This window comes from Glycine max, chromosome 2 (genome assembly GCF_000004515.6).
Source record: "Glycine max cultivar Williams 82 chromosome 2, Glycine_max_v4.0, whole genome shotgun sequence".
Taxonomy (NCBI): domain Eukaryota; kingdom Viridiplantae; phylum Streptophyta; class Magnoliopsida; order Fabales; family Fabaceae; genus Glycine; species Glycine max.
In genome coordinates, this window is record NC_016089.4 from 36,831,008 (window position 1) to 36,903,096 (window position 72,089).

The window sequence follows — 72,089 nt, forward strand, 5'->3', positions numbered from 1 at the left end:
CAGATGAGTTTTCTTCTCAAATGTGCGAGTGCGAAACCTCGAGGATTCTCTCTTCTTTTATATATATATATATATATATATATATATATATATATATATATTAACAATCACAAACGTGTGTAGGTTCCATTCCAAAATCCCAACTTAAAAGAAAAATTAGTCATTCCTTGATCCACATGGGCTTTACTAGGCTTGTAACGTGGTCAGGGGTAAGAGGGCTATGAAAGAAAGGATTAGAGAGGCTCAAAGAGTGTTTAAGGGTTACATTGAGTAAGAACCTTCAGAGTCTTGCTTGTACTTTTGGGTTGGGCTCTACTCCTTTTGTCTTATACATTAATCTTTCGTTGCACTTTTGTGCCTTTCTTGTAAATTCCGGAGATCTTTGTCTCTCTTTTTTTTCTTCACTCGCCTTCGGCAGGTATATTTTTTTTTCATTATTGCCCAACTCCATGCATGTGTTGTTTGCATTGCTCTTCCCGCTGGTTTATTGGTGGTTCCTACTCAGGGTTTCTATTTTGCTTTTGCTGTTTTTTTTTTTTGTTGTTTTTAGAAAATAAATATGCTTTGGCTCAGAGGGGGTAGCAAAGGATAAACTAGTGTTTGGGATGTTAAAACATGGCCATGTGTCATTTCAAATCTTGACTTAGATCCTTTTGTAGTTTGGATTTTGGGACAAAACCTTAATAACATGCTCCTGATTGTTTTTTTTCCTCTTTTTATTTTGAATATTTTATTACCCTAATTTTTTCCTAGGCCGCCCTTTCGGGTTCTCGACCTATCGAGTGAGAACTTTTGATCTGCCCTAGGTTCGCTCGAGGCTCATGCATGGTGCCTCTCATTGCCCCAATGTAAGGCTCTGAGGTATCCATTGTTGTCTTTTGTCATGACCTTGTAGCAAGGAAAAATGAAAGAAACTGTGCAGGTTCTCGAAAATGAATTTTCAAGGACAAGAAATATTTAAAGGATTTTTCAATTGACAGATTAAGCTGAATGACTCTTGTTCTTGACAACTCACTTTTCTCTCAAAAAGAAAACTTTTAAAAATGATAAAATAAGGTCACATGAACGTTTGTACTTTTTGATTTGAAACACAATCAATCAAACGTTTTTTTTTTTACTTTTTACTTTACTCGTCGTTTACGGCACCCTCACCAAACATGGAGAACGAGCAATTTCTGATAGAATAGACTTGGAGATCAACTCAAAAGCGTAGGTCACTTGACCAAACAAACCAACAGCTTACATTCATAGCAAAGATGTAATTGTGAGAGAATGAGAGACAAGGACATCAAATTTATCAATATTATTAGCATTGTGACTGTTGTTTACAGTAATGGCATAAACTTGAAAATTATAATAAGTCATTGGAGACATCTAACAACAACCTTCAAATTGCCCCATGCATAGTGTCGCTTGCCAATGTCAAAATTCAAAAGCGATTATCCTCCTCGAATTTTAGCAAACCCGCATCAATTAGACTTTGCACCTTATGTTTTAAGGTCATACAATGCTCAATGGAATGCCTCAGGACTCCTCCATGATAAGCACATGTTGCGTTCGAGGTGTATCCTCGGAAAAATGGAGGTTGAGGAACCTTGGCTAGGGTTATGGCTACCATTACATTATTGAGTAGATATGGGAGTAAGTTAGCATACGACACTGGAATTAGGGTGAATTCTACAAGATTCTTTGCTGGAAAATTCCTTCCCTAATTGGTGTTTTGGTTCATGTTAAGGGTGGTGTCTGGTATCGGATGTGCGGCAGGCGGGCTTTGTGGCTGATTTAGGGGTGGCCTTTGTGGATGATTGGGTGTTCTTGGCTGATAGGGTGGTGGGTAATAAGAAGGGTTGATATTGGCTGAGTATTGACATTGTTGAGCTGGTGGGAAATTTGGCCATGTAGGAACGACAGTCACGACATGGGTTCCTCCCTCCTTCTTATTCTCTTCATTTGCCCCAGACTTCTTATTCATCAAAGTAGGATGATCAAATTTGCCTCTTTTCAGACCCACTTTGATCCTTTTGCCGGCAAAAACTAAATTGGCAAAGCTTGGAGGCGTGTAACCCACCATCTTCTCATAGTAGAACATTGGTAACGTGTCCACTATCATTGTTATCATCTCCTTCTCCGTCATTGGGGGCGCTACTTGAGCTGTCAGATCCCTCCACCTTTGGGAGTATTCTTTGAAATATTCATGCTCATTTTTACACATGTTCTGTAGTTGCATCCTATTCAGAGCCATATCAGAATTGTACTGATACTTCCTAATGAAGGCAACCATTAGGTCCTTCCAAGAATGGACTCAAGAAGGTTCTAGATTAGTATATCAGGTAACAGCTGCCCCAGTAAGACTTTCCTGGAAGAAATGCATCAACAATTTTTCATCTTTCGCGTATGCCCCCATTTTTTTGTTGTACATCTTCAGGTGATTTTTGGGGCAAGTAGTCCCCTTGTACTTACCAAAATCCGATACCTTGAACTTCAGAGGGACAACGACGTCAGGCACTAGGCACAGTTCTGCCATATCAGCAAAGGCATAATCTCCGTCTCCTTCAATGGCCCTAAGCCTTTCCTCTATATGATCCAATTTCTCCCTTTCCACTATAGCGGGAGGGACTCTTCCCACCACAAAATGCAAGGGTTGTGGTTGTGGGTGATATTGAGGGTCCCCCGAAGTGTTTGGCAGGGGTACGTCGCAAAATGCCTGCCCCTCAACGGTACATCCGAGGTAAGGCTCAAAGTCGACTAGATTATGGTCTCGGGGTGCCTCATGTGCCTCCCCATGGGTTGAGAGACATGTGCATGATCAGATTGGGGTTGTTAGCTCTCAATGAGTATGGTAGTGGAGTTATTGACATTCTCATCAGGAGCTTGTGCAACATTGGGTGGTGTATAGTTGGGAGGCAAGCCATATGGTGGGAAGGAATACTTGTTCTGATCTTGCACAAAATGGGGGTCACCCATACTTCCTAACGCTTCGCCTCCCAGTCCTACTATATGAATGAAAAATACTTTCAACTATATATTTACTAAAATATATATGGATTTTATAATATAATACAGCTATGAATTATTTCATTATTTTTAAAATATATTTGAATTTATAATATATTATTATTATTTATTACATTTTCTAATAAATTGGTGCTAATATCATGTATTAAAAACATAAGTTTGCAAAAGAAACATGTACATAAAAATATATTTTCAATTAATGAAGATATGACAAATTCAAATTAATAATAAAAGGAGAACAAATTGTATTGCATGAAGCTGAATGAGAAAGAGAAATTGATGCATATCAAAATCAAAAAGACCACATACACATGAATTTTGAAAAACAAAGGGGATAAATTTTATTACACGAAGTTTCAAATCACATTTGATACTTCAAACTAAAGAAATAATTACTGGATTAATGGGTTGTTGAGCAGTAAAGCTTTGTGATATAGGTTCTTAAATGTTGGTAGGTGAGGGGTAATGTTTTTTGTTTGAGGTTCTTAAATATTGGTTGTTGAGGGATAATGTTTGTTGAAATAGACTGTTAAAATTTCAAATAGTTGATTAATGTAACATATCAAATAAATGTTGAACGAACAAATAACATTATGGTAGATTTGGATAGAATGTCCATTTTGACAAGAATCATGTTCAACTCAATTATCATTTAGATTTGTCAAATATTTGGGAGCACTAATCTATGCAGGTTTAACAGACATATGGGTCCCCAAATGGGAAATCAAACACACCTTAAGAATAATGAGCCTACATTAAACCTCTAAAGAATAGTAATCCTTTGGTCAGGGTAGCATATACTCTAAAAATATCAATCTTATAATTATGAAGAAAAGACATGTTAAGTCAAGGCAAATACCTTTATATTGTATTTGGGAGGAACCACTATGGTTGAACATCCTTTCCACCTAAAACAATAATGTTACAATTTAACACCATCATCAAGTGACTTATAAACTAAAATATGTTTGTAATCCCTAATAAATACTCGAATTTTAAGTTTGCTCCCTAATAATTTTTTCTTCGATTTTGCTCCCTCATAAAACAAAAAAATTTGTTTTTGATCATCGACATTTTTTTAGTCTCTGATAAATTATGAATTTTGTGTTTTCTCTCTAATAAACTTTTTTCCTTTATTATTAGTCTCTTTGAAAAAGACTACTAACAAATGAATTTTTTTTATCAGGGAGAAAATATAAAATTTACTAATTTATCATGGACTAAAAAAATATCAAAGACTAAAAATAAAATTGTTGTTTTATTAGGGACTCAATGTAAAGAAAAAAAATTAGCAGGGAGCAAACACAAAATTTGAGTATTTATTAGGGATCGAAAACATATTTTAGTCAATTGGAAATCCGTGATAATGCTAAAATAGTATATTTTAAAGTTTAACATACAAACAAATCAAATGACACACAAGAAACAAAGAAAAGGCCATCAAAGTTATGATCTTATAAGCACATTAACAACCTAAGGTACTTGTGATAAAATGGAAACTTGAGAGTATTGTAATAATAAACAAGAACTCCACTATAATTAGGTGAGTTAAATGATCATTGGCTCGAAGTAGCATTCCCATTCTTTGGGAATTACATTGGGGATACCATGGCTGCATTAGGGATATTGTAGGTTGTACCATACGCAGCATTAGAGGGAACATAGTGTACACTTGGGACATACCAAGGTGATTCCATAGAAACAAACAACCTATTTGATTATGTAATAAAAGATAAATCCAATAATAATAATAATAATAATAATAATAATAATAATAATAATAATAATCACTTATTAATCATTTGACTAAATAGAAATAAAAATATCACATATTGTCAAGCCATGTACATAATCATTTCTCAACATGCAAATAGCCATAAGCTTATACTAGCACGAGCATTATTTGGGTTTTGTGTCAAGTTTTTTTGTTTCTTTTGCTTCCCATTACAACAACCACTAAATTTCCCTTACCCTTTCTGTAGAAATAAAAAAAAAAAAGAATATTACTTAAAACCATAGACAAAAATAATGAAATTGAAATAAAAGCAAACTTAATTTACTTTGTCATTATTATTTGTAAGGTTAGTTAATAATACAATGTCCTAACCCTTATTTACATAAAATGTCATTATTTTTTTATCCTACAAGATCAAATAAAATCATCTCATTTCCTATACAATTGAAAAAACATAACCATTTAAATTATAATTGTAATCATTTAGCAAAAACTTACACTATCAGTTGACATGTTGAATCTAGATGACTTTGAATGACATAATTGATCTCCATTCATAATCTTATCATTTGCACCATCATGCATTAAACACGTCCTAACATGTTGTTTTGTGCTACTACAATTTGAACAATATCCCGACCTCTTAATGCCATTGTTACGCTTCTTTAGAGCACCTTTAATTTTGACTCGTATGAGATCATGCAAGTGCTTTAATGATGAGTTTTTTGTGTCAATAGGCTCCTCTAACTTCTCATACTTAGCAGTAAGCTTTAATATGTCTTTTAAGACCTCATTTGTAGTCTGCCTTCTTTTTTACAACTACCTTTGCAATGCCTAGTGCAAATATCACAATATGCCAAACTTGTACAGTTTGAAAAGAGGTTTTGATTGATCAAAAAGAATAATCTACTTTAACCGATATGCCCCAATTGAGCCAGCTCCATTGCATCAGAAGCAACTCCTTCCAATGGTACAATTAACACAAAATAACTCTTAGCATTCTTAGTCCACCTTTTCAAAATTAAAATGTTTAGAATGCAATCCATGTGCTCCAATTTCATGGCACATAAAATATGCGAACACAAATTACCGAGCAACTTAAAATGTCTACATCCACAAAAAAATGTTGACTTTCAGGTATCACGCACAAATTTCATTTCCATACTAGGATCATAGAACTTGGTCAACTTGAAGATCAATTAGTCCCTATTCACCACTCCTTAGGTAACAAATAAGCATAAACCGAAACAATGTGCTCTTTAACTTCTTTAAAAATCTATGTTGTGTAGGTTTTTGTAGCATTCTTGTCAATGCTATGAAGAGATATAGTCAAATAAGATTCTAAATATAGAGAACCAAAATCATCTTCCGATTCATCATTTATGTATCCTTTTAAAGCTTGCTCAAACTTATTCATAAATTTAAAAAATGTTACATTTGTTATTAACATATGTCTTCATGATTGAATTGATAACTTCACACCGTGATGTAGTATGTATACAAGCAAACAACTTATTAGAAAAATATGTAGTAACCCATGATGATATGTTCTCATACATATTAGAAAGTCATTTGTTTCCCACAAGCCCATGCTTCTCAACCATCTTTATCCAAAAATCTTCAAATTCATCTAGGTTGAAATTTGAGTGTATTGCTTTCTAGAAATCAGCTATAAACAAAGAACTTTTAATATGTTCACATGCTTTTCTCTGAAGGTGTCAATCATATAGTTGATGGCATGTATCCAAAAAAATATGCTTTATAACCTTCCTCATGGCCCCATCCTCATCAGTCGTAACTTGTTTGGGATGTTTATTTTTCATTGCTTTTAAAAAAGCTTTTAAGATTCACTTATATGTCTCACTTGTTTCATCTAACACTAAAACACAACCAAATATGTTGGTTTATGAATAATAATTGCATATAGAGAAAATTATACCAAATGATAATTGTATTTGTTATTCTTATGTGTCATGTCAAATGGAAGAACATTATTGAAACATAGAAAGCCAGATCTATTACTCCAGTCTACCATCAACAGTAGTTGTAAATTTGAAAATAACATGGGGTCATTGTCCACCTTCCCATGAAGACAACTTAATGAAAGCAACAACATCCCCCTTCTTTAATTTGACCACAAATTTGGCTATCAAAATAGTTGTACAATTTTTTTTTTGACACCAAGACCATCATATCCACCCTTTTGACCCACCATGTATCCCATCCCATTATATGACAAGATCTAACTCCATACGGATGTAGGCTATCAACCCAAGCTTTATCTACATCCGTCAGTCCACAATAAATCAAGGACTAGTACACGTGTCCAAAATGACTTAATTAATAGTTATGGACCTCTTCAAAAGATGAACCAATACAATGATACACATATATGAACCAAACACTAATGAATAATACAATTAGAGAAAAGAAAAATTAACCTTGAAATATGAATTCAAAATATGTTAATTCTATACAAGACTTTTTCTTGTAGACTATAATGCCGATAGTGAATATGACCAATAAAGGAAAGATAATTATACATAGAAAATGTTCTTGAAAATATAAAGTTATAAGATTTTAAAAAGCGAGATGATAAGGAATAAAGAGAACAAGGCAAAAAAAAAAAAAAAAAGAAAATATTCCTTTAAAGTTTTCTAGAAATGTGGTATCCTATATCTAAGTATAAACTCTAAGGGAGCCTTTAGTACAAGAGAAATTTTTAGTTTCTTGGCAATTAGTATTTGAAAATGTTTGTTTTTCCGTTTAGTTTTTAAAAAATAATTCTCATCAAACAATATTTTTTGGAAATGTTTTTTAACTATATTTCTCACAAAATTGTTTGAATGGGAGATGTGAGAATCTAACTTTTCTAAGTTAGAAAAAAAAAAGTTTTACTGCAATATAAATAGTATTTTCTTTTCACTAGATCAATCAATATGATAAGTAATTAAATTTTTTGAGAAATTCATATAAATATTTTTAATTTATTAATAATGAATCAAACAAATTCTTATAAATAAAAAAATAGATTTTAATTATTTGTAGGAATTATAATTTCTAGGGTTCATGATTCTTAAAAATCATGATTTACCGACATGAAATATTTTTTCCTTCTCCTAAACATACTCTAACTAATAGAGTAAAAATGATTTAATAGAAATAACTATTAAGGGAAAATATAAATAAGCATAATATACAATAAATATACACATTCACTTATTAAATATATTAAATTAATCATTAAATATTAATAACAATTAAATGTTTTTTTCTCATTTTGAATTTATTAAATTTACTAGTTTCCCGGTTTGGATCAACCAACAAATAAGAAACAAAGTTATCTCTACAAAAAAAAAAAAAAAACTCAATAACAAACAGACAACGTTATCTGTCTTTCTCTCGGTAGGAATCAATTTTACAAGTCAGTGGAATCCACACTACCAACACCATTGCAAATTACAAAACATTTCCCCAACCTTCTATGCTAATGCCAATTTGTCACACCTCCACCAAAGCATAACAATGCTCAATTCCTCTTTCCTCTCCCTTTCTGAACACACCTTTTCCCACACACCCCATCATTTCCCAACAAGGTCTGCTTCTCAAAACCCCAACCTTCATCCAAAGTTTCAATCTTTAGCCTTTGGAAACCGTGGAGGGAGTGAATTTCCATCTGGGTCTTGCTCCAATACCCCCAGAAGAAAAGGGGTGTTGGTTGTGCGGTCAAAGTCAACGCTGGGAGTAGAAGAAGTGGTGGTAAAGGGAGGAGGAGTGAAGGGTAAGGGTGAAGAGTTTGATGCAATTGTGATAGGGTCTGGGATTGGAGGGTTGGTTGCAGGGACACAGCTGGCAGTGAAGGGTGCCAGAGTTTTGGTTTTGGAGAAGTATGTGATTCCTGGTGGAAGCTCTGGGTTTTACCAGAGAGATGGCTATACTTTTGATGTGGGGTCTTCTGTCATGTTTGGTTTCAGTGATAAGGTCAGTTATTTATTGGTGAATGTGATTCTTGCTGTGTTGTGAAGTTATCATGTACTTTAATTTCACTTATTGTATGATAAGATTGGATGGTGTTGAACATTTAGGGTTGAGGTCACTGAGCTGAATGTTACAGTGAAGGAATATGGATGCTTTGTTTGTGAGAGGGACTCGCTGTTTCTCTCTGGTTGTCATGTACACACTATTCTGTGATACTATCAGTTTAATTGTGCTTAGCTAGTGGCAATGAGCAAAATGGCTGCATCTAGTTTGCTCTTTTGATTAGTTAGTTATAAAAGAAAGACCGCATGAGAAGTAAATTAAGGAATCAAAAGCTTAAAGGTATATGTTTTTTCAGTGACAATCCCATGATCATGAATAGATATATGTAAAGTTTGGTTTTTGATCAATTAAGCTCCAAATAACTGTATTTTGCTAATTTATGAATGATACCTTAGCCAATAGTAGCTTTGGGTACTAGTGTTATCAATGGCAGATGATGGAACATGGCGGAAGGCCAAAATTCCACCATATAAACATGCCATTGCACCTTATGGGGCTGCCATGGCAGGCCTCCCTTCACAAATTTCCTATGGCCGTTGTCAAAAAAACAGCCACGCCATTCCGCCATGGCGGGGCCATAGCAGCTATTTAACAACACACCGTACTACTAGTTATTCTTTATGTTGAATGGTATTCTTCTTAGGATCACGAGGATCATGTGAGTTAAATTTGTGTAGGGTAATCTCAATTTGATAACTCAAGCGTTGGAAGCAGTTGGTTGTCGGATGCAAGTGGTGCCTGATCCAACAACCGTTCATTTCCATCTACCGAATAACCTTTCTGTTCGAGTGCACAAAGAATATGATAAATTCATTGAAGAACTGACCAGTTACTTTCCCCATGAAAAGGAGGGTATTCTTAAATTCTACGGTGAATGCTGGAAGGTTTGTCTTAATTGAGGTGATTGCATCCCCCTTAAGGCATTTTTGCCTCTCCTTGAAATTCGCTTTTTAAGAGCTTTTATGTGTTATGGCTAGATTTTCAATGCTCTGAATTCATTGGAATTGAAGTCACTAGAAGAGCCACTCTACCTTTTTGGACAGTTTTTTCGGAGGCCGCTTGAATGCTTGACCCTAGGTACTTTCATCTTGTTTATTTTAAAATGAGAGGCCACAAATGTAAAACTCTAAACTTCAATTCCATAGCTGATATTGTTTTTCAGTTCCGTTTAGCTTATCTTTTCAGTATTTTGTTTGATTGGGAGGAGTTATGTTTTAGCCATGAGATTAATGTATGATTTAAAAGAAATGTTGTGGGGAAGCAAAGGGTGTTAAAGGGAACAAATACATCACTAACTATGTTAGTTACAGTTTGCTTCTTAAATGTTGCATAGTTGACTTGACAAATTTTATCCTAACCATGAATATTAGGGCAAGATTTGAGTTAGTGATGCTTATGAAAATTCCTCATATAATTAACATTTTATCTTCCTGAATAAGGATAAACCAGGCCTAGAGAATTACATCTGATTTACATAGTTTACTTTTGGCTGTTTGAAGAATTTGGAATTATTGATCTCCTAAGGGGTCTCTGGATTTGTGATTAATTGGCTTAAATCTTCGAAATGCGTCAATTTATTGTAATACCAAGTTGTAATAGTTGATTTATGAAAACCTTCGAAATGAAGATTTCTATCAATGTGAGCATCTGTTAACTTTTGCTTTGTCTAGAAGAACATAGCAAAGGATGATCAATCATGATCATTCTTGGTATGTTTCTTTTGTAGGACATTGATGTGATGGACAATCTCTATTAACCAATAAGCATGACATGCCTAACAACAATGTACTACTGATATGGGTTGCCATTGACCACCATCTGCACATCCCTCCATATTTGAGCTTTTTATCAATGTTTATGTTTTGTCCATTAGCCTTTCTGACAATATTTTTGGCAGCCTATTATTTGCCTCAGAATGCTGGAGCCATAGCTCGGAAGTACATTCAAGATCCACAGTTGTTGTCTTTCATAGATGCAGAGGTAGATACAACTTGTTTGATTCAGTTAGAAGTTTCAAGAAATTAGTAAGGAAAATGTGTCTTGAAGAGTTATTCAGTGGAATCTGTTAAGAATGAAAAGGGGTGACTAAGAGAAGAATCAATTCTAGTGGATCTTGTATGAATTATTTACTGTTGTGTGTTGTCCTTATCAGACCACATGAAATACTCTTATTTATAATGAGGGAGGTTTACAAAACAAGGAAATTAAATAATGAGTAATAAGGGAAATAGTCCCATACTAAACTGCTGTAATTAAAACATATCAAATCATATATTTCACACTCCCCCTCAAACTGGAGCATATGTCATATGAACCAAGCTTGTTTCAAATATGGTAAACCCAATATAAATAAAAATAAAGACGGCTCCAGTCGTGTGGTTGTGCCGAAAAACCTCGGCTGCAGCCAACGAAGTTCCGTAGTGGCGACGGGTGTTGTTCACCCGTGAATAAAGCACGCCCTAAGGCGGAAGGAGGCAGTTCCAGTCTGATGCTTGTCGGAGATGTGTCACGCATCGTGTACTTGAACTTCTCTTGCCGGAAAAGGGCCCTGCATGGGGTTGCTGTGGTGGTGTGTTGAATTGACTGCGCATGTGGATGGCATGGTGTTCTTGAAAGGTTGTTGATGCAGAACGACAAGAGGGCAGTGCACTGGTTGCCAAATATGCCCAACAGTGGGCGTGCACAGATGTGTTTGTGCAAGGGACATTGGTGAACATCGTTGCGGAAGCCAATTCTGAAGGAGGGTTGGTTGACGCCATGAAACACATTGAAACGTGAGCCAAACGAAAGCCAAACAGGTCTGAACAAGGGTTGGACAAGTCCACTGGAAGTAGGGAATGGCAGTGCAGGGATCTCCAAAGGATGGGTCTCACTGGAAACGATGCCACACACTGATTTGTGAAGAGAGCATGAGTTACACGTGCTGGAGAGGAGGCACATGTGGGCATGTGCAGAGGAGTTGTGGGTTGCAACTTTGGCTCAGAGGTCGCTGGTGGATGGTGACTCCAGTCATAGTAGGTCGTCGAAGAAAGGGATGGGCAGCGGTGGCCAAACGGTGGACACAGGTGTTGCAGGTACTGTTCCCCCGAAAAAGAAAAGAGGTGTGTGGAGGCACTTGCAGCAGCAGCTGCTGGAGCAATCCAGTGTGGAGGTCATCGGTGGTAGAACGACAAGCAGAGAGGTCCACTAGAAACTGGAAAAAGAATGATAGAAGGCAACGAGCAAAAGGGCTGACCGGAGACCCACCCCGGTGAGGGACGGTTTTTCCTTATTCCCTCAACCTAGCTCAGAGCTGGTTATTCTTGGTTGAGGTATTACAAAAATCATGTCTCACCGAAGACCCACTGTTCCTGGTAGGCCCTCTGCTCTAATACCATGTAAGAATTATTTATTGTTTTGTGTTGTCCTTATCAGACCACACAAAATACTCTTATTTACAATGAAGGAGGTTTACAAAATAAGGAAACTAAATAATGAGTAATAAGGAAAGTAATCCCATACTAAACTGCTGTAATTAAAACATATCTAATCATATATTTCTTAGATCTCATAAAAGAGGTCGAGGGCATTTGTTGTGGGTCCCATTGTAGAAATTGAGGCAAAAATAAACAGTGCCACATGACTTTTATCTTTTTCTAAACTATTTTCAAGTGAGATAGCACCACTGATTTACACATTGTTTGATTATTCAATTATTGGTGCATGATTGGTAAAATATGTGTTATTGCAGTGTTTTATAGTGAGCACAGTCAATGCTTTGCAGACACCAATGATCAATGCTGCCATGGTAATCTCTTCATTTATCTTTTTCATTCTTTCAGTTCTTTCAATCATATTTCATTTCTTAAATTGTCTAGGAGAGAAGGATTCATGCTTGCATTCATTGCTTCTGGTTGTGATGGATGGGATTGGGGGATTAGATAGTAAAAAAATGGAACTAGCATGAATTCAATCCAACATAGACTGCTTAGTCCTAATAACTTTACAAATACAACAACAACAAGAACAACAACGCCTTATCCCACTAGGTGGGGTCGGCTACATGGATCAACTTCCGTCATAATGTTCTATCAAGTACCATACTTCTATCCAAACCATTAATTTCGAGATCCTTTTTGATAACCTCTCTTATAGTCTTTTTGGGTCTTCCTCTGCCTCGAATTGTTTGTCTTCTCTCCATCTGGTCTACTCTCCTCACTACAGAGTCTATCGGTCTTCTCTCTACATGCCCAAACCACCTAAGTCTATTTTCCACCATCTTCTCTGCAATAGGCGCTACTCCAACCCTCTCTCTAATAGCTTCGTTTCTAATTTTATCCTGTCGAGTCTTACCACACATCCACCGCAACATCCTCATCTCCGCTACACCTACTTTATTCTCATGTTGGCTCTTGACCGCCCAACATTCTGTTCCGTACAAAATCGCCGGTCTTACCGCAGTCCGATAAAAGTTTCCCTTTAGCTTGATCGGTACCTTTGCATCACATAACACCCCCGATGCTTTTCTCCATTTCATCCATCCTGCTTGAATGCGATGATTCACATCCCCTTCAATTTCCCCATCATCCTGTATTACAGACCCAAGATATTTAAACCGTGTGACTTGAGGGATAATATGGTCTCCTATTTTCACCTCTGAGTTAGAAACCCTCCTTCTTTTGTTGAACTTACATTCCATATACTCCGATTTTCTTCTGCTTAGGCGAAAGCCATGTGTTTCTAGAGCTCGTCTCCAAGTTTCCAACCTCTCATTCAACTCCTCCCTCGACTCTCCAAGGAGGACTATGTCATCTGCAAAAAGCATGCATCTCGGCGCTATCTCTTGGATTTGTTCCGTGAGGACATCCAGAATTAAGGTAAAAAGGTAGGGGCTAAGGGTTGACCCTTGATGTAAACCAATTGTGATGGGAAAAACGTCTGACTCTCCACCCTGTGTCCTAACACTAGTCGATACCCTATCATACATATCTTGGATAGCTCGAATATATGCAACCCTAACCCCTTTCTTCTCTAGAGCTTTCCACAAAATCTCTCTAGGCACTCTATCATACGCTTTCTCCAAGTCAATAAAAATCAAGTGCAAGTCTTGTTGGGCCATGCGATATTGCTCCATCACCCGCCGTAATAAATAAATCGCTTCCATGGTCGACCTTCCCGGCATGAAACCAAATTGATTCTCAGTAACTTGAGTCTCCTTTCTTAATCTCCTAATAACTTTACAAATATTCTAGTATTTTTAGATTTGAAATGTTAAACATGTAAACTGTAAGATGTAAATGTCACCCTTCAGTTGGTATCTGTCATGTTGTTTACCTGTTTTTTTTTTCTTTCTAATAACTGATTCTAAAAGGAGGAAAGGGTTAAATATGTTTTTAGTCCTTAATCCTAATAAAAATACCAAATCTTGGTTTAACTTTGTCCTCATAATTTTTTTTTGGAAAATAGTTCCTACTATTATTTAGTGATGAATGATGACAAGGCATACATCTTAACATGCTACGAAATGACCACTCCAACATGCCATGTGACATGGCATGTTTAGATGCATGCTACATTATCACTAAATAGCAATAGGAACCTTGCTCAAAATTTTTAAAATTTACGAGGACCAAAACCAACAATTTCTTTTGAAGGAACTAAAACCAAAATTGCCATTTTTACAGGACTCAACATATTAAACCCACCATGAAAAGTGTAGGGGTGATAGAATTAGAAATTCATGTTACCAGTCCAAACAGTGAAAACACTAATGTAATGTGAAGTATAGTGTCCTGTTGCATAGTTCACCTCTGCCTCTCTTGCTCTCCATTTCCTGCATGGCTTGACACCTTTTTTTCCTCCAGGTTCTATGTGACAGACACTTTGGTGGGATTAACTACCCTCTTGGGGGTGTTGGTGGGATAGCAAAGTCCTTAGCAAAAGGTCTCGTTGATCAGGGTAGCGAGATAGTTTACAAAGCAAATGTCACCAGTATTATAATTGAGCAGGGCAAAGCTGTAAGTGACACATCATAATAGAAACATTGATGACATATTTTGGAAAGAAGCATTTTTTCTTCAAGAACTGTACTATGCTTTTTGCAGGTAGGTGTGAGGCTTTCAAATGGCAGAGAGTTCTTTGCCAAAACTATAATATCAAATGCTACCAGATGGGATACATTTGGTTGGTTCCAAATAAGAAATTTCATAAGATTTTTTGTTAATATTTCAATGATAATCTCAGTGTATGTTTCTCTGCCTTCATTAGTTCTTAGCTAATCCCTAATTGCATAATGTTACATTGTAGGAAAGTTACTGAAGGGCGTTCCACTTCCGAAAGAAGAAGAGAACTTCCAGAAAGTTTATGTTAAAGCTCCATCTTTTCTTTCAATTCACATGGGGGTTAAAGCTGAGGTTTTGCCGCCAGATACAGACTGTCACCATTTTGTGCTTGAGGTAGTTGGAAGTTTGCTCAACTTGTATTCCTTAATAGTCTCTGTGCTGTAGAATGAATAATTAACTATATGCATTTCCTTGGCACCTCTCTAGAGCAACTGGTCCAAATTGGAGGAGCCATATGGAAGTATCTTTCTAAGTATACCAACTGTTCTTGATTCATCATTGGCTCCTGAAGGCCGTCATATCCTTCATATATTCACAACTTCTTCCATGGAGGACTGGGAGGTAGGCAATACTGAATACTGAGTACTTATAAACAAAGTTGAAGATTTTCATGTTGCTTGCTTCTATGACTTTAGATTTTTTTTTTTTTTGCCTCCTGTTTTATTCATTTGCAGATTAGTTTATGCATAAAATCTCAATATCAAATATGTCATTGTTTTATGTCCTAGGGTCTCTCAAGAGTAGAATATGAGGCAAAGAAGCAGCTTGTAGCAGATGAAATCACAAGCAGATTAGAGAATAAATTGTTTCCTGGTCTTAGATCATCCATTGATTTTATGGAGGTATGGACTATAGCCTCAGACCTCATAGTACTGAATGGTATTTCTGTGACTTCCTACGTTGAGAAAAGCAATAAAATAAATCAAGGAGGTGTGATTTTACTTATCTTTATTAGCTCAACAACATGGGCATAGACACATTTTCTGTCTGCATTGGTTAAAATGTTTTAATTTTAAAAATTTAGTTAATCTGGCAGTGTGTTACTTGCATTTTTTGATCTCTCTTTGGTTAATTCAGAATTATTCAGATATCGTATTGTGATATGTGGAACATTGATTTGTGTAATGACCTTTGAGTAATGCTATTTTCTTGTTGATAAGAATAATCAGGTGTTATATTTGAAAAGAACTAATTATAGTCAATTTCGCTGCTTGTGGATCTGAAAGTTAGGAAGTTTCACATTGCCTGCCTTATTTCTCGGGGTGCAGCTTATATATCTAATGGGCAACTTCACTTAATGTCAATTGGTTTTAAGCTGAAATCTAACACTAAATTCTGCTGTGCTAAAGGTGATGATTAAACATAAATGTTGGTGCAACATAACTACATTTATTCTTGAAAGATCCAAACCCAAGCCAGCATTCAAGATAGTAATGCCTGTTTCTGTCCAAGTGTTTTTAATTGTTAACAAAACCTTTATTTCCTTGTTTTAGGTGATTCTATGGCTGTCCTCAGATGTGATATTCTTTTTTGTGATGCTTGTAACAGACTGCAACTAGAATAGTAGGCAAGAAAAACTGTTCTCATCTTTTTTGTTGGTATTACCCCTAGACATAATTTATAACAAAAAGATGCTGAATAATTCATATGCTACTTTTTTCTTTCTTTCACAGGTGTTTGTAGTTTCAGTTAAATCTTTCAAATTCTTGTTTTAGTTGTATGGATGAAATCTTTTCATGACTTCACAGTATATGATTTTTGAAGCAGTCAAAATTAATTCAATAGGATTACTTTTAGAAAAACATCTGGAAGTGGGACAGGTTATACTTGCTTAACTTAAGAGCTATTAGGAAATCATGATTTCGAGTCAAAACGGGAGAACCACTTTCATTGAAGTTAGTTGCTAAATATAGAAGCATGCTTGCTATTATGTAAGTGTTTGAATTATCTCTTTAGATGGATGAAACTATCTATATAATGCTTAGGAATTCTTTTTGTGTTTAATTCTTATGCCTTTTTTTATTATGTGTATGTTTTCTGAAATTTTAAGCCTCATAATAGGTAGGGACACCTAAGACACACCGGCGATACCTGGCTCGTGATGAGGGAACTTATGGTCCAATGCCACGCAGAATCCCAAAGGGGTTATTGGGAATGCCATTCAATACCACAGTAAGTCTACCATAAACAAACGGTTCAGTTATAGAAACATTCTGCTATGCTTTTAGAATGCAATGATTAAAGTAAGCCATAAACAAATAAAACTTTCAGGGCATAGATGGTCTTTACTGTGTTGGCGATAGCTGCTTCCCTGGACAAGGTGTTATTGCTGTAGCTTTCTCAGGAGTTATGTGTGCTCATCGAGTAGCTGCAGATATTGGTAAGATAGACCATTCCTTCAAATGCAAAACACATTAATAGCAAGCTTTCCTTCAAATTCTGGAAAACCCTTACTTAATGCTTCAAATGCACAAAGTTGTAATCACTCATGTTCTGGCAAATTTACATTATGTGTATGTTTCACATAATGTGAAGAAATGCATGTGTTATTCCTTCAAATGTTAATAGAAAGCATTTTATAAGCATTCCTTCCAATGCACAAAGTTGTTGTTACTATTGTGCTTACCTATCAGTTAAATTTATATTTTAGTCATATATGTTTGCTCCTGTTAATTTCAAACTTTTTAGTACGCATTGCCAGAATTTGAATTTGTGAATATTGGGATATCATGGTATATAACACTGTTGAATTGCTCTTGCTGAGAATGGTGAACTTCTAATTGGATTTTGATTTTCCCTCATTTTATTTAATTTTTATTCCTTTAAATAGGGCTGGAGAAGAAGTCACCTGTGTTGGATTCCATGCTGCTTCGGTTGCTTGGTTGGTTAAGGACAATGGCATGAGATATATAGGAGCATTTGTTGGATGCAGTATCATCATCCCTTTTGCATAAGAAGCTCAACTTTCATTACAGCATTGGTTCACTGCAGATTTCTTCCACAATTTTCAAGAGTCACCAAATTGTCACAGTATATAGATGCTGTTAGTTGCAATTTGATCCATGCAGTGGCAGAGCTTGGAAAAAATAATTGAAGGGGCCAAAGTTTGAAGTGTATAAATTTAATGCAATAATTTTGATAATATCATGTCTTATAGGTGTTTTCTTTCCCCTTGCTGAAGGATATCATGTCTTACAGGTGATTTAAGTAATTGATGGTAATATTTAAATATTAAATATTTACTTAATTTTCTTTTTGCAATATTAATTTTTTTTAACTTTAGTAATACCCTAGAGTTTTATAACCCTGTCTGCTACCGAATAAAAAATTAAGAGAATTGATCTAATATATATTTAAAGAATCTACATAATTCACAGGAAAAAAATGATCACAAGAAAATCTATAAATTAAAGTCATTGTATAATTTTTCTTGTAAAAAAACGAAGTCATGGAAAAATGAGTTTGAAAAATATATAAAAAAAAATTCTAAATTATGCTAGACTAGGTTTAAAATCATATTCTAAAATAAAAAAAACAATCATTGTTTTGAAAGGATATTTTTAAAAAATAAAGAATCAAACTAAATATAATCGAAAACATAAAATACCATATTTTAGCCATATTTTTAATATAGTAGTATAGTCTTTTTCACCTTTTCATGGTTAGGTCTCAATACTATAAAAATTGCTGTGGTTCTTCCTGGCTATAATTAAGTAAAAATGGTTGAAAGGAAGCACAATCATCCGTCCTATCATTATTTTTTTTTAATTAGCCATCTGTCCTATTATTAAGTCGGCCATCCTCACAACGGGCAAAAACATAGTCAATGGTTGCTGCAAAAAAAGACCCAAATCAGAAGTGATGGCTCCTTTTTATTTTGTAACTTTTGTGAAACTGAGGGGGCAATAAAAAGAGAAACAAAAAGAAACTAGGTCATGCTCAGAGAGAAGTTAAATGAAAGGAATTTTTTTTTCAATGGCTTATTTGGTCCATGAAATTGTAAACGGTTAAAATTTTGTTCCTAAAAGATAAAAAAATTAATTTAATTTTTAAATATGTAAATGTGTGACAATTTAATCTTATCATTAACCTTGGGTTGTTAGAGTTAACATGAATATAAACGTGACACTTTATTTGGCTCAATTTCACACGTGCATGTGGTCTTATAGTTCACACAAGCATAGGCCTTGGCCTCCCTCCATTTTATGGCATTTTTATTTCTCTTCTAATTTAAATTTAATTTTTTTTCTTCACTCATAAAACATACTCTGAAGGTTATAAGTCCACGTTATACTTGCCTCATTCATTGAAGAGTTTAAGCTCTATTTTCACTCTTCTAACAAACCGAAGGTTACAAGTCCATGTTATACTTGTCTCATTCATTGATGAGTTTAAGTTCTATTTTCACTCTTCTAACAAACTGAAAGTTAGAGTCCATGTCATACCTGTCTCATTTATTGAAGTTTGAATTTCTATTTTCACTCTTCTAACAGGTTACAAGTCCATGCTATACTTGTCTCATTTATTGCAAATTGAATTTCTATTCTCAAAGTTGTGTAGCTCGTGCTTCAGTTGAATGGCTTTTTTTTTTTAAACGTAAGCTTTAACTTAAATTTTAAATTTTTATTACTATTGATTTCTTAACTAGTTTCATGCCATTTTTTTTAAAAAAAATCTTTACATATAGTGTTTTCACCTTTTTATTTCCCACCGATGCTCTGTTTTCACCTAAAATAATAACAATTTTATATTTGTCGTTTTAAATATTTATATATAAAGTTTAATTAATTCAATTAATGTCTACAATGGCTAAATTAATGATATATTTATCTTTTTTGAGTGAACTCAAGTTATTCTTAATTAGAAGTGAATGTCTAATTTTTTGAAATATTGAATTAATTTAAAGGACTGACCTCCTAAAAGATTTTTTTTTTACATATAGACTTGAGGTTGAATCACTAATCATATGTTTAAGAAAAAAATATTATTTATTATTCATATCACAATACGTTAATAGGGATATACTCCTAATATGACAGCTAAGTGGATAATTAACCCATATCTAATAACACTAAAAATAATGCCATTTGAATCCAAAATAAAAGCAGAGAGATTCTTTTTTGGTCAAATTAAACATACATTTTCTTCATGTCAAGTTACATCTTAATTACTTGACAAATGCCATTTCGAAAAGGCGTAAGCAACTTAACTACGCTATATACGTAGCAAATTGATGGATAAACTCTATAATTCCACTACAGTACTAGTTACAAGCTTCAGTCAATTAAACATTCTCGTAAGAGTTAATTAAGTATCTCTCGAAAACAAATATCTGAATTCTCCAGATATTGTTGTGCCTATGATGATCATAACAAATGGCTTGCACTGTGGTATTTCAACATGCTAATTAAATGAAATACGATATTCCCAAGACATAAAAAAAAGCCACAATCTCTAATGTGCTAGGTACTTCAATTATTGGTCCTCCTTACATGTGAGTCTTTGTTTAATTAATATTATCACCCCACATGCAAGAGTGATCAAGTTGAATTTAAGCTCCAGATTGAAGTTTCATTCGCCTTAGAGAAAGATATGCCAAGAAACGGTAACCAAAAACCATGGCTATTAGAGCAGCTACCTCTGTTGCACCACTATCAATTCTCATTCCATTGATGACTGGTGAGATGTGTTCATATTGCACCTTGAGCAGAAGCTTGTAGGTGTGGTAGTTGAATGACATGTACCGGATCCAAGAAAAAAATATGGGGACTCTCTGCCAAATTTAGCATAACTTGTTAAATTCTTCTACTAAATGATTTCATGCAAAGGTTACTCATGTCAGCTATTGGACCATAAAATTAGTGACCAAAACAAATTGAATTTGACATTCAAAATTGTGTCAATTATAGGACAATTTTCTTTACTTCAAACTCTATTATACTAGTGAAAATATCTTGAATGCTTTAATGTTTCAGAAATATTAGCAGTACGTTTTCTAACAGACTCTTTTAAACGTACAATTTATTATTGACTAAATTTTATTAAAAATCACAAATTTTATAGATTTCTAAATTATTATTATAATTTTATAATTTTTAATCAATAATAAGGAATGTGTTAGAAAGTATGCTGCTAGTGCTCTTTGTAATCTTTTAATCCAAACAAAAACTGCTATGTTTGTTTACCTGCACAAAAAATCCTCCAGCCAGCATGAAGGTCATCACAGTTACTGAAGCCAAAGTTGTTGCTCTTTTCAAGTCCATAAGTGTGGCTCCAATAGCAAGTCCAAGTCCCTGCATCACAACCAGCCATGGTCAGAACTGGAGACTATAGTTAGTTACATTATCAATTATAGATTGTCCCTGTAGTCGGTAGACTTTTATAATAATTACTTCAGAAATTATATCTAAGGTATTTACTAATTGATAGTATAATTTTTTCTTTTACACTAATACTGTATGAAAATTAAACCCAAGTAAAATTAGGATGATATTTTTGTGTATTTAATTAGAATTTACTGACACATCCAACTCTAAATTATCATGTTTTGCAATAATCACTTTAAAAATGGTATTCATAGTGATTTTTAATTGGTTGATATTATAAAAAATTCACCACAATTAAACTTTATTTTTATATTATTTATAAAAATTAAAAACCAAATATTTTCTGAATTTGTTAAAGTACATACCTGAGCAGCCACAATGCAGAGGAAAACAGTAAGAATGGTGAGGAAAAATGGTGCAACACTGAGTCTGAGACCGGCCATGAAATAAACAACAAGCAGAAAAAGCACTGGTAAAATGAGGTCTAGTGGAAGGTCACTTGTGGTTCTAGCCAGGAAGTATGCACTCAATCTGTACATATCTGCTGCTCTCTCCTTACTCAGCATGGCTCTCTCTTGAGGGAATGTGAATATTGCAGTGAAAACAGGAAAAAATCCCCAGAAAACCGCAATAAAGAATAGCAATCCTGCCTGCAATCCACAAAGATGAATATCTTACAATGTCTATGCTGTTAAAACATCTGATAAAGAGAAATGCTATAACCCATTCTATTATACATTCTATCCAATGTTATTATTGGCTAAAATTTCTATGGACTCAAAATAATTTAGTCCTCGCTCTATTTAAAATAAAATGTGTCTCATTTACAATTTTATAAATTTCAATTAATTATAAAGAATGAGTCTCATTTATAATTTCAAAGTTTCAATGAATTTCAATTAGTAATAATGAATGTGTTAGAAAAAATAGGTTACCAATATTTTAGATGTATATATTGGTCTTTCTTTCTTTCTTTTGCTTTGTATTTTTATGACTTAGTCAAAATTTTAAGACTAGCAAAAACAACTTGCCTGATCTTGCAGATCTTTTGGGTTCTTAGTATCTGATTGCCACCAGAGTAATCCTAAGATGACAGCAGTGGATAAAACTTGGGTGATTCTCAACCAGCTAAAATAGTCATGCCTCCGTTCTTTGATTCCTCTCCAAAATAGTATGGAATATTGCTCATCCCAACTTGCTCCCCATTGTCTCTTATGAGAACACACCTTAGTCTTCAGTGCTTCATCAATGGGTATAGGAACCATTAGTCTTTTCTTTTCTGTTTCTGCTACTCGAGTTTCGTATGCCTCCACCAGGTACTGTTAAAATTCATATTTAAAAATAAGATGGGAAACTTCTCCTCTCAAGATCCTTTATTAAAATTCAAGAGTAAATAACTTACTTAAGCTTTGTGTTGGAATTTCCTCCACAATTAAGATTGGTTCACATTCAAGTAAACATGTAAATTCAAATATATAAAAAATTGAAGAGCACATTTCAAGGCATGCATAGGAAGTTGTGAAGCACTTTTAAGGGTTTGGAATTGATTCCTTTGACATTGAGACTTACACACTCCACTTAGAAAATTGAATATTAGAGTTACAAGAAGTTTTGTAAATGTAACTTATTTATTGGTATCCATCACTAACTCTTGAAAGAAGTCACACCCGTCTCCTATAAATAAGAAGACTTGTGAAGAGTTCAATCATCCCATCTCATCCCATCCAAAGAGAAATAATGTAAGAGTGAGAGTGAGAAAGAGAATTCTTGTATTCTTGTTTGAGAGAAAGAGAGTTCTAGTTTCCACCACACTTGATCAGAGTTGAGAGAAATTATAAATCATCCTTGTTGGGTGAGATTGAGAGATATTCTCTTGTATTGAGAAAGTCATTGTAATCCTACTTTTAAATAGTGGAGATATTTATTGACTTGATCCCGTGATTTTTTTACTTTCACGTTGAAAGGGTTTTCCACGTTAAAAATTTTTGGTGACATTTTTCTACTCTCTATTTTTATTTTTCTGTTTTTGCCAAGGGCCTATTTTGAGTCCACAGAGTGAGGGAGATACTGCTGGTGTTTCCCAACACTTTTCTTATATCATGAAAACATACAAAACTATGGTATTTATAAAAGAGTAAATAGTCTGTGTGCAGTGTAAAAAGTTTTTATGTTATCATCTAATCACAAATTAACATGTATGGTAAACTTGACGTATTTTAACTTAATTATCTTAAAATTCGTAGTTATTGTGATTTCTGATTAGTTGACAATATAAACTTTCTACATTTACAATGCATAGAAATGAATTTTAAACAATATTACAACTGCTGGTTATGATTACCTCATGTACAACTGCTGGTGATGGCTTCCCATTTAGTGTTTCAGCTTCTGCATTTCCCATCTGCACTTTATCTTCCAACTCTGAAGGTAGGGAAACATCATTTATGTTTCCATTAGCAAGGTCTAGCAAAAACTCAGCTGGGTTCATGGAAATAAGGGGTGAACATCCTATAGACTGGAAGTAAGTCATTGCTTCTGATGCTTTTCCAAAGTAAAGCAAACTCCCTTTTCCAAGAAGGATCAATTTATCAAATTTGTGAAAGAGTCTGCTTGATGGTTGGTGAATTGTTGTCACCACTGTTTTGCCAGCCTACCATTGCAATTAACAAGTTAGTGATAAAGGTTTCGTCATGGGAAAAATATCTTGCATGTTCATCACCAAAGCATAGAATTAAATGTGCATGTGAAAAGAAAAACTTAGATTGGAATAAAGTATATGCCTTGAGGTCCATAGAGATCCAAAAGATTTCGAATTGATTTGTCATGGATGTAATGTCATTTTCATGACCTTAGTTTGTTTACTTGTCGCACTACTTGATGATTAGCAATAGTGACTTTCATTTCCTTGCTTTCAACCATGTGAGGTATTAAGTGTGGTCTAAAATCTTAGTATATGATATTTAACAAATACCTCTGCTATGTCTTGTAGCATCTGAACAATCCTCAAGGCTGTTGTAGAATCCAAACCAGATGTTGGTTCATCAAGAAAAAGAAGAGAAGGGTTGATTATGATCTCATTGCCAATACAAACTCTCTTCCTCTCACCACCAGATACTCCGCGAACAAAGGAACCACCAATCATAGTGTCTTGGCACCTTTTCCATACATAAAATATAAACTATTAGCTGCCAAATTTAAGTATTAACAAGTGTAAAATGGTTATAATGCTCTACTCTTGAGTCCTTACCATGTCTTTTTCTATCAATGTGACTTTTGTGCTCATAATAATTTTGAGATTTCATTGTTAAGGATGGAATAGAACCATTTACCTCTCCAAGCCAAGCTCATAGATTACATCTAAAGCTCGTTTCTCCTTTTGCTCCTTTGTGTATGTCTTTGGTAATCTTAGTCTGGCTGCGTATGTCAATGTCTCTTTCACAGTTAGGTGAGGAAACAGAACATCATCTTGTGTCACGAATCCTATCCTGCCACATGCTTCACGTAAGTACAATATAATGGTGAAAATAGTAGCTCATTTTGCACATTCTCATAAACAAATATAAGTACATTTGAATAGAAAAAAATTGTCTGATATACAAAGTTGTGGTGATACATCTTAAAAATCATTTACTATCTTATTCTAAATAGAAGAACATTTTGATTCAATAAAAAAAATAACATTTTGATCAGTAACAAACTTGTAACCTTTGACTTGTTAAGAATTCTATCACTATGCTTTAATCTAGAGAAAATAGTAAAAACACTAACACCATAAAAGGTTTACCTAGCATAAACAAAGTTTTTTTTTATACTAACAGTGCATAAAAATTGATCTCTTTAAATACTCCATCCATTTTTTCACTTTGGAATATGTTTGTTCTAGATGCACTTTGTAAGGTGGTAGATTTTTATGTTTTACCTGCTCTTAAGAAACTTAGAATATGGTTGGTCATTGTATGTGATAGAACCACCACTTATAGGATGGCTTAACCTGCCTCCAAGAAGGTTTAAAAGAGTTGTCTTTCCACTTCCTGAGGGACCCATCAATGCCAGAACTTCCCCTGGATTTACAGAACCAGTGATCCCATTCAAGATATCCTTCTCCTCAGTTGTTGTCATGCCCTTGATCACTATCTTGTAGGTCACATCCGTGAACTGCACATTCCACGATAAGAAAAAAAAAAACTCATTATGTGTGATCCATCACTAACTCAAAAAAGAAAACATATCATCAGAAGTAAGCTCAATGCAGCAGAACATATATATTTTTTCTAAGAAATTAGTGTTTAACTACTCATACTCCATACCCTTCTTTCTCAGTAAAACCATGCAACAAAGCCTCAAGAGAATTGAGTACCAAGGTAGGTGTATTAGTATTATTAATTATTTATCTGGTTAACTGAAAAGAAGGGATAGTCTTGTACATTGATTTCACATGAAATGAAACTTTGTCCAAGACTGAACCTGATGATCGTGTTCTATTGGTTGCAATGATTGCCAAAGTAAGCTTCATCCATGCCTGCCCAAATACACAGGGCCACATCAAACTCATGCTCTATTATTGAATAGAAGATTAATCTGAAGTTTTGAACCCTGGCAGAGGTAGGTGCAGGCATGGAAAATGAAGAACTTAGTATTAAAATATGAAAAATGTACATTACCTTTAGATATATTGGTAGAGTAGGTTCTGTTTGAAACTTCGTCCTAGGTCCAGATTCAATATCCTCAGCTGCAACATACATAGTAAAAAACCCTCTTTATACAATTCAAGGTGGGAAAAAGAAGCTCCTACAATCAGAAGCCTATATAGTATATACCAAGCATGCAACTATATATTAGTTTCACTTGGCACAATTAATTGTGCACTAGATATTAATTAATAAAAAATGAACGTTCTTGATCTTGACTAAGTATGTGGTGGAGTTATACTAGAAGGGTAAATATCTTTAATATGATTTGCAAGAAAGTACTATGCATGGATGCTTCTCATGTCATTGACACTACATGATCCATTAAAAGGGTGCAGCATTTGCTGGTCATGAAAACTAAAGTGGGGTAGCATGGACCATGGTTATATGTGACTAGAACATTGAAATCAATAAGTGAAGGGTTTTTTCTTTTTTCTTTTTTCTTTTTGGCTCATATGATTGCAGAGGAGTATCCTTGGTTGGTCACAAAATTTTTATTCTCATCCGAGAAATCTGCTAGCCGTCATAAGTGAATTGTTTCCTCCCAACAAGAATTTCTCTAAACACATCAATTAGAATTTGAACTCTGGCTACAAGCTTAAGGGACCTGAACATGGTGCCACTCAGATCAACCACTTGTTCAGCAATAAGTGAAGTGTTATCCACATAGCAGTGAAAATAAAAAAAGTCAACCTGAATTTAATTGAGGGGCCCGAAGAATGAGGCAATTTCCTCTCCCAGAAAAAAAGGAAGAAAGGAAAAAAAACACAGAAAGAGACAGGTTCACTTGTATGTTGTGGACCCATAGGTACGACATAATTAAGAGCTAAATTGTCTTTCAAAGACATATTAGTCCAGAAAATGGATCATGTTTCCCGCATAATAGTACTCCGATCGAGAAAGAAAAAAAAAAGGCTTGAACATTGTTATAAATGAGGATGGAAACAAGGGAAAGAAACCAAAAAAAAAAATGAGAAGTCTCCTCAAAAGCCACCCACGAATCACATCAGAGAAATGGAAAAATGTGAGTATGCATGCATTACAAGATAATTAGTACAGTTGATTAAAACGACGTTAATATATATATATATATATATAGAGAGAGAGGTGATAAAATTAGTGTGTTTTTGTCCACAAAAGAATAAATAAGTGTGTTTAAGCGCGTAAAAAAACTATGCACGTATAAATAGGGACATGAATAATTGATATAAGGTGATAAATTATATTTACACTCTAATAATTTTTTTAGATTATGAATTTGACTAATCCAGCTGTTGAATCATTTTATTTTTTATTTTAATCATATATAACAAATTTCACATAATTTAGACATGACTTTATACTTTATTTAGTCATGGATATTTATTTATATTTCAAATAATATATTATCTGTTATAAAAAAAAGTAGTAAGATAAATTATTAATTATTTTTTTTATTTGTATGACAATTCATTATAAACTACATATATTATAGAAAAAATTTCAATTCAATTGTTGAATTGATTAATTTTGTACTTTAGAAAAAGTTATTAAGTGACATTAATGTAAAAATTTGACTCCGAGTATCAATTGATGCTTTGATATAATTATAAATTTTAATAAGTATCATATGTGTATATCTATGAATATATATAAAAGGAAAAAAATATTTTGGTGTATATATATTTATACTCATTTTATCGAACGAAAATGACACGTATATATGATTGGTCTAACGAAAATGACACTTATCTTTGAACAGCACCTGCACCACTTGTTGGTCGTTTTAGTCATGGGTAGTGTAGCGTGGATCCCACAAGAGTTACCTGTTTTTTGGATCGTTAATCACTGGGTTTGTAGTTAGAGGTGGCTGGTTGGATTGGACCCGACAAAGGCACTTGACACTTCCTTCACGTATTTGAATCAATGTGAATGCAAGTAGCCTAAGACTTTCGTGTTGGGTTTTTTGGGTTCTTTTTTGCATGTAAAGCAAAGGTCTAAATGAGAATATTTATTTTATCTCATTTATTTAAGGTGGAGAGGATTAGATTAGCGAGATAATGAGAGACTCATTTGAGAGGGAAAAACACTTACAAAATATTGAGAAAGGGGAGGAAAAATCATTGTGATTTTCGTATATCTACCGAAGAGTGTTTTTTAGATTACAACTGCAGATTCGTTTACCGTTGGATCGAATTGATTTTTGGAAAGTGGGTTATAAATATGTAATGCTTCAAATTGTTCAGTTGGATTGTCAAAAAGATATCTAGAGAGAGATAAGTATTTTGCATTCTCTGTTCTATATTTTAGGATTTCATTACCAATTGGGGGTCTGTTTTGATTTGGCCGTTTGTAGAACATTTTATTGCACTTATTGGAGACTCTCTTGTATCTTTATTGATTACAGTAGAGTTATTTCTTTGGTTTAGATGACTCGTGGTTTTTACCCTGCATTGAGGGATTTTCTACATTGAACAAAGGGTGCTCCTAGGTGCACCTAGCATTTTTGTTGGTGCACCCAACACTTAAAGAGAAAAGTCGAAAATGCTCTTCTTATATTTTAAAAAAACTTGTGCACCCAGCCATTCCGCTTCCTTCTTCATTTCCTTCTTCCGTGAGTACCTTCTTCCGCGAGCACTGTTCTTCTCCCTTCTTTCGTGCGAGCTGCTGCTGGTTCTTCTCCCTCGCGAGGCTGCTGTTGGTGCTCTCCCGCAAGCCATTTCTTCTTCCTCTATCTTCCTACGAGTGTCTCTTCTTCTTCAGCGAGCTCCATTCTTTCGTTCTTCATTGAGGTAAGGTTCCTTCTTCCATTGCTTCCATTGTTGATTGCTTAAGGTTATCCGCAGTAGAGACAACTTAGGAGGTAGATGATCCACAGTAGGGAAAAGTAGATCCGCATGCGTTTTTGGCCGCGTAGTTTCCTGCGGATCAAGTTGATCCGCGTGAAGGCTGCGGATCAACTTGATCCGCAGGCTTCACGTGGATCAACTTGATACGCAGGCTTGTTTTAAATTTTAAAAAATTTTGACTTATGTTTTAATTAATGAAAAATGGTTTTTAATAAGAGTTTAGGGTTAATTTTGAAGCTTTTAGCCTGGAGTATGATGTTTTATAATGGTTGTTTAAGATATTGTGGTTGGTGTGCATTCATATTTTGAAGGTTTCAGTGGTTTTTTACTTTATTTATATCATGTATGGTACTGAATATGCAATTGTAACTATTTATATCCTGTTTTGAAATTTGGTTTTGTGGCTTTTTGGTTTGTAGCTTTACTTTGAACACAAACTATTTATATCCTACTTATGTGTTTGAAGCCCTCAAATTTAGTCACTGATTAGAATCCCAAAAGGATGCTGAAAACAAATTAGAATTTCTCATAGAATCTACCCTCCTTGGCCCTTTGGTTTTGATACTCCATACTTATTAATATGAGGGCAATCAAGTTAGAGATAACATAAACATATATATAGGTACATGTGAGAAGCTTAGGAAAATATCATAGGTTAAATTTAATTTAGTTGGCTTAGAGTAGTGGAGAGCTCGTATTTTGTTTCTTGTATCCTTTTTTGCCAATGTTGTTTTCCCCAAACCCCCGATTCCACAAATGGCTACTACTCTATAGCCTTTGTTGGGGTCAACCAAACATAACTCCAAAATCCTAACATCATCTTGAACACCAATTATGTCATCTTCAATAACATGTGAGTAGGAGCTCAAAGATCTTTGCTTCCCATGCATAGAATTTGAGGCTTCTCCTTCCTCAGGCCTTATGTCATAAGTTTCCAAACTCCTTGTGAGGCTAGAAATCCTAGCTATGACATTATCAACATGAGATCCCACCTTGTGGGTTTCTATGAATTTGTTGATGTTTAAAGCATACCTTTTGATGAGGCTCAAAACACCAGTCAAATTTCTTCTTGAAGCTCCTCTGAGGGCATATGACTCAATGACATCATCAGAATCATAAGCAGCTTCTCCGATTTTTGAAATCCAATTCCTTAGGCTTTCATTACCATCTTGCTTTCTATCTGCAACTTGCAAGTAAGACCTCATCATCCTCAATTTAGTTTGCAGTTGCAACACTTTGTCTTCCACCCCATATAGGAACATTCCTTCTTGAATGAGCAAATCACCAAGACTTTGCACAATGAAGTTCACTATAGCCCGAGGCATCTTACAAGGTTGTCCTTCTTTCTCCCAAGCAAAAGCTTTTCCTGATTAATCACAACCCTTTTGTTAATTCTCAAGCTTATAACACTGCTAGTGGTATTTATTGAACAAACATTAAACATCTAAAGAAGTTCCAACATAACAGCAATAGTCCAAACCTAAACACAACACACCAAATTTCTCAAAACCAAACCAAATGAAATTTCGAAAACCATACACACATAAAGGGATTGGTTGGAATTTGTGTGTTTTAGTGATGGAATTTGTGGTTGACATTTGCAGATCATGGTTAAGACTAGAGGATTAGGTCATGCGTTAGGTAGGGTTGTTGCCAGAGGTCTGGGAGAGGGGATGGTGATGATTCTGACAGTGCTCCCCAACGTCGAAGGCCGACCGCATTGGCACGCACCCAACGAGTACCTGTCATTGTTGACGATGTTGTGTCTGCGGTACCTGTGGACTCACCTGCGGTACCAGAGGCAGAGACTACTGTAGCTGGCGATGATCCCATGGTAGATGCTGACGCACAAGACACCGGTCCAGAGACTGACACATAGGATATTGGTGCACAAGATGCTGCAGATGAGCTTGAGGGATTTCCTGGTGGACCCAGGGACCTATCGGTGCTTACGGAGTATGTTGACCATGTTGCGGCCAGCGTATGGTCTGGACAGGCATTTATAATATTCAAGTCTATTAAGTATTCTTTTTTATTGAGTTTTTGGTTACTGATTGACGTTATTTGAACAAATTGTGTGTTCCTTTGTACTTCAATTCAGGAACGTCCTGAGTTGAAGTTATCCTCCCATGGGAGGAAGGTGCATAACTTGGGCAAGCCTGTTCCTGCAATTGAGGACATGGTTGCTGGGACAGAATTAAGTTCTTTGATCGCGTGTTCGATAGATACTGACTATTAGGGACTTATATCCTCCTTTGTCGAGAGGTGAGACCGGGAAACTTCTAGTTTCCATCTTCCTGTGGGGGAGGTTTCGATCATGCTGGACGATGTCGCGTCTCTTCTCCATCTGCCGATCGTTGGCACATTCCATGACTTCTAGTCTTTGTGCACCGACGAGGCGATGCTGCTGTTGGTTGAGTTACTAATGGTCTCAGCAGACGTGGCCATGGTCGAGACAGGCCAATGTGGTGGACCATACGTATGCCTACAGTGGCTGTGAGACGTATACCAGCATAGATGTCAGACGCAACACTGGACAGCTGCCGCTCGCGCTTATCTTCTACATCTTTTGGGTTGCACTCTTTTTGCTAATAAGAGTGAAACCCATGTTCATGTCGCACACTTACAGGCCCTACGTGACCTCATTCTTGCTGGGCGGTATGCATGGGGAGCTGCTGGCCTCGTCCATATGTACGATCAGCTTAATAATGCTAGTCTCAGCACCAGCCGACAGCTTGCTGGTTACATCACCTTGTTACAAGTAATTAACATGTATTTCATAATTTAATTACAACAATGTTTTAATGAGTGTATATTTAATTAACACATAATTTTCGTGTAAACCCTGTAGTATTGGATATACGAGCACTTTTCGTCAGTTGCGGAGTGCAATGCCGATTTAGACTACGACGAGGTGTCAGGACGTACATGTCGGTGGATTGCGACAAAGAAGACTGTGAAGAAGGTATCTACAACGACGTATAGGCAGCGTCTAGATCGTTTGAGGATCCCAGATGTCTGTTGGATGCCATATGCGGAGCACCGACCTATGCAGTACTTTCATCCAATTTCGTGCTTCTCGGGACAGCTCCGTTGGGGCCTGTTGTTGTCAGATACAGACCAGAGAGGGTTATGCGCTAGTTCAACTACGTCCAATGCATTCCTGCACACCCTATCCATTCATCGGTGTCATATGATGACATGGACGATACGTGGACGCACTACTCAGACCATCTGGCAGCAACAAGTGATCTATGTGTTGTGCCAGGTCAGTGTGCGCCTGACTACATAGACTGGTTCTTCACCATATCGCATCCATTCATGACTGTGCCACAGATGGATCCTCTTCCAGATGCATATGCAGCGTAGCCCATTCATATCCCTCATGAGGCAGCATCGATATCGACACATGTGGATCCTAATGCGGACGAGCCCGACATGTAGTGGTAAGTGTTACTATTTGGTTAGATGTATGTCATTTACTTCAATTATTTTAATCCTAATTTGTATAATTCTTTTGTTTTCTATTTAATAGGAGGCTTGCCATGCGATCATGGAGGCATTGGAGCAGCATCTAAATGCGCCAGGCACATCCACACATGAAGAGGTCATTGAAAAATGCCTCAGGATTGCCAGGGGTGTCACAGAAGACCACAATGTATATGTGAGGTCTCGACGTAGGCGACACTCGAATCAGCAATAGTTTATTCACACTTTAGATATCATTAGTTTTTAATGATTTATTTGACTTAACATTTTGTATATTTTAAGTTATTTTGATTAGTAATATTAGTGTTATTTTGTCAATTATGTTTAAATTACTTGATCCGAAATTTATATCAAATTCATTCGAAATTCATCGACATATTATGAATGGAAGTAAGTAAATTATAAATGTTAAACTAATATTACAAATATCATTTAAAATTAAGTTTCAATAAAGTTAAACTTTTCAAAAAAAAATCAGTCTCCTGCGGATCAAGTTGATCCGTGGAAAACTTGAGGATCAAGTTGATCCATGTAAGACTCGCGGATCAACTTGATCCGCATTTGGTCCGTGTGTCTTGCACGGATTAAGTTGATCCGAGGGAGACTTTTGTGGATCAAGTTGATCCATGGGTCTTTTACGGATCAACTTGATCCGCACAACGAAACATTGCAGGGGCATTTTTGGCATTTTTAAGTGATGTTGGGTGCACCAGCAATAACGTTGGGTGCACCTAGCAACACCCTTAAACAAATTGTGCCTCTTGTATGTGGTTTTTCTTAATTTCTATTTTGCGTTCTATATTTTATTGGTTCTCCTCACAGGTTCTTGCAAGTTTGGAGGAATTTATTTCCGCTGCCTATTACTCTGTTATTGAATTTGTTATTGCGTTCATCTGTTTTCCCCATCAGAGTGGTATTAGAGCTCTTTGGTTAAGGGATTGTTTTTCTACTTTCTTGAATGATGGAGGCACATATGAAGATGGTATCCTTAAGTTGAGCAAACTATCACTTTTGGAAGGGCAAGATGAAGGACTTGCTATTTGTGAAGAATATGCATCTTTCGGTCTTTGGCACACAGAAGCCAAATTCTATGTCTAATGAAGAGTGGGGTTTTGAACATGAATGTGTATGTGGTTTTATTAGACACTTTGTAGATGAACCCATTTATAATCTTATTTCTCATGAGACATATGTGGGAACTACGTGGCAAACTCTTGAGTCCTTGTATGCTTCTAAATCAAGGAGCAACAAATTGTACCTGTTGAAGAACTTTGTTGAAGTACAAGGACAAAACTTCATTTACTGAGCACTTGAGTGAATTCCAAGGATGTTGTGTTCAGTTGTCATCCGCAAGTATCAACTTTGATGATGATGTGTTGGGATTGTTCCTATTAATAACTTTACCTAATTCGTAAGAGACATTTTGTGTTTCCATGATTAGTGTTGCCCCCAATGGTATTGTTCCTTTGCAAATGACAAAGACTAGTACTCTTAATGAAGAGATGAGAAGGAAGGCGTAAGGTACTTCTTCTTAGTCAGAGGTGTTTGTTACTAAAAATAGGGGAAGAAGCCAAAAGAAGAAAATGAAGGGTGATAGAGACAAGAGTAGGAGCAAGTCTAGGTCTCAGTACAAGAATGTTGAGTGTCATTATTGTCACAAAATAGGGCATATCCAGAGGAATTGTTTTCTATGGAAGAAGGAAAGTAAAGACAAGAAGGATCATGATAATGATCGTGTGACTACTGCTACTAGTGATGATCTTGTTGTTCTCCATGACCCTGATTCGCTTAATCTTGTATCTGATGAGAGCATCTGGATAATTGATAATGGTGCTACGCTGCATGTTACAGCTAGGAAGGAGTTATTCACATCTTACACTCCAGGTGATTTTGGAGTCTTGAAGATAGGTAATGATGGTGTGTCCAAGGTGATTGGTGTTAGTGATGTTTGTTTGCAAACCAACACGGAAATGAAGTTGCTACTTAGAGGAGTGAAACATGCTCTAGATGTCCGCTTCAATTTGATCTCTGTGCAGGTACTTGATGATGTTGGTTATGATAACCACTTTGGTTCTGGAAAGTGGAAACTCACCAAGGGTAACTTGGTTGTGGCCAAGGGGGAGAAAATTTCAAAGTTGTATTGGATGAAAGATTTGGTTGCTAGAGACAGTGTGAATGTTATGGATATGGAGGCATCTTTGTGGCACCGAAGGCTTAGTCATATTAATGAGAAGGGGCTGAATTGTTTAGCCAAGAAGGATATGCTTTCAGGATTGAAGAATGCAGACTTAGAGAAATGTTCTCATTGCACGGTTGGTAAGCAAACCAGAGTATCATTCAAGAAGCATCATTCCTCCAGAAAATCTGAGTTGCTTAAATTGATACATTTAGATGTTTGTGGCCCTTTGAAGGTGAAATCCTTTAGTGGTGCACTTTATTTTGTTACCTTCATTAATGACTGCTCTAGGAAACTTTGGATATATGCTTTGAAGACAAAAAACCAAGTTCTTGAGAAGTTCAAGGAGTTTCATGTCTTAGTTGAGAAGCAGTTAGCCAAGAAACTGAAACGCATTTGTACTGATAATGGTGGTGAGTATTGTGGATCACTTGATGTCTACTGCAAGCAGCATGACATTGCTCATAAGAAAACTCCTCCTAAAACTCCTCAATTGAATGGTTTGACAAAGAGGTTGAATAGGACATTATTTGAGAGAGTGAGATGTATGCTCTCTGAAGCAAAGTTACCTAAGCACTTTTGGGGTGAGGCACTGTACACGATGGAGCATGTTATCAATCTTAGTCCTGTAGTTGCTTTGAATAGTGAGGTGCCGAACAAAATTTGGTTTGGCAAGAATGTGAAGTATGATCACTTAAGAGTTTTTGGCTGCAAGGCTTTTTGTGCATGTTCCAAAGGATGAGAGATCCAACTTGGATGCAAAGTCAAGGCAGTGTATCTTCATTGGTTATGATGAGAATGAATTTAGTTATAGGTTCTATGATCCTGTTGACAAGAAGCTTGCTAGAAGTCATGATGTGAAATTCATGGAAGACCAAACCATTGAAGAGATTGATAAGGTGAAGAAGTTTACACCCAAGGAAGACAATGGTGTGATTGATTTTGAACTAGTTCAACCGCCTATTCAGAATCTGAATATTGATGTTCAGAATGATGTTTGTATCCAACAACCTGGAGATGAGGTACATGTTCCTTCTGATGATGATGAAGAGGAGCATGACATGTCACAAGATAAAAATCTTGGTGATGCTACTGAACCACCTCAAGTTCAACCCAGGAGGTCCAACAGGGAGAGACAACCTTCTAGGAGGTATTAACGTGATCCTAACAGATGATGGAGAACCTGAGTGCTTTAGAGAGGCCGTGGAAAGTGAAGAAAAGAGAAAATGGCTGGATGAAATGAAGTTTGAAGCTTGTTGTGTGATTTCCAGTTTGGCGGTCACCTCCACATAGTTGTGAGGGAGGAGATTTGTTGGGTTTTTTGGGCTCCCTTCCTATGTGGAGTAAAGGCTCAAATGAGAAGATCAATTTTGTCTCACTTATTTAAGTGAAGAGGGGTCAGATTAGGGAGAGAAAGAGAGACTCATTTGAGAGGGAAAAACAGTTACAAAACATTGAGAGAGAAAGAAGAGGAAAAATCATTGTGATTTTTGCACGCTCACTAGAGAGTGTTTTTCATATTGCAACTGCGGATTCGTTAACCATTGGATCGGACTTATTTCTGGACAGTATGTTCTACACATGTGATACTTCAAATTGTTTGATTGGATTGTCAAAAAGATATTTGGAGGGAGAGATAAGTATTTCGCATTTTTTGCTATATATTTTGGGGTTTCATCTCCTTGTCTTTATTGTGCCAATTGGGGATCTGTGTTTGATTTGGTTGTTTGTAGTACGTCGTAGTGCACTTGTTGGAGACTCTCTTATATCTTTATTGATTATATTGGAGTTATTTCTTTAGTCTAGACTACTTATGATTTTTACCTTTGCATTGAGAGGTTTTCCACATTAAACAAATTATGTCTTTTGTATGTGATTTTTCTTAATATCTATTTTGCTCTCTATATTTTATTGGTGTTCCTCGCATGTTCTTGTAAGTTTAAAAGAATTTATTTTCGCTGCCTGTTACTTTGTTGTTGAGTTTGTTATTGTGTTGACTTGTTTTTTCCCTCAGTTGACATATTGCCATGAAATCAATGGAGATCTAGGTGAAGTTCTTAAGTTTAATTTGTTCAATTTCATATTTTTACCTTTTGTATATTTGCATTATTTAAATAGAGCTCTAACTCTTCATCTCCCTTTGGCCTTTACTATATCTTCTCCCTCTAACCCTTTTCAATATTTTCATTGTTAACAAATTTCACAAATTTTTTTTATCAAGACAAAGATCTAAATTCGTTCCCTTTTCTTAAATATTAAATAATTAGTATTATATTGATTATTATATATAAATATCTAAAAATCTTATATTTTATCATTTTATCTTTCATTTTTTTTTCAAAATTAAAAGAAATAAAATTATCTCGTCTCCCTGTAAAAAAAAATAATTCCAAATATAGCAGCTTATAGAAAAATGAATGACTTTTTCTATTTTTACTTTTTCACATGTACTTGAGTTTGTTTTTTGAGTTTGTTTTGCCCTTACTGAAAGGTCATTCTTATAAATGCATATGTTGTGTCATTATTATTAATCAGAAAAAGGAAATTTACCCAGATCTGTAAAGTAGTAAATCAGACAACAGAGCAAACCTCACCACGTATATTTTGTGGATACTATAGGGGCACGACACAAATCTAGACCAATGGTATATAGCATTTTCTCTTTAAATTGAATGACTGAGATTCAAATAATACTTCATTAACAAAGAAACATATCAAATTATTTTATTCAGATTGGTACAAAATGTTTACGTTTGTTTAGGAAAATTGCATTATTATAGTTAGTTTATATTAAAGAGAGAAATAAAGAGATAAGTAAATAATTAAGAGGAACAATACCATTATTTAAAAAGGAATGTTTTTGATTGTTTTAAAATTAAGAAGAGCGTAAAAAGAGTCAAACCAAATAATAAAAAAAGTTAATTTATGTCCATAGTTCATTAACCTGTATTCTTAATTAGTATGACAAAATCTTCCCCTTCCTAAAGTGTGCCTAACATTTAACTGTATACTTAATGCATACTTTCACAAACCCATACATGGAAAGCTATAAGATAATTTGTTGCTTTGATTTGCATGCATGTCGATCTGAATAATTCATTTTCCAAAACCTTTCTAAAATCAAGTTGTAGTTGTCGTTATTTATTCTTTAGATAAGTATTTCTTCAAAATAAATAAATAAATAAAAGATGAACAACTGATAATGTAAGTCCATTATTTTCACTTATCCAAGAGTCAAACATCATTGAATGATTGACGGTAGGATTAGTAAGGATCAATCTAGACAATAAAAGAGGTTTAATTCATTTGATTTGGTTGATTTAATATTTTTTGTATATATAAATCAAAGGAAAAATTTGTAGACACCAAATTCTATTCAATATATAGAAAGAAAGAAAAAAAGATAAAGAATAAGTATAATAGTAATAAATGATATGATAAGATAGAAATTAAGAGATAAGAAATATGGTAGAAAGTATATGCAGTTTAATAGGTATTTTTAGAATTGGAGTTTTAAGTTCAGTAATCTTCAAGGTTTTGATTAAACATCAAGGTGAATCTCCCACGCTAAAACTCTTAATCTAATTAGAAAAGAGCACTATAAAAGTTATTTCTAGCATTTGTTCATTAAAAAATAACTAATATAATCAAGTGTATGATATATAGAAGTGTCTTTTAAGTATCACTCTTATCCAAATTAAGTGTATGGTACGTAATTAAATTGTCATGTACTTACGGATATCATCATCACTGAAGGGCTTGGAGTCTGCAATTTCCTCAGGAGGCATAGTGAAGCCAGTGAAGGAGAAAGAGAGTCCCAAGCTAGCACTTGAGGCTCTGCTAAGTGCGGCACCACTACTCACATCATCGAGCTCCAGCTTCATTTGACTTATCTGAGCACTCCTAGACTTCCTTATGTGCGTGTTCTTCCCGCCGCGCCCCGGTGACGCCCCCGTCAGCCGCCGGCTCGACTTCCTGGAGATGGTCCCCCCGCCTTCAACCACCCCGTTCGCGGAGTGGTCGCTCGATGCTGGCGACTTCAGGGCCGCCACCATCGACTCCACTAGTTGGTCTGATTTTGTTCTCACTAGTGATGTATTTGCTTTCTCCATAGTCACCTACTGTTTGCCAAAGAGAGACGGGATGAAAATGTAATAAATTTGTTTTTACGTAGTTAATTTAGCCAAAACATCCTTAAATTTAGGATATAGATGACAAATTCGTTGGATTAGAGCATCCCTTATGCTCAATTGTTCATAAAATCTTTGTTTATAAGAAAATAGATGATAAATTCTACCAACCTTTTGAAATTTAAGAGTTTTAGTATTGTTATGAAGAATTTCTCTCTTCGTCTCTTTTTGTTGATATAGTGTGTTCATACTCATTTAAGTATATTAATTAAAAAAAAACTTATTAAAACCCTTAACTTATACCGGGTATTATAGCGACTCTCATATTAGATATATAGTAATTCAGTGATATAGCAGTTCATGAAAACTTATATGCTAATAGTGGAAAGGCAGATAATATACCAGAAGTATTGGGTATGTTTTTATTTTCAAAGAGAAGGATTAGGAGGGAAGGAGTGATACCATGTATATCAGTAATGTACTGCTAGAGTACGAGAAGTAATAATTTATGACAAGAAAAATGTATCGTTGAATATTTCATAGTGTATTTATAGACTAATCGTACGGGAAGATGTATCGTTGAATTGATCCATTTTTTTTTTCTTTTTATTTGTTAGAAAATGAACAGGGCAGAGAAGCAGAAGACAATACCTTCAGAATGCAAGAGTTGTTGCTTTTAGTGCTAGGGATGATCCGAAAATGGAATGGGAGACCAAGGCTCAACTCAGCAACAGCAATCGATAAATTAACACATCCAATCATGTGGAGCACTCGCCCTCTTATAAAGGGCAATTAAGAGCACCATGTGAAGTTACCAAAATACCCATGCACTCCATTGGAAATATCAACCTCCATTGGAGTATATATTTTACAATTTTCATCTTTTTAGATAAGAACTGAACTTGAGACATGTAGATATATATGATGGGACATCATGGACCTTCCATGCATGCGTAACGCCATGTTTGCCGTACACGCGTGTAGTAACCCTTTTTTCTAATTATTATCATTATTATTATTGATGCAATATTTCCTCAGATTTTGGAGGTTTCCATCAACTAGTTCGATGGAGGTTGAGTTGATGTCAAAGAGAATTCTTTTGGTATTAATGAAGGGGTTTAACCTTATGTGCAAAAGGAGTGGGGTACTGGCAACTCATGGCTCATGTGCCGTCTAATTAAGTAGTATAATGCGGACAGAACTCAGAAGCAATACAATACGTGATTCTATATTTCTTTTTGTTTGCATCAAGAATATTCCTAGATAGATAATCAAAAACTAATTTCTTTTGAGATGTAAAAATTATCGAATTAAATTTTGTTATTTATAATAAAATCTTCTTTATTTATATGATTAAAAATTAAACTCTTGACAATACATTTAAAGAATTTGATTATCTATTAATTATACTGAATTCTCTCGGATGTGATAAGAATAGAAATTGAAATAAATAATTCTTATTAACCTTAATAAAAAAAATAAGAATGTGATGTATTAAAAAGTTTATATCCATATAATATTTTACGTAAGATAGGTAATAAATAAATAGATGTTAATGTCATTTCAATTCCTGTTACAAAAGTTATTAATATTTTTGTGATTAAAAGATATTTTTCACTCGTAATTATTTTCAATAAAACTATCAATTTTATAACAAAATTAATCATGTCTGACAATACAAGAGAAACCATCAATAAGATAGTGAGTATTTCGGTATAAAAGAATTGTTCTGTCTGCTGCATTGGTTAGAGAGGGACCTGCAGCGTGCATTACTACTTGAGATCTTGCTTTCAACCGAGATTACCTGCACAACGGGGAACTAGGGTTTTTGGAGTTTTGCATACTACAAAGATATGATGTGTAGTACGTTTTCATTCTGAATTAAAGCATATCATCGATGCAGAGTATATCTACGTATATGTTTGAATAGTACTTTTGTCTTTTCTTTATGAGTAGTTATATATGAAAATTTCAACAATCAGACATTCCTTTCCTCATTTTTTACATCATATTTTTTTATTATACATACATCTGTTTCTTTTCTATTTCTTTCTAAGAATTCTAGCATATGAGTATACATGAATTATTTTATTTCTTTATTTTTCTTATTTTCTATGACATCACTTTTACGTATTACATTTTTTTCTTCTTATTTCTCACTTAGTGCATATAATGATATACTTAAGAAGTAAATACGTCAATACATCTATCGACGTTATATATAAATACTTGTGTGCGTTTATTTTTTGTTTTTACTAAACAAAATTACACAAAAACTATTAGCCTCGGATATAAGAAAAATAGTCACTAGTCAATACACCAATCAGAAAACCCATGTATGAATTTGTTTATTTATATAACAGTTTTTAAATTTTCACACAATTTTTCTTACACCTTTCTTTACCTTCAATATGAAATTTCTCATAAATCGAAGAAGAATGAAACAAATGAACTCTTGAATAACTCTCATAAAAGTGAGTGTAAAAACAAATATATAATTAACATAAAACAAACATTACCCAGGGTCTAATTTGGTTAATCGAATAGAATAAGTGAATTATTATAATTTTTTTATATGTATCTTCGATTTCTACCAGATTAAAAAAAACATAAAACAAACATTTTCCTTACGTTTTAGTATTAAGTACAAATTATCGTTACTGAAGCTGTTGAGTATTAATTAATTAATATGTCGTCCTGCTTCCCACCGTTTTCTCTCAGCATGTGAGATCAATTCAGTTGTACTGTGTGTTAGACGAAGTTTCTAGGAAGCTTCCTTCGAAGATATATATGATTGTCATTTACTCTGTCCAAATTATAAACTTGATTGTCGTTACCCTGTTGTACGTTGAAGAATTGCAGTACAAATCTCGAAGGGTTACCGCAAAACTCACACACACGTGTGTGTGATTTGAGATTTGTTAACTTACATATGTTGAAAGAGCAAGTTAGTAAGTTATATTTTGTATGTATTTGTTACAGATTTTACATTATTTAGAGATAAAATTAAAATAAAGTATATAAGTGATGAGGTAAGTGTTATCTTATAAATTGATTTTATATGATTGAGTTAAATACATAATTTATATTCTAAGAGGATATCATACTATATATCATAATAATTATATGGTGTTAGGTTATCATGTCTATTGAATTGCTATTTGTCTACCTAGATATATTTAGTCTTACAAATTTTGTTTGAGAAGTCTTATTTTTTATTGAGGGAGGTGTGGAGATCTCACATAAATCAGTAATATAGATAAATAAGTGTATATAAGTTGAGATAACTCTCATCTTTGTAAGTCAATTTTAAAAAATATTTTACAAAAATTATGATTATAATTTACTAACTTAACTTTACCTCTTCTAATATCTAAACAAATGTTTGTTAGCATGTTAGCAGACATCATACACAATTTGTTAACTTACATTCACTTATTTTTTTTAAAAAAAAATGTTAACAAGCTACATCTTCAATTAATTTATTATTTTAATATTATTGTAGTTATAACGTGCTAAGTTACTATTGCTAAAAAAACAAATGCAGGAAAATTATAACAATTTTAATTAAAAAAAAAAACAGGGAGAACTATATAACTTTGAAAATAAGAAAAATGAAAAATTATAATATTTAAAATTTTATTATAAAATAAAATTATAATTAATTGAAGAAACTATTTATACTTTTAAGAATAAAAAATTATAAAAAGACAAAAAAATGAAACTTAAAACTTAAAAGAGATTAAAAAATTTCTTTTCTTTTCATCCTATCCTTTTCTTTTATAGTCCAATCAAATTTCGAAGTCAAAAGTTTTTTTTCTATAAAATAAGAATAAATTGATTAATTTTGAATCTTAAAAAAAAAATAGTAGTAACTAAGTAATTGTTGACACTACAAACTCAAATAGAACTTCGTGAGCCAAAGAGAATAATATCATTTCATTGATAATCAAAGTTTCAATACATGGAGGAATAAATAAAAAAAATGGTGACTAGAATACAATCTTGACGTCCTTGTAAGAAAGTACGCAACATGATCTTGTTTGCCTCCGAATAAAATGCATAATAACGTTTTGTAGAAAAGTGAGATTTTTCCCTACGTGTGGCGATGATATAGAACCAAACTTAGTCATGTTTATTTGTAGCAAAAGAGAGCTGAAAATGAGTGAAATAGACAGTAAAACGAAGTGGAGCCCATATTCTAACATTCTTTTAATTAAAAACTTCATCTCAATTCACTTTTATTTCATTTCACTCTACCAAACACTCTAGCTTCATCTCAATTCACTTTTATTTCATTTCACTCTACCAAACACTCTAGCCATGCATCAGTGGTAAGTTATCAGTAGAAATGTTGTCAGCAACTTGTTTGCAGTCCGTTTCACACTATTAAAAAATATGTTTTCTACATCGGTTATTTATGATTTTCAACATCGGTTTTTGAATCGATGTTGAAAGTATCGGCGCTGATAGTATTATCGTTAACATCGATTTTTTAAAAACCGATGTTAACGTAAAATTACCAACATCGGTTATATAAATAACAGATGTTGCTAATATGAATTACACCCAAAAAATGTATATTAATGTTGAAAGTTAACATCGGTTTTTACAAAAAACCGATGTTAACGAATGTGTTAGTGTTGACAGTTAACATCGGTTTTCTGTAAAAAAAAAACCGATATTAACGAATGTGTTACTATTGACAGTTAACATCGGTTTTTTGTCAAAAACTGATGTTAACGAATTTGTTAATGTTGATAGTTAACATCGGTTGTTTGTAAAAAATCGATGTTAACGAATGTGTTACTATTGACTGTTAACATCGGTTTTTTCAAAAAACCAATGTTAACAAATGTGCTACTATTGACAGTTAACATCGATTTTCTGTAAAAAACTGATGTTAACGAATGTGTTATTATTGACAATTAACATCGGTTTTCTGTAAAAAAATCGATGTTAACGAATGTGTTCCTATTGACAGTTAACATCGGTTTTTTATAAAAAAAAAAACCAATGTTAACGAATGTGTTACTATTGACAATTAACATCGGTTGCTTTCAGGAATTTTTTTTTAAAATAATGTCTCTGTTTTTACAAAAAAAACCAAAATTTAACCTGTAAATTTAAAATCAGACCACACAGCACACAACATATATCATTTGCATTCTGTTTTCAAATAGGTTTTAGCAAAAAACTAGCTATCAACAAAGGTTATTCAATATTAAGATGAAACAACAATTATAAAAAATGTAATGCAAAGTATGTAAACTAATTAAGTAACCTAAAGTTACATAGTTGCCTAACATCCTATGTTTGATTTCTAACTTTTAGATAATATTGTGCCCACTAGATGTGAAGCGTCTTGAATCTCTCTACTTCCAATGGTCTAACTTCATTAAAATATTGCATGATCAAATAAAAAAATAAATTAATAATGTAATAACAATTATAAGAAAACCAGCTTTGTTTCAAATAAACAATTACCGTCTCTCAATTATTCCTGAAAGATCCTAAGATTATCGTGGACATCCAGTGCATCACGTAGTAGCCACATTCAGTGATTCCTTTTTGTCTATTACACTAAATACATAATGAAATTTGGATATTAATTAAACGTTAACTACAATTAGTGTACACACACATAAAATATATATAAGTATAACTTTTATTTAAATCACTTACCTTAACAACAATCCACCTAGCAGCAGCCTTGGATTTCGGTTGTGGAGCATCATCAAGTCCTTTCAAAGCACTAGTGTTGAATATGAGGAACATTAAAATATTGATGTTGAGTTATGCCAATGAAAATGTATTGAAAACAATATGAGGTGGTTGCCATGCCAACATTGCTTAGGCATGGAATGAAAATACTGTTTTATTACTATATGTATATATACTTGCAACGTGAATCTGGGAGATATTTTTAACTAATTGATATACAAGGAACAAAAGTTGTCAATTTCCTAATGCTTGTGTGTGTGCCTTGTGGTTACGTTTCTATGGTGTGCATGTCAAGGTGCTTCCCATCCAGCTTTGTACGATTTTATTATTATTAATAAAAAGAGACCCACCATCGCCATGGATAGTGCTTGGTTTAGTAAATGCTATAAATTAATTCCATGTACATGCGCCATGCCATATCAAAATGTGAATAAATAAATAAATATAAATGGTCCATTTAGGTGTGTTTGATTTACACAAGAGAATCAGAGAAGAAAAATAAAATACAAGATAAACTTTTAGATCAAAATAAAATATAAAAGATATAAATCTCATAGTACCATTTTTTTAATATATTATTTTCTTCCTCACAGAGTCAATAAAATCAGCATAAAAATGCAAACCCTAACTTGAGGCATTTTTCTCACAGAGTCTATAGAAAAATCATCATTCGCCATATATAAATATCAATGATGAACCTACATAATCCTGAAGTAGCAGAATGGAGACTCACCTACACTAGCAATCCATCCAGAGAAGTCTAAAGGTGCCAAAGCCTCCAAAACCAGCAAAAGAGTTTTTATATCCTGTTCGATCCTAAAGATAAAAGAAAAAAAACTAAAGTTAGATATAAGTTGGATCTATTTTATAGAAGAAAAAAAATAAATTAAGTAAAATGGCGCTGTGTTCACAAAACCAGCACTTTACCACTTTGTGGCGCAGTGTTCTTCGTGGCGCTGTGTTCTTTGCTTTTGGGAATTTTGAGTTCACAAAAATGCACTTTACCACTCACACACTGAAAAATAAAGCTCACACACTGAAAAACAACCTCGTTTTGACTTTTTTTATTGGATTCAAAGAAACTTGCGGGAAACACATTTCCCATTTTTTAAAAAGAAATTATTTTTTTATATACTTTAAATAAATTATAGATTAAGTTATTAATGACATTTTAATTTAATCAATATATATAATTTAATAAAAAATAAATAATACAAACATATTTAAGAGTTAAATTATATTTTTGGTTAAATATATAATTTTTAATTTTATTATAATTATTATTATAACTATAATTATTTATTTAACTATTGAAATAATTCATTTATATTTTAATAATTATAAAAAAAATGAAATAATTACATAATTATGTAATTAATAATTAAATATAATATATAATAATAAAATTATATATAACCACATTATTAATAATTATAAACATATATGTAGCAAGACGGGTAGGGGAGTGGGATGGAGAGTAATATACCCGCATATGCTTTCCCAAGTGGGAGGAAATCAAATCTAAGCTTAACAACACACCGTGACAGTGGCATATTATGGTGGATACGTACACATTCACTGAGAGTAATTTTATTTTCATCTCTATTTGTTGTGTCAAGCTTATCTTTTAAGCATAGCAAGTCTGAGAATATTCACTCTACTCAACTCGATGCTTGTGCATGTTGTGCGGTACATCGTTGCTGGCGCTGGCATTGATGAGTGTTGGTTTTGATTATAATTTTGGAGCCTCGAGTGAAGAGCAGAGAGCCACTTGCTACCTTGCTTCTTCTCATGGTGCTCCATAAATCGATTGCCTCAATACCACGATACAACAGAAATGGAAATCATTCCATTTCATTGGGGACTTTGATGGCATAATTTTGTGCACCATCATCATTAACGATTCACAATTTGTGTTAGGATTAAATTTACATGCCTTTAGTTGTGGATTTGTGGTATAATTCTTGTATTTGATTGTCAATATTTGAAATGAAATGTTATAATTGATGTACTTTTCTAAATCTAAAAACATATTTGCCTTTGGAGAATTTGCTTCCCAGAATCCTCTTAATTAGCCTTGTCCTGACCAAGCAGATGATGTGCGAAGGGGATTTGCAGCGAGACTTGTTGCGATGGGAGGAACTAAGCACACAAAAGCATCTAAATTATTCATTTATTATTTGTGCATGTGAATGACATGATTTGGAAGTAAGTGTGTAAACTGTGGAGGAATAATTGCTAATTGAAAAATCAACAGTTGAGATTCTTAATGGCTTAAAGGGGTCAAATAAACTAAAACTAATATTTTAAATAACACTTTAAACATTAAAAAAATATTATTTAAAATATTTTAAAAACCAAAAATAAAACAAACACATTTTAAAAAATTAAAACAAAAAAAATTAAACATAAAAATAAAATATTAAATTGCAGGAATCCATGTATTTTGTATTTAAGCCCTTTTATTTTTGGAGGGAGTCAATTTCTAATCTAATTAAATTCCAAAAAAAATGGTAATTTTATAGTCTTGTGCGTCAGTGAATAAATATGTATTATATAATTATTACCACATATCTTAATAAACAATATTTGACTTTAATTTTGCAGAAAAATAAAACCGTAATAGGAGACTTCTCAAAATATTAATTACGCTAACGCTGACTCCGTAGAAAAAAATTAATTTTTTATTTTTATAATAATTAAATAAATATATATTAATAAAAGATTTTAATTTTTTTATGATATAATTATTTTTACCAACATTCTATAAAAATTCTATAAAAGTTAAATTCTATTATTAAAAACAGTTTTTTTATATTTTCAAATTAACTAATATCAAATAATTTATATAAATGTGTATTATATTTAAATGATAATCATGAAATAATAAAATTACAATTACAAAATTCATTTTAAAAATTTAGTTTAATTTTTAAATTCTTACTTTTTGAATTTATTATTGTTTATTAATTTTTTTTATTTTTTAATTAAAATATAATTAATAACGCAATATATGCTTTTTTTAAAAATATATAAATAATTACAAAAAAGTTTATATTAACATCGGTTTTTCAAAAAACCGATGTTAACATTTCATACGTTAACATCGGTTTTTCAAAAACCGATGTTAACATCATTAGTTAACATCGGTTTTTTAAAAACCGATGTTAACGTATATGCATTAACATCGGTTTTCCAAAAAATCAATGTTAACATATCATACGTTAACATCGGTTTTCCAAAAACCGATGTTAACATCATTAGTTAACATCGGTTTTTTGGAAAAACCGATGTTAAGAAGGATACTTTATTTACAAATATGTCACCGCGTTTAACTTAACATCGGTTTTGGACAAAACCAATGTTAATAAGCCGATGTTAAAACTGTTTTTTGTAGTAGTATCAATAACAACATCATGCAAATTCAAGCTTTGAATCCTTGAAACAACATCCAGTAGAACCATGGCTTCAGCTTTTACCGCAAGAGATTTACAAGTATAGCAGCAAGTTTTCGCACACAGCACCAAAATAGAACTAGTTAGTTCAAATTGTGATTTAATAACCCATTGGCATAATTTTTATTTGAGTGAAATACCGTATCAAATATGCATACATGTAATTTAAGTTCTTAATTATGACAATGTTCACCAAAATCACCCACATAAATTTGTGAGACCCATGTAAATATGAATTAGTAATAGAGTGCGTTAGAGGTAGAATTAACAAAAAAAATAGTGGTTAGTTGTTGAAGTTGATCAAAGGGGAAAAAAAGAGAGGAGGAATTGGTTTGGTCTTTTCCAATAAAGCTCAGTTTGATGGCTTTTTGAGAAGTCTTTTTTACAATAACATCAGGTTGTGAGCTTTAAGAAAAGCCTAATAAATTTGATGGATCAGTCGCGTCTACTAATAAATAAAATTACCTTAATATTAGTATTTAATATATAATATTAAATTATTATTTTAAAAAATATTATGTTTCTGACTTAAGCTGATCATTTTTGTTAGTGCTTAGCTCTACGGAGCTTTAAAAGATTGGCTAAGATTTTGTTAAAACATAAGCACTTAGACAATGAAGGAAAGCTGGAGTTGCTGCACATGGTGTCCAACGTTATGTCAAGGAATAAGATCGGGCTGCACAATGCACAAGGCAAGATAAAATGTCAAATGAAGAATTGAAGTTGCAGGATCCACGATGTCGGATACAATGTCCTGACATCCTGCCCGAAAATACTGGAGTTGCTGCACAATGCATAAGTCAAGATAAAATGTCAAATGAAGCATTGAAGCTGCAGGATCCACGATGTCGGATACGATGTCCTGACATCTTGCCCGAAAATACTGGACACATAAATCTGTTATATCTTTAACAGATTATTGTGCAGTTAGCAAAAGATTAGATGATCTATCTTTAGGAACGAATTAAAAGATCATTAAAGTTCGAATTTCAAAGTAGAAGAGTTCGTTCAGGGATTAAAGATTAAAGATTAAAGATTCAAACTAAAAGATCAAACTGTATCTTTTAGATCTTTAAGTGCAGATTTTCAGGAAGAAGATAGATCTCCTCCAGCATCAAGAAGTTGCAGCCCAGAATCGTACACGGCTATTTAAACATGAAGGCTGCACGAGTTCTGTACCAAGTCCGGGATTGAAGAGTTATTTTGTGAGTTTTAGGACTTGAGTGTTTTGTGAGCCACCTTGATGGTACCCTAACATCAAGTGTTGGACCTGAGTGTGTAGAGTTGATCTCTTGTGTGTAGAGTTGATCTCTAGTGTGTAGGGTTGATCCCTTTTGTTCAGAGTTGATCTCTGGTGTGTCTTTGATTTAATTGTAAACACGGGAGAGTGTTTGAGAGGGAGTGAGCGGGGTTTCTCATATCTAAGAGTGGCTCTTAGGTAAAGATCGCACGGGTAGTGGTTAGGTGAGAAGGTTGTAAACAGGGGCTGTTAGACCTTGAACTAACACTATTGAGAGTGGATTTCCTCCCTGGCTTGGTAGCCCCCAGATGTAAGTGAGGTTGCACCGAACTGGGTTAACAATTCTCTTGTGTTATTTACTTGTTTAATCTGTTCATACGGACACATACAATCTGCATGTTCTGAAGCGTGATGTCGTGACATCCTGTACGACATCTGTCCCCAGTATCAGAATTTCAATTGGTATCAGAGCCAACACTCGAAATCACAGAGTGAGATCTAGGGAGATAAATTCTGATGAACATGGAGAAAGAAGGAGGACCAGTGAACAGACCACCAATTCTTGATGGAACCAACTATGAATACTGGAAAGCAAGAATGGTGGCCTTCCTCAAATCACTGGATAGCAGAACCTGGAAAGCTGTCATCAAAGGCTGGGAACATCCCAAGATGCTGGACACAGAAGGAAAGCCCACTGATGAATTGAAGCCAGAAGAAGACTGGACTAAAGAAGAAGACGAATTGGCACTTGGAAACTCCAAAGCTTTGAATGCTCTATTCAATGGAGTTGACAAGAATATCTTCAGACTGATCAACACATGCACAGTGGCCAAAGATGCATGGGAGATCCTGAAGACCACTCATGAAGGAACCTCCAAAGTGAAGATGTCCAGATTGCAACTATTGGCTACAAAATTCGAAAATCTGAAGATGAAGGAGGAAGAGTGTATTCATGACTTCCACATGAACATTCTTGAAATTGCCAATGCTTGCACTGCCTTGGGAGAGAGGATAACAGATGAAAAGCTGGTGAGAAAGATCCTCAGATCCTTGCCTAAGAGATTTGACATGAAAGTCACTGCAATAGAGGAGGCCCAAGACATTTGCAACATGAGAGTGGATGAACTCATTGGTTCCCTTCAAACCTTTGAGCTAGGACTCTCGGATGGGGCTGAAAAGAAGAGCAAAAACTTGGCGTTCGTGTCCAATGATGAAGGAGAAGAAGATGAGTATGACCTGGATACTGATGAAGGTCTGACTAAGGCCGTTGTGCTCCTTGGAAGGCAGTTCAACAAAGTGCTGAACAGAATGGACAGGAGGCAGAAACCACATGTCCAGAACATCCCTTTCGACATCAGGAAAGGTAGCAAATACCAGAAAAGGTCAGATGAAAAGCCCAGTCACAGCAAAGGAATTCAATGCCATGGGTGTGAAGGCTATGGACACATCATAGCTGAATGTCCCACTCATCTCAAGAAGCAGAGGAAAGGACTTTCTGTATGTCGGTCTGATGATACAGAAAGTGAACAAGAAGGTGATTCTGACAGAGATGTAAATGCACTCACTGGGAGATTTGAATCTGCTGAAGATTCAAGTGATACAGATAGTGAAATCACTTTTGATGAGCTTGCTATATCCTATAGAAAACTATGCATCAAAAGTGAGAAGATCCTTCAGCAAGAAGCACAACTGAAGAAGGTCATTGCAGATCTGGAGGCTGAGAAGGAGGCACATGAAGAGGAGATCTCTGAGCTTAAAGGAGAAGTTGGTTTTCTGAACTCTAAGCTGGAAAACATGACAAAATCAATAAAGATGCTGAATAAAGGCTCAGATACGCTTGATGAGGTGCTGCTGCTTGGAAAGAATGCTGGAAACCAGAGAGGACTTGGATTTAATCCTAAGTCTGCTGGCAGAACAACCATGACAGAATTTGTTCCTGCCAAAAACAGGACTGGAGCCACGATGTCACAACATCGGTCTCGACATCATGGAACGCAGCAGAAAAAGAGCAAAAGAAAGAAGTGGAGGTGTCACTACTGTGGCAAGTATGGTCACATAAAGCCCTTTTGCTATCATCTACATGGCCATCCACATCATGGAACTCAAAGTAGCAACAGCAGAAAGAAGATGATGTGGGTTCCAAAACACAAGGTTGTCAGTCTTGTTGTTCATACTTCACTTAGAGCATCAGCTAAGGAAGATTGGTACCTAGATAGTGGCTGTTCCAGACACATGACAGGAGTCAAAGAATTCCTGCTGAACATTGAGCCCTGCTCCACTAGTTATGTGACATTTGGAGATGGCTCTAAAGGAAAGATCATTGGAATGGGAAAGCTAGTTCATGATGGACTTCCTAGTCTGAACAAAGTTCTGCTGGTGAAGGGACTGACTGCAAACTTGATCAGCATCAGTCAGCTGTGTGATGAAGGATTCAATGTAAACTTCACAAAGTCAGAATGCTTGGTGACAAATGAGAAGAGTGAAGTTCTAATGAAGGGCAGCAGATCAAAGGACAACTGCTACCTATGGACACCTCAAGAAACCAGTTACTCCTCCACATGTCTATCCTCCAAAGAAGATGAAGTCAGAATATGGCATCAAAGATTTGGGCATCTGCACTTAAGAGGCATGAAGAAAATCATTGACAAAGGTGCTGTTAGAGGGATTCCCAATCTGAAAATAGAAGAAGGCAGAATTTGTGGTGAATGTCAGATTGGAAAGCAAGTCAAGATGTCCCACCAGAAGCTTCAACATCAGACCACTTCCAGGGTGCTGGAACTACTTCACATGGACTTGATGGGGCCTATGCAAGTTGAAAGCCTTGGAGGAAAGAGGTATGCCTATGTTGTTGTGGATGATTTCTCCAGATTTACCTGGGTCAACTTTATCAGAGAGAAATCAGACACCTTTGAAGTATTCAAGGAGTTGAGTCTAAGACTTCAAAGAGAAAAGGACTGTGTCATCAAGAGAATCAGGAGTGACCATGGCAGAGAGTTTGAAAACAGCAGGTTCACTGAATTCTGCACATCTGAAGGCATCACTCATGAGTTCTCTGCAGCCATTACACCACAACAGAATGGCATAGTTGAAAGGAAAAACAGGACTTTGCAAGAGGCTGCTAGGGTCATGCTTCATGCCAAAGAACTTCCCTATAATCTCTGGGCTGAAGCCATGAACACAGCATGCTACATCCACAACAGAGTCACACTTAGAAGAGGCACTCCAACCACACTGTATGAAATCTGGAAAGGGAGGAAGCCAACTGTCAAGCACTTCGACATCTTTGGAAGTCCATGTTACATTTTGGCAGATAGAGAGCAAAGGAGAAAGATGGATCCCAAGAGTGATGCAGGAATATTCCTAGGATACTCTACAAACAGCAGAGCATATAGAGTATTCAACTCCAGAACCAGAACTGTGATGGAATCCATCAATGTGGTTGTTGATGATCTAACTCCAGCAAGAAAGAAGGATGTCGAAGAAGATGTCAGAACATCTGGAGACAATGTAGCAGATGCAGCTAAAAGTGGAGAAAATGCAGAAAACTCTGATTCTGCTACAGATGAATCAAACATCAACCAACCTGACAAGAGACCCTCCATTAGAATCCAGAAGATGCACCCCAAGGAGCTGATTATAGGAGATCCAAACAGAGGAGTCACTACAAGATCAAGGGAGATTGAGATTGTCTCCAACTCATGTTTTGTCTCCAAAATTGAGCCCAAGAATGTGAAAGAGGCACTGACTGATGAGTTCTGGATCAATGCTATGCAAGAAGAATTGGAGCAATTCAAAAGGAATGAAGTCTGGGAGCTAGTTCCGAGACCCGAGGGAACTAATGTGATTGGCACCAAGTGGATCTTCAAGAATAAAACCAATGAAGAAGGTGTTATAACCAGAAACAAGGCCAGACTTGTTGCTCAAGGCTACACTCAGATTGAAGGTGTAGACTTTGATGAAACTTTTGCCCCTGTTGCTAGACTTGAGTCCATCAGATTATTACTTGGTGTAGCTTGCATCCTCAAATTCAAGCTGTACCAGATGGATGTGAAGAGCGCATTTCTGAATGGATACCTGAATGAAGAAGTCTATGTGGAGCAGCCAAAGGGATTTGTAGACCCAACTCATCCAGATCATGTATACAGGCTCAAGAAGGCTCTCTATGGATTGAAGCAAGCTCCAAGAGCTTGGTATGAAAGGCTGACAGAGTTCCTTACTCAGCAAGGGTATAGGAAGGGAGGAATTGACAAGACTCTCTTTGTCAAACAAGATGCTGAAAACTTGATGATTGCACAGATATATGTTGATGACATTGTGTTTGGAGGGATGTCGAATGAGATGCTTCGACATTTTGTCCAACAGATGCAATCTGAATTTGAGATGAGTCTTGTTGGAGAGCTGACTTATTTTCTGGGACTCCAAGTGAAGCAGATGGAAGACTCCATATTCCTCTCTCAAAGCAAGTATGCAAAGAACATTGTCAAGAAGTTTGGGATGGAGAATGCCAGTCATAAAAGGACACCTGCACCTACTCACTTGAAGCTGTCAAAGGATGAAGCAGGCACCAGTGTTGATCAAAGTCTGTACAGAAGCATGATTGGGAGCTTACTATATTTAACAGCTAGCAGACCCGACATCACCTATGCAGTAGGTGTTTGTGCAAGATATCAAGCCAATCCTAAGATAAGTCACTTGACTCAAGTAAAGAGAATTCTGAAATATGTAAATGGCACCAGTGACTACGGGATTATGTACTGTCATTGTTCAGATTCAATGCTGGTTGGGTATTGTGATGCTGATTGGGCTGGAAGTGCAGATGACAGAAAAAGCACTTCTGGTGGATGCTTCTATCTGGGCAACAACCTTATTTCATGGTTCAGCAAGAAGCAGAACTGTGTGTCCCTATCTACTGCAGAAGCCGAGTATATTGCAGCAGGAAGCAGCTGTTCACAACTAGTTTGGATGAAGCAGATGCTGAAGGAGTACAATGTCGAACAAGATGTCATGACATTGTACTGTGACAACATGAGTGCTATTAATATTTCTAAAAATCCTGTTCAACACAGCAGAACCAAGCACATTGACATTAGACATCACTATATCAGAGATCTTGTTGATGATAAAGTGATCACACTGAAGCATGTTGACACTGAGGAACAAATAGCAGATATTTTCACAAAGGCTTTGGATGCAAATCAGTTTGAAAAACTGAGGGGCAAGCTGGGCATTTGTCTGCTAGAGGAATTATAGCAGCTACTGCAATCTGAACGTGCCCAAACGAATCACTTAACATTAATAGCACGTTCACTACTAAGCCAAAACGAATTTGACCGTTGCCTCACACGCCCCTCTACATTCTTCATTCAAATTTATATCTGCTTGGCATTCGTGTTTTCACCAGCATTTCCCAATAGTTTTCTGAGATTCACGAAACCATTTCAAACGCTCTGCTTTTCCATGGCTACCTCACCAAAAGAAACTTCAGCTCCTGGTTCACCCGCTGTACCATCATCTCCGCACCAGGAACAACCAGAATTCAACATCCAACCCATACAAATAATTCCTGGTCAAGCTTCTGTCCCTGAGAAACTGGTTCCCAGAAGACAACAGGGAGTGAAGATTGCTGAAAACCCTAGCCTTGCAACAAGTCCTAGGGAAGTAGACACGGAGATGGACAAGAAAATCCGCAGTATTGTGAGTAGCATTTTGAAAGACGCCTCTGTTCCTGAAGCTGATGAAGATGTCCCAACATCGTCCAACCCAGATGTTTCTGTGCCTGATGTCAATAAAGATGTTCCAACATCCTCCGCTCCAAATGTTGAAGCCCTCCCTTCACCCAGTGAAGAGGAATCAACAGAAGAAGAGGATCAAGCCTCAGAGGAGACTCCTGCACCACGGGCACCAGAACCTGCTCCAGGTGACCTCATTGACCTGGAAGAAGTAGAATCTGATGAAGAACCCATTGCCAACAGGTTGGCACCTGGCATTGCTGAAAGGTTTCAAAACAGAAAGGGAAAAACCCCCCTTAAGAGGTCTGGACGAATCAAGACTATGGCGCAAAAGAAGAGTACTCCAATCACTCCTGCCACATCCAGAAGAAGCAAGGTTGCTATCCCCTCCAAGAAGAGGAAAGAAATTTCCTCATCCAATTCTGATGATGATGTCGAACTAGATGTCTCGACATCTAAGAGGGCCAAGAAATCTGGGAGAAAGGTGCCTGGAAATGTTCCTGATGCACCATTGGACAACATCTCTTTCCACTCCATTGGCAATGTTGAAAAGTGGAAATATGTGTATCAACGCAGACTTGCGGTTGAAAGAGAACTGGGAAGAGACGCATTGGATTGCAAGGAGACCATGGAACTCATTAAGGCTGCTGGACTACTGAAGACAGTCACCAAATTGGGAGACTGTTATGAAGGCCTAGTCAGGGAATTCATTGTCAACATTCCCTCTGACATAACAAACAGAAAGAGTGATGAGTATCAAAAAGTTTTTGTCAGAGGAAAGTGTGTTAGATTCTCTCCTGCTGTGATTAACAAGTACCTGGGCAGACCTACTGAAGGAGTGGTGGATATTGCTGTTTCTGAGCATCAGATTGCCAAGGAAATCACTGCCAAACGAGTCCAGCATTGGCCAAAGAAAGGGAAGCTTTCAGCAGGGAAGCTAAGTGTGAAGTATGCAATTCTACACAGGATTGGTGCTGCAAACTGGGTACCCACCAATCATACTTCCACTATTGCCACAGGTTTGGGTAAATTTCTGTATGCTGTTGGAACCAAGTCCAAATTTAATTTTGGAAACTATATTTTTGATCAAACTGTTAAGCATTCAGAATCTTTTGCTGTCAAATTACCCATTGCCTTCCCTACTGTATTGTGTGGCATTATGTTGAGTCAACATCCAAATATTTTAAACAACATTGACTCTGTGATGAAGAGAGAATCGCCTCTGTCCCTGCATTACAAACTGTTTGAGGGGACACATGTCCCAGACATTGTCTCGACATCAGGGAAAGCTGCTGCTTCAGGTGCTGTGTCCAAGGATGCTCTGATTGCTGAACTCAAGGACACATGCAAGGTGCTGGAAGCAACCATCAAAGCCACCACAGAGAAGAAAAGGGAGCTGGAACGGCTGATCGAAAGACTCACAGACAGTGGCATTGATGATGGTGAAGCAGCTGAGGTAGAAGAAGATCCAGCTGAGCAAGAAGAGGCAGCTGAGGAAGAGGAAGATGCAGCAGAAGAGACAGAATCAGATGATGATTCTGAAGCCACCCCATGATCATCAGACCTTTATTTTTACTTTTACTAGCTAAAGGGGCATGTCCCTTTGAACAATTTGATTACTATTGGTCTGTAATATTTGCACATTAATTTCATGCATCCTACTTTTGCCAAATTTATGTCTAAAAAGGGGGAGTAATAGTATTATGCTTGCTATTATGCATGATTTTGAGTAGTAGTAGAATACTATGTATGCAATAGTCGTATTAGGCATGATTGATACGATGTATGGCAGTAGGAAACGATGTATGCATGATTCATGATTTTGAGGGGGAGTTGTATGTATATGACTGTGAGGGGGAGACTGCTGCTGATGATGACTGATGGAAGCTACTAGAAGATGCTGCAGCAAGAGCATGGAGACAGGGGGAGCAGATAGCGGATGTCACATGAGATGTCTTGACATCCTGGAGAAGACTAGTAGCTGATAGAAGATGCTGCAGTAAGCATGGAGACAGGGGGAGCAGAAGCAGAAAGCTGATGTCATGAGAGATGTCTTGACATCCTGGAGAAGACTTGTAGATTTGCAACTTGAAGAATTTCCGCTGTGCTTGATTACTCTGATAATGGAAGTTGCTGATCCCACTTGCATAACTGCTCGTACCTGCTCAGGAAGTGTCTAAGTATGTTTTAGACAAAATTTGCCAAAGGGGGAGATTGTTAGTGCTTAGCTCTACGGAGCTTTAAAAGATTGGCTAAGATTTTGTTAAAACATAAGCACTTAAACAATGAAGGAAAGCTGGAGTTGCTGCACATGGTGTCCAACGTTATGTCAAGGAATAAGATCGGGCTGCACAATGCACAAGGCAAGATAAAATGTCAAATGAAGAATTGAAGTTGCAGGATCCACGATGTCGGATACAATGTCCTGACATCCTGCCCGAAAATACTGGAGTTGCTGCACAATGCATAAGTCAAGATAAAATGTCAAATGAAGCATTGAAGCTGCAGGATCCACGATGTCGGATATGATGTCCTGACATCTTGCCCGAAAATACTGGACACATAAATCTGTTATATCTTTAACAGATTATTGTGCAGTTAGCAAAAGATTAGATGATCTATCTTTAGGAACGAATTAAAAGATCATTAAAGTTCGAATTTCAAAGTAGAAGAGTTCGTTCAGGGATTAAAGATTAAAGATTAAAGATTCAAACTAAAAGATCAAACTGTATCTTTTAGATCTTTAAGTGCAGATTTTCAGGAAGAAGATAGATCTCCTCCAGCATCAAGAAGTTGCAGCCCAGAATCGTACACGGCTATTTAAACATGAAGGCTGCACGAGTTCTGTACCAAGTCCGGGATTGAAGAGTTATTTTGTGAGTTTTGGGACTTGAGTGTTTTGTGAGCCACCTTGATGGTACCCTAACATCAAGTGTTGGACCTGAGTGTGTAGAGTTGATCTCTTGTGTGTAGAGTTGATCTCTAGTGTGTAGGGTTGATCCCTTTTGTTCAGAGTTGATCTCTGGTGTGTCTTTGATTTAATTGTAAACACGGGAGAGTGTTTGAGAGGGAGTGAGCGGGGTTTCTCATATCTAAGAGTGGCTCTTAGGTAGAGATCGCACGGGTAGTGGTTAGGTGAGAAGGTTGTAAACAAGGGCTGTTAGACCTTGAACTAACACTATTGAGAGTGGATTTCCTCCCTGGCTTGGTAGCCCCCAGATGTAGGTGAGGTTGCACCGAACTGGGTTAACAATTCTCTTGTGTTATTTACTTGTTTAATCTGTTCATACGGACACATACAATCTGCATGTTCTAAAGCGTGATGTCGTGACATCCTGTACGACATCTGTCCCCAGTATCAGAATTTCAATTTTAATAACTATAAAATATTATATATATATATATATATATATATATATATATATATATATATATATATATATATATATATATATATATATATATATATATAGCTAAGACCTCCTTTGATGTCGATCCTGCTAAAAATGCTGCCAGATGAGACTTTTGGTTCAAGAACACAGAAGTCTCTGGATCAGCCGCTTTGAGGAATCTGGATGGGATTGAACCATAGTTTTACTTGTTCTGGATCCGCTTTGGATGAGTCAAATTGTGTCCACCATTTTACAAATGCGTGTCTTTGTAGTGATGGATATTGATTTGTCTTTTCAGTCTTGCTGTAGCGATATTGCCATGAGAATATCCATGACAGTGCAAAGCTTGAAAAGTATTTAAGATCTGCTGGAATTCGTGATTCCTGCGAATTGTATTGTTTCTTAAATTGGGAAAATCCTTGTTGGACCGTTTCTGGGAATATCTCTGGGATTGGTCCAAAGAAGTCCCACCATTGCAAAAACCAATTGGGAAAATTGTAAATTGTGTTGGTCTTGAAATATATCAGCCATGAATGCTTGAAGCGGGTATTTTGGTGCCAAAACACCTTAGTCCAAGCATCAACGTAATCCCAATAGGTATAACCTACCGGATCAAATGGAACTGAAAATCTCTTCCCTTTGTTCAAGTCTGAACCAAAGTGTCTTGGTTGAAGAACTTTTAGTATTTGGATGGTTGAGTGGGTGTTTAAGGTTTGGTCTTTTGGATCTTTGAAATGTTTGATAGATACTGAGTTTGAATCTACCAAAATCAATTCATAAAAAGTTCTTGTCTTCAGGATGGTGGTTGGTTTGTAGTGAAATCCTGGTGGGAAAGCCTTGGCCGTCGCCTTGAAGGGATTTTTGTCCCAAAATTCAGGTTCCATCTGCAAAACAGTTAACAATTTATTTTTATAAATATAATTGTTAGTTTGTTTGGTAGGTGGTGTTTGAGCTTTGGCTAAAGGTAGTTTTCCTTTAGTATTGGTGGCTGTTTTGGTCATTGACGCATTTTGGATCATTGTTTGTAAATTTGATTCAGATTCATCATCAGATTCTGAGGCAATGTCTGCCCAAGATTTTTTGATTATTTTTGGAAATTTGGTCAGACCCATGTCTTGAAGGGCCTGAAGGGTTTCAATTGGCCAAGCATAGTCGGCCGATGTTTGTTTGGCGGTTGCCGGTTTGGGAGATTCCTGAGTGGATGGCTCAGGTTTGATTGAGGCAATCTGGGTTGATGACCCTTCTAAATTGGTTTTCTGGGTAGATGACCCAGCCTGGGTTGGTGACCCAGAAGAGGTAGATGATTTCTTCATGGTTGGTTCTGGAAGAGCCAGCCTGGCTCCTTTGCCTGTACTCCTTCCTCCCCGTAGGGAGATTCCCGATGCCTTAGGAGGCATTACCACTTTTCTGTAAGAATTCACGGGTAAGGTAGTCAGGTAGTGAATTTGAGGTGCCCTTGATGTATTCTATGTCAAAATCAAAGACACTTAAAATTGCTTGCCATCGTGCAAAAATTTGTTTTGAGGCAAGGTTTTTTACATCTTTTTGTAAAATATCTTTGGCTGATTTACAATCAACCCTGATTAAAAATTTTTGGTTTAATAAATCCGATTGAAATTTGGAAATGCACAAAACAATTGCTAAAACTTCTTTTTTAACAGTTGAATATTTTAATTGTGCAGGATTCCAATGTTTTGATGTATATGCAATGACATGATCTTGGCCATGGACTCTTTGTTTGAGGATGCCACCATAACCTATGTCTGAAGCATCAGTTTCGACAATTTTAAATGCCTGTGGAATAGGAAGATACAGACATTTAATGGATTGGACTTTGACTTTGATTTCTTTAACCGTTTGTGTATGGAGGTCAGACCAAGGAGGCGGATTTTTCTTCAGCCTATCATGTAATGGCTTGACAATATTATTTAAATAGGGGACAAATTCTCCTACGTAATTTAGACAACCTAGAAATCTTTGTAACTGAGTTTTGTCTAAGATTTGGTTGGGGAATTTGCTAGCAAACTCTATTGACCTTTCGATTGGAATGATTGTACCTTGATATATATTGTGACCAAGGAATCGAATTCGAGTTTGGAAAAGATTGATTTTTGATTTGGAGACTGCCAAACCATTTTGTTTGATGATATGTATGAAGGTTTGGAGATGTTTGAAATGTTGGTCAATGTTTTGGGAAAACATCATCTATGTAGACAATGACAAATTTTGAATAAGGATTAAAAATATCATTCATAATTTTTTGAAATTCTGAAGGGGCATTCTTCAGCCCGAATGGCATCACGTTCCATTCATATTGCCCGAAAGGTACAGTAAACGCTGTTTTGTACCTGTCTGATTCTTGGATTTGGATTTGCCAAAATCCAGATTTCATATCAAATTTTGAAAATATCTTCGCAGAATTTAATCTGTTAAGCAAATCTTTTTTGTTTGGAATAGGATATCTAATCCATTGTAATGCTTGATTTAATGGTTTGTAATTTATGACTAAGCGGGGTGTTCCACGCTCAATCTCCGATTGTTTGTTAACATAAAAAGCCGCACAAGACCATGGGCTTTTGCTTTTCCGGATTAGGCCTTTATCAAGCAAATCCTTGATTTCCTTTTGACAGTATTGAAGAAGTTCTTCATTCATTTGGATTGGTCTGGCTTTTGTGGGAATTTGTTTTTCCCTAAAGTCTTTCTCATAAGGGAGATCGACAATATGTTTCTTTCTGTCCCAAAATGCATGTGGCAATTCAGAACAAACGGTTGATTCAATATGATTTAATAAAGATTGAATTCTTTCTTTTACTTGGGTTTTCCCAGTTGTATCTGAATATTATTAAAAGATACTTCTTCTTTTAAGAAGTTAATTTGATTAATCTTATTTTCTATAAGATTTATATTTCTGGAAATTGGTTTAGTAGAAAAATTAAATAAAATTTTTCTTCCTAAATAATTAGTGGTTATTCCTTCATTAGATATTTGGATGGGAAACAGGGCTCTAATGAAGGGCCTTCCTAAGATTACTTCATTCTTAAGGTTTTTTACCAGAAGAAAGTTTGTGTTAATCTTAAGACCTTGGTTTTCAATTATTGCATTTGATAGCTTAAAATTAATTTTTAATTTTGAGCCGTTTGCCGTACTTAATTTTTCTGAGGTTTTCTCAAAGAATTTTGTAGGAATTAATCCTTCTAAAATGCAGTTTGAATCAGCCCCTGTATCAAATAGGGCCATTGTTTCTAAAACGAAATCATTAATAATTATTTTTATGTTTATGTAAAATTTTTGGATTTTAATCTTGTTGATTAATCCCATAAACATATCATCTTCTAAATTTTCTGGTTGGTTTTCCTCACTGTTGTTGGTACTTTCAGAATCACTATCTTCCTTAAGTTGAGAAAGAATGATCTGATAAATTTCTTGTTGTTGACGAAGTTCTTTTACTTCTCTTTTTAGGTTGTTTATCTCTGTTTGGAGATCTTGGATTGTCGTTGGTTTGGTTGAAGAATTTTCTAATCTCTTGAGTATGTTACTTACGTCAAATTTGTTGTTTGTGATAAAATCCTTTTGTCTAGGTTTTACCTCTAATGTCTTCTTGAGTTTTTCCAGAAAAACCTTCTTTTCCTGGGGGTCAGGTATGGAATTGATTGCTTCAAACAAGAGATCTTGTTCTCTCGTTAGAGTATTGATTTGTCCATCATCATCATCTGTTGATGATAGTTGGTCATCTTGTTGGATTAGGTTTAGGTTTTCATCGGAAAGCACGGAGGATGAAGTTTCTGTTTCTTCCTCCGAGGTTTCTATGAGCAAATTGTTTATTTGCTCTTCAATTGCGGGTTCTAGGTTAAGGTTTCTTAACTTCTTTTTTAGCCTACAGTATTTGCTGATGTGGCCTTGTTTTCCACAATTGTAGCACGTTATTTTTGATTTTGCTTTTTGTCTAGGATTTTCCATTCCTCTACTGGTTGATGGTTTGTGTGAGTATCTCCTCCTTGGAAATCTCTTTGTATTGACCGGTTTATTCTCATGGATTTCTTTTTTAGAGGATTGTTTTTTCTTTTGTTTTGGACAGGCCGGTAGACCAAATTGTTCGCAGAAAGAACCTAAATCTTTCTTTGTTTGAGCCTTTTCTTTGGCTAATTGCCTCTGAATTTTGTCATCCTGACAAATTTTTAAGGCTACTTTTTGGACGTAAGAAATTAATTGACCATAGCTTAAACTTTCATATGGAATATCTCCATTGGCAGATTGACTACGGATTTTATCTCTAACCTTGTCTCCTAATGATCTGGGAAGACCAGCTAGAAATTTTTCTTTCCAAAAAGGTTGTTGACTATCTTCTCTTGTGTAAACCCTAGTTAGGAAAGTATCTCTATACCACCTAAAATCCGCTAAGGTTCTACACTTAAGATTTGACAATAATTCTGCAGACCTATCTTTCCACAAGGATGGGTCTCCAATAAAATGTTGGGCTATTGTAAAGATTAATGTGTTAACAGCGTCAGGAATCTCTTTATCATCGTCATTAGTAATGACTTTTCCATTGAGATCCGTCTTAACTGCGCTGTAAATCTTTGATTTTTCTTCGTTAGTGAGATAATTATCCCACCATCCTTTCAGTTGTCCAGAAAATCCTGCCACTAAGATATCTATAATGGTCTCTTCTGAACATTCATGGGAGGTTTGGTAAGCCGTAGCTACCATGGTCATATGTTGGAGTGTATTCATGATGTTATACTCCGTTTGTGCATCTATGTTCCATTCATAGATGTTGTTTGCACTAAAACTCTTAAAATTGTTTTCACCTCTTTCTTCTAATAGAAGGTCAGGGGCAGTTGGACGTTGATAATATAATTTGGAGGGTGTTTTCCAGTGTTTGGAATTAATTGGATTTATATTCTTTTCTGACACTGATCTTATCTCAGTTGTGTTATCTGAGTTTTGGTCACTATCTTCATTAATAACATTGATTAATTTGGAGATACTTCTTGTTACCATTTTGGAAGTATTTTCCGAGGTTTGGGGGGTATCTGGAATGACTTTAAGTAAACTACCAATCTTGTTTAGTAATTCACTATGGTTGTCACCTACGCCTTCAATTAAGGATTTAGTTTTTCTAAGTTCCCTAATTTTTCTTTTAGCCTTCTCACTAACTTTGAAAGGTTTGAATAAAGGTTTTTCAATGGGGATTCTTGGCGAAGTTTCCTCTATTGATTTTTGTTTAGGAACTACCTTAGGTTTTATGGTTTCTCCTAAAGCTTGTAAGTATTTGTTGGTATAATTTGCCTGTTCCATTAGGCTCTTAATGTCTTTAGAGGTTATTTCCTCGTTGACATCTTTTGTCTTGAATGGAATTGCCATGACAGGTTTATTGTTACTGTCTTTGATGTTTGGCAGTTGATATTGTGTTGCGGGAGGTAATTCCGATTGGATTAACTCACCATCCTTCACTTGCCAATTTGTTATGACATTTGTTGTTGGATCACCTATGATGTCTTGTTTCCAAGGGTAATCTATATCCTTTCTGATGGCATAAGCATGAAACCAATCAAAGAAAAGGACATTAATTTTGACTCTTTCGACAAATTCGTAGAACTTGTCTTGAATTTGTTTTCTGTTTGCACCCTTGTAATGTTGGAAAAACCATCTCCTTTGAGGTTCATTCTCCGGAGAATAAAAATCTTTCCTAAGGGTTTCCTTATCAATGCTAAAGTTGTCAGATAACATCATAAGGTTCCATAGAAGAGTATGTTGGGGATTGGATCGACTTTTGGTCGTCCTCTTGTTCTTGGTTGTAAGTTGTTCTAGGTATGCTTGAAGTGGTGTCTAATCCTTGGAGGTTTACAGTAGGGAACTGGTTATGTGACTCAGATCTGGTTAGTCCTACTGGAATTGAACGGGTTCTAACTGAAAAAGACCTTCTGGCTGACTCATATTCAGACCTAGAGGCTTCTATCCTTGATGAAAAAGAATTTCTCCTATTGAAGGTTATCTCTACCTTTCCGGAGTTATCTTGCTTAATATGTTCTATGGTTGGAGCGGGTCGGGGAATAGACGGTGTGGCCTTATCCATAACCCATCTTTCGGGAAGAGTTACTTCATCCCATTTTATTTTTCTCGGGAGAGACACGTTAGCCTTTGTCATATCAGTGATAAACAAGGTTGTTTCTCCTTTTTGAGGTTTTAACAGGACTCTAGATGCACAAGTATTCATGACCTTGTACTGGATCCTATAAATTAAGGCTGCTGGGATTGATCCTTCTTTCATGTCAAGGCCATGAAAGTGGATGTTTAAGAACAGAGAGTCAAAAATGTTTCTGTCCATCAGACTCACTGTTTTGTTTGGATAACAATTAAAATATATTGGACCTTGTCCTAGGCTGGTTTCGACTGTTCCAATTAGGGAGTCTTCAAATTGATTATGCCTAATATCTCTTAGACACATTAAAACTGCTGCATCTATGCCCATATCAATTAAGGGCTTGATGGCTACTTGTACACAACCGATGTGTAAATATTTATACTTACGGCAATGCTCATAAATTGAATTTTTTGAAAGTAGATGAAATTCTTCCCCTATATCTTGTCCTAGAGGAATATTGTTTTCTACTGTTTTGATTATGTAATCAAAGTTGTGTTTGTCTTTAATTGTTTCAGGAACGTATAGTTGATCCTGAGGGATTTCTGGAATGTTCCAGTCATCCATGTTTTGATTAATATCTTCGAATCGGACTTCCTCATCGAAGAGATTGTGTTTTGGGGCGACCTCTTGGGTCTGGTTATCTTGATCATTTAAGAGATTGGTGTTTCTTGAAGAAGATGAAGAGGAGGAATTCGAGCGAAAAGAAATACGGGAAAAGGATCGCAATAATCTAGACATAATTAAAACATTCTCTAATATCTTTGCCTTCATTTGGTTCCATAGGAATCTTTCCATAAGGCTATATGTTACAGAACTTCTTGGATCTGAATAAATGGAAAAGAAGATTTTTTTTTTTTTTAATACAGACAATATAGTTTGAACATTACTCCTATAGCCACCAGTATATTATGTCTCAATATTTTATTTGAACAATACACCTTAGCCTTACTGCCCTTTCTCATCCACGGGACTTACTGCTACAGTATCATTCAACTAAAATATCAGACTGCTGTGCTTCCAGAAAATACTGTTCAAACACATACTGTTTAAATTAAAATTACTGTACATGCTTCAGATCCATAAGTTCAGTTAACATATGCCCTTACGGACACTATTCCTACTTCCCCATCAGGCTCTGATACCAGAGGTCAGCGGAGTAGGATCTAACGGACAGATAGGAAGTAAGAATGCAGTATGATGAATGAAATGAAAATATAAATTTGAAAACAGATATCAAGGTCACACCGGAGACCGGCTTACAAAACCCAGGTTTTCATAAACAAAGAAACCGAAGCGACGGCAGAGCCGCACAGGATCGGTGAAGGGAGAAGAAAAATAGAAATTTATATATATATATATTTATATATATATATATATATATTGTGCTGTTAGCTTAGTGCGATAGCTAGGTCCCTTAACTTACAGACCTATTTGTTTGCTTAGTGATAAGTATGTAAATCTATTAATCCTTTTTTGTGATATGTCTATTAATTCATAAGTTTATTGGTTTATCTAATAAAAGATTCATTAGTCTATTTAAATCCTAAATATTAAGCTAAAAATTTAAGTATGTAAATCTATTAATCCGTTTTTGTGATATGTCTATTAATCCATAAGGTTATTGGTTTATCTAATAAAAGATTCATTAGTCTATTTAAATCCTAAATATTAAGCTAAAAATTTAATCACTCCAAACTCTTGTGTGTGTCCATATTTTATAATAAGAAAATAAAAATTGTTGTTTTTTTATACACTTTCTAGTTATTGTTGGACAAGTGATCTCAATAACTTAAGAGGGAGGTGAATTAAATTTCAAAATTTTTTACTAACAAACTTTTAACCTCCTTCTAAATGATATGCTTAGAATGTAGAAGAAGAAGTAACAGTCAATTTAATAATGTTCTTTTTAAACATGCAAGACAAAATTGATTGCAATAACATAAATGAGATAAGGGAAGAGAGAAATGCAAACTTGATTTATACTGGTTCGGCCACTTCCCGTGTCTACGTCCAGCCCTCAAGCAACCCACTTGAGATTTTCTACTACCTCTGTAAATCCTTTACAGACTTTGAATACACCTTGGGATCTCTCACCCTTGTGTTCAAGATTCTCCAAGAGACAACCAGTCTCTTGATTACAATTCTCTCAATCTAAGAGACAATCAATCTCTTGATTACAACTGAGTTTCTGAGATGAAAAGAAAGACTTCTCTCCTTTACAATAGATGATACAGATTGAAGATCCTAGAGGAATTTCTCTCTTTTAGAGATGATAATACAATTTGAAGTTCCTAGATGAACTCTCAATAGATTTACAAGTGTTTGCCCAAGAGTTATTGAAAGAGCATTTGGAAATAAAGTTCTCTTAGAATATTTCTCTCTTGCTTTTCGAAGTCAGACACACATATATATAGGTCCTTCGTGCCTTTTCAAAATGGTTTGAAGAGATGTGTCTTTTTAAAAAGTTTTTTCTGAAATTCTTCACTAGTAATCGATTACAAGTTTCTGGTAATCGATTACACAGTTATATTTTGAAGGGTTATAACTTTTCAAATTGAATTTCAAGAGTTCCGTTGCTGGTAATCGATTACACATCAATGGTAATCAATTACAGCTTTTAAATTCAAATTTCAAAACCCTTCTAAAAGCTTATTTTTCAAAATTATCTTCTGGTAATCGATTACACTGCTTGGTAATCGATTACCAGAACCTTGATCTCTTGGAAATACTTTGTTTTGAGGCAAAAGCTTGATCTTGAATTAATCTGTCTTCTGGTAATCGATTACACTGCCTAGTAATCGATTACCAGAGCCTTAATCTCTTGGAAACAGTTTGTTTTGAGGCAAAAGCTTGATCTTGAATTAATCTTGAAGCAATGCTTGTTTGTTGAAACAACCTTGTATTAATCTTGAAGTAATGCTTGACCTTTGAATGTTTGTTGAAGTAACCTTGAAAGCAACATCGTTTGATTATTCTTTGACATCATCAAAATCATGTATTCATACATTCACATTCTCCCCCTTTTTGATGATGACAATCATTATCAAGTGAATTCTTTTCAGCATCATCAAAACCTACATGATTCACATTCTCTCCCTTTTTGATGATGACAATCATTATCAAACAAATTATTTTTGACATCATCAAAACCTGCATGATTCACATTCTCTCACTTTTTTTTTATGATGACAACCATTTGTAAGTTAGGAGTAAAAGCAAAAGAATATCTATCTGTATAGTTTACTCCCCCTTGATTTTGCAATGATTGCTTATATGAAATAGTTAAAGATTTCATAGATTTCATATATAAAAAGCTGTCTCATAAACCCTTACTATCTTATCTTCTATCTATCTTTCCCCCTTTGTCAATATCAAAAACAAATCATGAGCAGAGAGGAGAAAAGCATTCAGCAATTTATAACGAATTAAAAGAGTAGAGAATGTCATACTGTTCAAGTATCATTTCATGGCCTAAAAGAAAATGTTACCGCTTGTTGGAATATATGCGAATCAAATGATATCAAAAGGTCTTTATCACATAATTGATGAATACTTAATAAACTATGCTTAAGATCATCAATAAGTAAAGCATTTTCTATTGAGGTAGAGGGATTCATACCTATTTTTCCAACTCCAACAATTTTACCTTTGTTTGTTGTCTCCATAGATCACATATTCATTATCTTTGGGAAAAATATGAATAAACTTTGATGCATCTCCCACCATATGTTTGGAGTAACCCCTATCAATGTGCCAACTTTGCTTCAAGGAGTTCATCATTCACATAATCATATTTTGATTTTGGTACCCAAATTTTCTTGGGTCCTTGTATGTTAGTTTTGAGTAAGGATCCTTTTGGAACCCATACCATTTTTTCAATGGTACTACCATTCTTTCTAATATAACATGTTGATGCACAATGATCATTCTTACCATAGTAAAAGCATGCTAACAAGGGAGAACTAGCCTTTTGAGTGGAGGCAAAGAAATTTTTATCCATCTTTTGTTGATTTTCTGGATTATATCCTAATCCAACTTCATCAAAAACACATCTTTGTTTGCCAAATATAATATCTAAATTATTTTTACCAAGAGTAAATTTGGCAAGAGCAATTTTTAAATCTTCAATTTCTTCTTTGAATTTATCACAATATTCATATGAATGAGATGCTTTTATTGTTTTCTTGTATTAAGCATTTTGTAGAAAATTGATTTTTATCTACTGATTTAAAAATTTAACTTTAGATTTAAGATTTTCTAACTCTAAATTTAATTTCAAAATTTCCTTTTCTAAACTTGAAATAGTTTTCTTAGAATATGAAACTAATTTGACAAGTTTGACAGATTCTTTATGCAAATCATTGAATGCATCTTGAAGTTCATAAAAAAAATAGATAAGTCATAGTTAGAAGATATTACTTCTTCTCCGCTTTCATAGTCTTTCGCTATGAGACCCAAATTTATGATTTCATTTTCTGAATCACTTGAAGAATCCAAGTCATTATCTTTCCAAGTAATGCATGCTTTCTTTTCTTTGAAATTCTTCTTGTTGGATTTTTCCATTCTTCTTTTAAAGACAGGACAATTGAATTTCATGTGTCCAGGTTGATCGCATTCATAGCATTTTGGGGCTAAAGAGGAATCTTATCCTTTCTTCTTTGGATTGATGTTTGATTTCCTTTGATTTCTTTTGTTTCTCAAAAATTTATTGAATCTCTTCATAAAAAATCTGAAATCATCATCTTCTTCTATTTCATTCAAGTCCTCTTTGTCACTTTCTTCTTGAATAGAAGATGACAAGGCTCTGAGTGCTATTCCTTTTCTCTTTTTATCATTCTCTTCATGTTGATGGAGTCTCATAAGTTCCATTTCATATTCTTGAAGTTTTTCAAAGATAGTAACAAGAGACATATTAGTGAGATCTCTTGATTCTGTAATTGCTGTTACTTTTGATTGTCATTGCCTGCTTAAACATCTCAACACTTTTGGTTGACATCATCAAAACCTACATGATTCACAATTATATATATGTTTATATATCTATCTCTATATAATAAAGGTCTAGACTCCATTATAAATATTCAAAATATATAAAAGTACATTCATAACACGAACACTAAGGCATAAATAGAGATGCAGTAAATTGTTAATGATCCACTACAAATAATCTATCTCTGACCTAGCTGTGATTCTGTCAATTTATTGTACAAGGTTAAGGTTGTTTAAGAGAACTTTGAGAAAATGAGTAAATGATCATACGGATGCGTGACATATATAATATATATTTATTAATACTACATATGTAATATATGATCACATATGATACAAGTAAATTGAGTATAGAGGAAAGGCTAAAATAGAAATTCCGTTATGTTGTGGCTAGGAATTAATAGTGGTCAATACAAAATAGGTGTGGAAAGAGAGGGTGTGGACAAAAACAAACGCTGTCCAAAAAGGACTCGTTTGGTTTGGTGGATCCTGACGATAAGCTGTGTAGCATTGTTCGATCAACGACACCTCGCCACGTAATACTCCAAATGTCCATTTCATCCCTATAGAGGATTATTGCACTCATAATCTCCACGATTAAGGACTATATACTTACACTTGTTCCAATCCAATTATTCCTAATTCACAATTTTATTTTTGCATCTGAATCGTACGTATCTCTTTGGTTTATTAATTCTATATTAAACCATATACTACTTTAGAGCTAAGTTGAATTTCTAATAAAAAAAATGTCATTGTATTATTTTAATGTCGATCATCAAGGAATAATGATCACAAACTCTTGAAGTTAATAATGCATTATGAGGATAAGGCAACCAGTTTCATTAGAATCGTAATAAATTAATTACGACTACATTAGTCTTTGAATTTGTAGTACCTTGTTAGAAGTACTATTATTTTTGGAGGTTCTTCTTCAGGTGTCCTGCTTGTATGTATATATAAGATTAATCAGTCGTAAAAAAAAAAAAAAAAATTCTAACTAGCAATAATTATAAAAAAATACTCAAATTATTTTAGAGTATGTCTTTCGAACCTATACTAGGTCTAATAGAATCCAAAGTCCTAGTCTAATTCATAGAGATAAAATGTCATAGGTCCCACTTATATACCTTAATTAATGTCCGAGCTATTTCCACATTGTTATCAAGACCAATGTCAAATTAAATGTTAGAAAGTCAAAATTTATACTTTTACATGAGCAAATTTGGCATCACAAGTCATAAATATATGCAAGTTTTGAACCTACTAAGATAATTAGCCCACTAGTGAAATATTTGAATAATTTACATAAAATCTCAAGTTCAAATCTTATTGTAATCTTTGTATACTGAAAAAGATCAGTCTGATTCAAGTCTCTTTACATTAGCACATATATAGGTTCCGGTTAGTTTACATCATTCGCTTATAACAGATAACTTCATAAGTGAAAATATTGATAACAACCTTAATTTATCTTAACTAGCATATAGTAGCTAGCATATAGTGTTTTTTTTTTCATTATCTTATAATATTTTTTAATATACTAAAGTAGCATTTCACCTTTTATTACATATGTAACATCCTAAAATTTTAATATAATATTTTAATATAATAATTGTTATTAGTTTTAGTTTAAAAATTATTAATATAAGAATTTTTTGAATTAAAATAATTATGATAATATATATATATATATATATATATATATATATATATATATATATATATATATATATATATATATGAAATGCATTATGATACATTAAATATTGTTGAAATAATTGAACAACAAATTATTTTTGTTTAAATTATTTTATTTAAAATTGATCCAGTTAAATATTTATTTTATCAATAAAAAAATTAGTTTCTTCATATAAGATTATTGAGATTATTTTACAATTATAAAAGAAAGAGTGATAGCTTCTTATCCTAATTAAAAGGATTAAAAAATTACTATTGTAAACATAATTATTATAGAAATAATATAAGATTGCATATTTAGTTTGGATACGATATTTGTTATATTTGAATTTGTGATCACTAAGAAGATTTAAATTTATCATATTTTATCTTAATATATCTTGAAAGAAAATAAAATATTAGATCATATTAATAATTAGATAAATCTAGATAAAAGAGTAAGAAAAAAAAATAAAGAAAGATTTGATTAGTCAAATCTATTGAGAATATATATTGTGATCTAATCTTAAATTACATACTATTGTACTTATATAAGGATAGATAATTTTATTTTTCTTAAATTTTACAGTCTTTCTCGAAAAATAGAAAACTAGTAGATCATATAGAATTGAAAAGAAAAAGAAAACAAAAAGAATCTTGTTGACCCATTAAATGGAGAAGAGAAATAATAAGTGAAAAACACGTGAATTACTATGTGTTTTAAGAGGTGAGTAAAACAATTTTCTTTTTCTAAACTTATGGTATAGATCTTTGGAAACATGTCTTTTTGAGTTTACCGATCATAAATCAATAAAATTGATGCATTGATCCTTAGGTGAATTAATCCTTGTGATGACGGCAAAATTCAGGTTTTGTAGTATTCTTGCTGAAATTATTTAAGTGTTTGATATAATCATACCAACATATAACTTTTACTATTTGTGGGGTTTAATTTAGTTTTACAATAAAGAGTATTGCAATGTACAAATCTTCACTGATTGCATATTAAATGTTGGAATTTATTTGAAAATTTATGAATCAACTTGTTTGAGTTTTGTATTTATATATATATATATCAACTAAAATATATTTTGATACATGTGTGTGTTTTATTTCATAGTTAATTATTAATTGACTCATGATGTTATAATTTGGGGTATGAATTTGTGAGTTATTAGTGTTATTGAAATTAGAGTATTTATTTGA

The 72,089-nt window shown here is 34.7% G+C and overlaps 2 protein-coding genes across 12 annotated transcripts; one reads left to right on the plus strand and one right to left on the minus strand.

Moving 5' to 3' along the window:
* The first annotated feature begins 8,134 nt into the window (after positions 1–8,134).
* Positions 8,135–18,139, plus strand: LOC100798275 (prolycopene isomerase, chloroplastic). 6 transcript variants are annotated; one of them, XM_003519043.5, is made up of 13 exons: positions 8,135–8,731; positions 9,469–9,675; positions 9,769–9,868; positions 10,689–10,771; positions 12,522–12,578; positions 14,635–14,787; positions 14,875–14,953; positions 15,077–15,225; positions 15,319–15,453; positions 15,621–15,734; positions 16,954–17,064; positions 17,164–17,272; positions 17,723–18,139. In XM_003519043.5, exons 1-13 carry the CDS (start codon positions 8,276–8,278, stop codon positions 17,794–17,796), a joined length of 1,827 nt encoding a protein of 608 aa, XP_003519091.1. In that variant the 5' UTR covers positions 8,135–8,275; the 3' UTR covers positions 17,797–18,139. The 6 variants fall into 6 exon arrangements, with proteins under 6 accessions (XP_003519091.1, XP_006575265.1, XP_040863663.1 ...); XM_026125932.2 differs by having other exon boundaries at positions 8,232–8,735; XM_006575202.4 differs by lacking the exons at positions 17,164–17,272; positions 17,723–18,139 and adding an exon at positions 16,386–16,459 and having other exon boundaries at positions 8,143–8,731; positions 16,954–17,055.
* A 1,983-nt stretch (positions 18,140–20,122) lies between these two features.
* LOC100798801 (ABC transporter G family member 22) lies at positions 20,123–39,308 on the minus strand. Of its 6 annotated transcripts, none has more exons than XM_003519044.4 (11): positions 39,181–39,308; positions 38,136–38,520; positions 25,880–25,947; positions 25,138–25,373; positions 24,548–24,703; positions 24,190–24,373; positions 23,560–23,868; positions 22,250–22,537; positions 21,584–21,868; positions 21,078–21,185; positions 20,123–20,665 (listed from the first exon to the last, which is right to left on the minus strand). In XM_003519044.4, the coding sequence occupies exons 2-11, from the start codon at positions 38,509–38,511 to the stop codon at positions 20,444–20,446; spliced, it is 2,232 nt and encodes a 743-aa protein (XP_003519092.1). In that variant the 5' UTR covers positions 38,512–38,520; positions 39,181–39,308; the 3' UTR covers positions 20,123–20,443. The 6 variants fall into 6 exon arrangements, with proteins under 6 accessions (XP_003519092.1, XP_006575266.1, XP_040863671.1 ...); XM_006575203.3 differs by having other exon boundaries at positions 38,136–38,517; positions 39,181–39,306; XM_041007737.1 differs by lacking the exons at positions 38,136–38,520; positions 39,181–39,308 and adding an exon at positions 29,767–29,810.
* Between the last annotated feature and the right edge of the window lie 32,781 nt (positions 39,309–72,089).

Bases quoted from the DNA above. Each gene is read 5' to 3' on its own strand.
- LOC100798275 (XM_003519043.5), top strand. From the start codon at position 8,276: ATGCTCAATTCCTCTTTCCTCTCCCTTTCTGAACACACCTTTTCCCAC. The intron at 15,735-16,953 runs GTATGGACTATA...GCCTCATAATAG, and splicing joins CATCCATTGATTTTATGGAG to GTAGGGACACCTAAGACACA. The intron at 17,273-17,722 runs GTAAGATAGACC...TCCTTTAAATAG, and splicing joins TCGAGTAGCTGCAGATATTG to GGCTGGAGAAGAAGTCACCT.
- LOC100798801 (XM_006575203.3), bottom strand. From the start codon at position 39,291: ATGATTGGATGTGTTAATTTATCGATTGCTGTTGCTGAGTTGAGCCTT. The intron at 38,518-39,180 runs GTATTGTCTTCT...GGCAAACAGTAG, and splicing joins ACAACTCTTGCATTCTGAAG to GTGACTATGGAGAAAGCAAA. The intron at 22,538-23,559 runs GTAATCATAACC...GAATTTTAACAG, and splicing joins CACCAGCAGTTGTACATGAG to TACCTGGTGGAGGCATACGA.